The 72,089-nt window shown below is 34.1% G+C and overlaps 1 protein-coding gene across 7 annotated transcripts; it reads left to right on the top strand.

Moving 5' to 3' along the window:
• Positions 1-15,002: 15,002 nt before the first annotated feature.
• Positions 15,003-58,308, top strand: LOC308650120 (uncharacterized protein). Of its 7 annotated transcripts, XR_014022249.1 has the most exons (4): positions 25,547-29,010; positions 30,831-30,906; positions 32,239-32,299; positions 57,377-58,308. XR_014022249.1 is itself a non-coding variant. In XM_081296090.1 (3 exons), exon 1 carries the CDS (start codon positions 15,712-15,714, stop codon positions 16,174-16,176), a length of 465 nt encoding a protein of 154 aa, XP_081152216.1. In that variant the 5' UTR covers positions 15,003-15,711; the 3' UTR covers positions 16,177-16,273; positions 32,239-32,299; positions 57,377-58,308. The 7 variants fall into 7 exon arrangements, 4 of the variants coding, with proteins under 4 accessions (XP_081152216.1, XP_081152217.1, XP_081152218.1 ...); XM_081296090.1 differs by lacking the exons at positions 25,547-29,010; positions 30,831-30,906 and adding an exon at positions 15,003-16,273; XM_081296091.1 differs by lacking the exons at positions 25,547-29,010; positions 30,831-30,906 and adding an exon at positions 15,003-16,273 and having other exon boundaries at positions 57,289-58,308.
• Positions 58,309-72,089: the final 13,781 nt, after the last annotated feature.

Genomic DNA, 72,089 nt, shown 5'->3' with positions numbered 1-72,089 from the left:
TTAAGGACACATCTGAGTAGTTTTCACAAAAAGCAGAGGAAAAAGATGAAATTCCTAAAAACAGAAAACAGTGATCATAGAAGATAGAGAACCAAAACTCAGTGGTTATAGATAATCTCAACAAAAAGAAACATAAAAAAACTAGAGTCCATGTGATAATGAAAAATGCCCCATACAAAACAAAACAAAACAAAACAAAACAAAAACAAAAACCAGAAGTTTACATGAATAACACCATTAAAAGAATGGAGTATTAGGATTAAAAGTGCTTACCACATTCAAGACAAAAATCCATGGGTCGGGGGGATTAATAAAACTAAAAGAAGTCATGTTCTAGAAAAACAAATTTTGAATTTGGTAATTTAAAAAGTTTGGTAATTTAAAAAGTTTAATTTAAGCACTTAGGGAAAAATAGTTAATGATTTCTAGTAAAATGAAGCATATCATGCTACTTATAAAATTATAGGAAAGTATAGAAAATAATGAGCAAACCGCTTACAGTAGCCAGGTTATGTAATCAGCCTAGATGCTCACCAGTAGATGAAGGGATCAAGCAAATGTGGTATATAATATAAACACTGGAATATTATTCAGACTCAGAAAAGAACAAAATTCTGACATCTTCTGTAAAATGAAGGGAACTGGAGACCATTATGTTAAGTGAAATAAGGTAGACCCAGAAAGTCACACATTTTCTCTCATATGTGGAATCCAGGGGATGAAAATAGAAAGAAAAATATTAGAAAAAGGGAAGGAAATCAGGAGAAGGGGTAGAGGAAAAGAGGGAAACAGGAACAGTGGATATGATTAAAGTACATTATGTGCATGTATGACATTGCCACAATGAGTCAGATTATTTTGTATAGTTAATATGCACTAATAATTACAATTAAATTTTTTTCTTATAAAGTTGGATGAGTTATGATCTTATTTTCATTATATTAAAAACAAGTTTATGATTTTAACTTTGCTTTTCCTTACCTAAATAGCTATTTTAGGAAGTCATTTGCAATTTGTAACTTGCAAAGTGTTTCAGTTTTGATTGTTTACACTTTAAAAAAATGTGTATAATATGACTGTGTTGCAGATACCTCTTACAGATAAAATCATGAGGGTAAAAGTTTCAAGAATTGTGTTCCCAGAGAATTTGACCTTTGGATATGAAAGAAACAGAAAAAAGAAATACATTCTCAGGTTTGCTTTCAAAAAGGTTAAAGGTGTACTTCTATTGACCAAAAGATGAATCATAGTAAAGATCTCAAGCAGAGGAAACCATCAAAGCCAGTTAAATAAAGGGCAAATATAAGGAAATCTTGCTAATATGGTTACAAAATACAGCACAAATATATAAGTGAAATGTTAATGATAACTATCTGGGTTTGAAATTATAGATAATATTAAAGGAAACATGGAAGTGAGAGAAAGAGCAGAGAAGCAAACTGAGAAAACTTCTTCACTTTGTATGAAGAGAGCCTAAATCAGTATTTTCTTTTATAATGTTGGATTAAAAAATATGAATTAAAGCACAATTTTGAAAAATCCAAAAGTAATCTTTAAAATGATTAAAATCCAAATCATTATTTTCTAAAATACTAGAGAGTGTAAAATATAAACCAGACATATAAATAAAATATAAACCAGTACTAGGAAAACATGAGAATAATCACAAACCAAGTCAAATGAAATATAAATGGATATATGACTTATAATAACTATTTTGACTACTTGAAAATTTTCTAACAGAAAACAAAAATAATTCAGATCTAATTTTAAAATGTTGAACTACATGATACTTATAAGAGATTCTAAAATAAAATGAGGGAGACAACTAACAATAAAAGAATGGGCAAATATACATGAGATTTCCATGAAAGAAACCAGTAAATACATAATTTCAGAAGAGGGAAAAAGATATTAAATTAAATTATGAAATTAATGGTGACAAAGAGAGTAATTACATTATATTAAATATGCATTACATGAGTAAAACATAATATCCACTCACTTTTATAAGCCAATAAAATAATATCAACATATATAAAACAAGGATGTTAGAAATATTAGAAATGTGAAATAAAAAGTATATTGTTAAGGCAACCTTCAATACTCTTAGTTTCTGATAAATGTTTGATTATTATGTATCATTAGTAAATTTAAATCTGCAGATATATTGATTTGTATACTCAAAGAAAAAATATATACATGTATTTTATTATCAATATTATTGTAACAATGCTTTATAAAAATTCAATGAATACTGTCACAAAGAAAATGTTCAAAAGTTTTAAAATCATGTATTAAAGAGGCTGCATTCTCCAACCTCAGTATGATTATATATATATATAAAACTTTAAACAATCAAAAACCAAATACTTTACAAGTCACAAAGGCCTTTCTCATTAGATATTTAGGAGAGAAAAATCAAAAGTAAAATTACAAACTTGTTTGTAGTATCATGAAAATAGGACCATGCCTTCTCAAACTCTATGGAATGTGGCAAAAGCAAATATACAGTGTGAAATATTCTTTGTTCTAACTAAAATCAAAAACAAAACCCCATTTAATTAAATTTGGTTTTAATTCAAGAAGTTAAAACAATTTAAGAATCTAAACAAGAGGAGAAAGATAAATATACAAGTTAATGTAGGAGAAAACAGAAAACCAATAATATTGACAAATAATTGGATTGAATTCTTGAAAAACATGTACAAACAGCAATATAAAACAGCTCACCAATGTATTCAAGAAAAAAAATAATAACCAAAACTCAAAATAAGAAAGGGCATATAATTTTTAAAGGATTTGCTAATGGGTTTTAAAATTATTTTGAAGTATTAACATAAATTAATCAGCTCAATAAATTTAAAAATCTTCATAATAAAGATTCAAAAATAATGAAGGAAAAAGTTATCACACAAAAAAAGAAATCTAATATCAGCTGAAGAACTGAATTTAAAATATTTTTATTTTTATTAAGTACCTTCAAGACAGATAGAGGGAAGATTTATCAATGAGTATTTCAACTTTCAAGAAATTATTTCTTCAAGGTATAATCTTCTCCTCTTGTGCAAAGAAAAACAAAAAAGAAAATGTTCCAATTCACTTCAGAAAGCTATGATGACCCTTAGAGCAAAAATTAAAAACACTTTGTATAGATGCATAACTTTGAATAAAAAGTTAGCATGTATAATTCAAGTGTGTTAAAATAATAATTTACATTGAATACTTAAGGGTTACCCTGAGAATTTGTATATAGAGATCCCAAAGAATATCACACCAATAGTTTGCAAAGGAAACACAGAAACATCTCAATCTGGAAAATAATTTGATATAATTCAATAAACTTTCCTGGATTTCAAAACTTGCTTAATAAGCTCAGAATAAAATGATACACCATTGACATAACAAAGTATTTATTTATAGTTTAAAATACAGACAAAATCATGTTTTATAACAAAACACTAGAGGGATTATAAACAATTCAAGGATGTTCACTGTTATCACTGTCATTTCTAATTGTTCTAGAAATGGTAGCCAAAACAAATAAGTAACAACAAAACAAAACAAATAAACAAACAAAATCCAGAAACATAAGGTATAATTGTTAAATTTAAAAATCATGAGAATAGATAAATTATTTTCATATACTTTGTCTATCTAAGGAATCAAAGGGAATGAACTGAAGAAATATTTAAACTAATAGCATGATTCAGTGTAGATCAAATGCCTAATAATACAAAAATTCATCATATTGTTAGTAATGAATGAATGATATCTGATCAAAAGTAATGACATACATTCTATCCATAATAATAACCAAAATAACACAATGTACAAGATTAATCTTCATAAGAATTGTGTGAGAATGATACAATGAAAATAATAAAATACTGTGAGAAGAATAAAAAAGACTTTCACTTAAAAAAAATATATTTGCTGTGAAGGGAGATAAAAAAGATTGAATATAATCCATTAGAACCCCCAAATAAATTATTTGATGATGGGTCTGATAAAAAGAGTATATTTTCAAAACAACTGTAAATTTATCAGAGGATTAAATGGGAGAAACTAAAACAGATTGAAAGCTTTATAAAAAAATTTGCCTCAGTGGAATGTGGAAATAGATAAAACAATGAGGATAGGGTTTGGACATACAATGGTATAGAATGTAAAGACCACAAGCCAACTCTGGTAGATTAAAAAACAAAATGATGACAAGAATTTTAAAAAGCTCTATATAATATAAAAATAACATCAGAAATGGGTAAAGACATAATTAGTAGGATATGAGACAGTTACTTAACAAATTTAAATAAAATAGTATCTCATTTTATACTAGAAAACAAACTGTAGAATGATTAAATATTACAAATGAAAATTACAAATGAAAAACACATAAACAAACCTAGAAAAAAATATCAAGATGGGAAAATGTTAACTATAAAAGCATTAATAGAAATTTCACAACAACAACAACAACAACAACAACAACAAAATAGCATAAATCTGACTATGGAGAAATTATATTGAAACTAACAACAAGAAAAAGCATCAAGAACTAAAGTAAAATCTCTATCTTCATGAAAAAAATAAGTATAATTTTTAAAGTATTCAACTGGGGAATATATATGACACAGATTTATGACCAAATATGGTATAATTAGTACATAAAGAGCTCATGTTAATTTTAAAATATGAATAGGAAAATTGATAAAGGATATGAACAAACATTTCACAGAAGAATGAAAGAAGGAAAGAAGGGAGGGAAGGAAACACAAGGAAAAAAAGAAAAACTAAACATGCGTGTTTAAATACTTTTATTTGAGACTACATCTTTCACTTAACAAATTGAAGAAAGTTAATTCCCAAGCCCAGTACTGTTGAATGTGAGACTATTATAATAGGAACAACTTTTCTGGAAAGCAAGTTAACAGACGATATAAAGAATTAATGTCCTTCAATTCAATAACTCTACTTTCAGCCAGCTCTCTTAAGAAAATGATTACAGAACATTTGAGGGCAGGGCCATTCATTGTTGCCTGACATCTTCATTTAGTTGAATTTAGTGTTAATTACCTGAGATCCACAAAATACCTATATCAGTTTCAAGGCATATTACAAGTAATTTGTCATGACCAGTAGTAAAAGTACCAAACTCTGAACATTACTTAATAAATTGGGGGTAGAATCCAGATTATCCCTTTAATGTTATTACCATATTTCAGTGTATTTTATGAGTGGGAAAGAAAGGAACAGAGAAATGGCAAACATCCAAGAAGGAAATTTGCATATGCCAGAAATTTCCTTATGTACATGTGCCTCAGCATTTACTGACTTGTGAACATTATATATCTATATGTGTTATCAAGGGGAAAAAACAAGAAGTGCTTGCAGAACTGAGTTTGGTACAGCCAACAAACACATGCAACCATGTTAAGATTTGGTTTGGAAGAATGTTGATGGGATGGATAAATGTGATGGAGCTGAGGGTAGGGCTTGGACATACAGTGACCCATTTTAAGGAGAAAGTGGAGGGAAGTTGATATACGTTGAAAGTGAAGGTCTCTGCAGATATTTTTTCTTTGTATTCTTTCCAGAATTCTTCAAATTTTACGTGGCAAATGAATATTATTTGTATACTAGAAATAAATTATTATTAATGAAAAATATATTAATTATATTTTTAAAATTATAAAGAAAATACAGAATGTTTACAAAGAGTTCATCCTGCAATCCTTTTGGTTTCTTGATCCCTATACCAATTAAAATATAAAATAAATATTTAAAGAATGAGATTTGTACCTTTCTGATTAACCTGGTAGAATCAATTCTATCGCCCATTAAAAGGAAAACCTTTGACAACATAAAGTAACTTGGTCCTCAGCACATCTTCATCTAACATTCCCAGAATGATTTTGTTGTTTTGTTCAGCATAACACATTTAATTAAAAACTAAACCAAAAATAATATCCTGAAATATCATTTCATCCTTCACAAAACTTACCTTGTTCCTTGAAGAAAAGAATAACAAAGAACAAGAGATTATGCTTGAGTTAATCACGTTCATTATTATTTATAGGCAATTTGTTAGTGCCCTCATTGGGGTGGGGTGGGGTGATGCAATGACCTTCATTGAAATTCCTGCACTAACTAACAGAAATTACATTTTAAAATTACATATGGGGGTTAACACAATACAAAATACTGCCCACTTTTGTGTTGTCAGGAACTTTGCCAAGATATCACAGGCTGCATGTTGGCGGGGTGGGGGAAAAGATTCCTGTCCTGCGCACTGCCTCTCTAATAACTCAAGATTCTAAGCAGCACATAAAACATTGTAATAAGTGCATTTTGTGTTTTCATTTGTTTCTTGGGAGAATAGCAGTCATTATTAATATATGATCCTGACAGATCACTGGATTCACATTCTCAATAGTTTCAAATTGCTAGCTAAAATATTCTCTTGAGGAATTTTTTAAAGGCATTCCTAACTAACCTGTTGAAGCATATTTATTTTCTCAGAGACTTACCATTTCAGTTCTATTTCTTCAAAGACTGTGATTAGCTACCTTAGGTTTCTTAATTTCTACATATTACTTTATATCACAACAAATGTATGATAAATATTCAACTTTGGGGGGAAGGAAATAGAATTTTCGTTTTCCATTGCTTGTAAGAAAACATGAATGAGGGTTTCTTTCTTTCTTTCTTTCTTTTCTTTTTTTTTAATTTTTTTTTTAAAGTTTGAGGTTGATGTTGCTATTTAGTTTCTCAGTAAACAGGTACCTGAAGTAGGATTTCTCAACCTGTATTCTGTTGACATTTTGGGCTGAATAATTCTTAGCAGTCGAGGGCTCTCCTGTGCATTGTGGGATATACAGAAGCAACCCTGGTGCCTACCCACTAGATGCCAGTAGCACACTCCTTTCCCCAGGTGTGATAAGTATATATGTCTCCAGACACTGCCAACATCCCCAGGAAGTTGATTGATGGAGGGTGGCAAAATCTCCCTGGTTGAGAACTCTGTTCTAAATTATATCAGAGTGTTATGTACATATTACTTATCGTCTTTAATGACTACAAAGTCCCCCAAAAGTGAAAAGTCATGCCTTTCAAAAGTTGGGAATTCTTGCTATTAAATCATTTTGTTAGTCCTTAAATATTCTGCTTAATGTGAGCTAATAAGCAACAAAGATTTTTCATATCCTGCAGAAAAAAATAAAAAAGCTGACAAAAAATGCTGGAATTTAGATTTTAGAGGTAACCATCACACTAAATTTTGTTTCATTACTCTCTATATTTTTTGTTTTAATTTGATAATGAAAATCATCCAAATTATTTTATTGCAATGGATATTTAAACTTTTTTTTCAAAAGTCCAAGTAAAGAGATTTTCAATATGAAGTTGATAATTTCATACAATTCATATCCTTCTTTTTAATTATAAACTTAATAATAACTAATGTAACAATGGAGGAGTGGCAGATTCTCTATCTGTCTATCTATCTATCTATATACACATATACATATATAGTTTGTTTGGCAGTGTCAGGGTTTGAACCCAGAAAGCCTCATATATGCTAAAGAAGCACTCTATCACTGACCTATACCTCTGCCAGTTATATATTTTTTCATCATTTTAATAGTAATGAATTTATGTAAAACATTTCAGAGAATACAGATAAGTATGTAGACTACCATGATCTTACTAAATTCTACTACACAAATAATCACAGTTAGCAACATTTAGTTGTTGATTTGTCTAGATTTTATTATATTTATATAAACATGACCCTATAGTACGTCCTTGACAGGGCACAATTTTTACCCTATCCTATATGAATTAAACATAATGTTTGCTAGATGATATATTAAAAACAAAATATGCAATGATAAATATACTTAGTTTTCTCAGACAACTATTTTTTATAGCAATAAAGCACATGGTGTTGGATTAGCTATAAATCATTCTACTTTTTCTATTTTTCAGCAATAATCTCCATATACTGCAATTTTCCTGTTTCTGTACCAATAGGCTTTCCCATTATTAAGATAAGGGAAACTCAATCACAATTAGGCCTTCGTTTTTATTTATTTACTTTTTCATTCTATTCTAAGTGTCGTCTAGAAATTAATTCTCAGAGGCCTGACAATTTTTCAAGAATTTTAGGGAAAAGAAGAAGGGGACTTATATTTTCATAGTCTTCTCTTATTTTCCTATGTTCCACAGGAATCCATTGAAACAAAACAAAACTACAAATAACAACAACAATACTACAATTGACACATAATAGCTTATTAGTCATATTATGTGTTAAGAAGATTTCACTGAAACTGATACTTGAATCTTAGAAGTCCTCTACATATCACTTCTGTCTCCACATTCAGAAAATCTTCATAAGCTATTTCATGGTTTGTATTTTCTAACCTCAAATCATCTTCTTGGTTCTCTGTCCCTTCTCTTCTCTAAGGAACAAGAGAAATTCATCTGTCTTCTATGCAGAGCTCTTTAACTCTCTTTTGGTTGCCACCCCTTCTAGACCAGTGGAGACCCCCAAGGGAGCTGGAGAATCAAGTACTTGACTAGTAGGATTTATAACCAGAAGAGCTGGGTAATCAATTTGTCTAACTCTTCAATCCAAAAAAGAAACCGAGGGAACCAACAGACTATTCTAATTCTATATTCATTGATCATCATCCAAAGCAAGGATCAAAGTAGTGGAATGGAACACTTGGTAGTAATTAGAAGACCTAGGGATCTAAGACCATGGACCCAACCTTATTTAATTGGATCTCTTGATCACTGCATCTCTTTTCCATTAATAATAAAATAGAAATAGAACAGGGATTCAGTGATGCATACTTGTTATCCCAACAACTCAGGAAAATCACAAATTCAAGGCCAGCCTGAGCAATTTAGTGAGAGTCCATCTAAAATTAAATTTTTTAAAAAAGGCTGGCAATGTAGCTTGGTGCTAAAATATCCCTCAGTTCAATCCCTAGTATCTCAAACATAATAAAATAAAATAGCAATAGAAGCTATGCTAATAAGAAAATGGGCCACCTACAGAAAGGTCTGCAAAGGTGCTCACACAAATCAGCCACTAGTATCCTTCTAACAACACAGCGAGAGATAGATACAGCATCCATAATTACTATCATCCTCATTTAAAGGCTCAGAGGAATTGGTGACCTGGTTGAGTTCTGTTGGATAGTGGAGTTCAAACATGTCTTTTAATCTAAATACTATACCAAGCTACTTCCTCTTCAACTCAAGGAAAAGATATTAGGCTCTAATAGCATTATACATGTAAAGGTGGTTTCCACTTTTTAAAAAAAGGTATGTAAAACAAATTCTTATCATTACTATAATTATCTTCGGAAAACTTCAGAAAAATGTCATGTATATGAGAATGCTTTGGTAAAGTTCAGGCAATTCCCACAAATATTATCTCCAAATGACACTATACATTATAAAATAAAACTACATATTAGGATTAAATATTGTATCCTGACAGTAGTTTTACAGCTCTATCTTGCTGCTTTAATTATTACAGAGAGTTTTTCATATCCATCTTGCTTATTATCAACTGGCAGTGATCCAAATGGTTGTTTGAGTTGGTTCCTTACCCACTTAGATATGCATACCCTTTTTCTTACATTATTTCTGGTAATGATATTTTCCTTGCTTATGAGTACTCACCACACAACCTGTAAGCCCAACAGATTGATTTCCCTCTTATTCAAGATGAACTGATTCTAATACACCTCCTAGAAGCATCTCATATTGGGCCGTATAGTCTCCTTCATTTGCACAGAAAATGAACAATGAATTATATCTGAAAATCTGGAGCGTCAAAGGCTTGAAATGATAATTTCTCAAATCATCTATGTTCCAGACTTCTAATTCCTTTTGTAACTTTCCACAGAATCGTCTCCATAATTTTCACTCATTTTTCAAGCTATGAAACTCACAATGAACACATTTTCCTGTGTGCTGAGTCAGTTTTAAATGATACAATTACTTCATCAAAAAACAAACAGGCACTTAGCAAGCAGTCTCTCCCAGACTGAATCTGCCCTAGAATCTTTGGGACCCAAAGGCACATTTGTTCTCAAACACACACCAAAAGATAACCTACTAAATTGTGAAGAGCTTATAAAATACATAAGATAATTTTCCTGTATATTCATTATATTTGTTTTCTTAAAACCACCATCCATATTCCTGACCAATGTTCATATTTTAGCATACTGAGGTCCTAAACCCATTTTATCATACTCTAACTACTTTACAATTGGGGCTCCCCAAGATATATTATACCCTAATTTATATTTAATAATTCATGCTAAGGCTTTTTCCTATAATATTGACAATTTTCATCAAAACAATATTCAAAAAAATGAAAAGACTACAACCCTCCTCATACTCAATTGCAACATCATCACCAGAAGGAAAAGTCTTTCAATCATTTCTGTTTTTAGTTTCTGCTTGTGGATAGCCAAACAAAAAAATAAAAGTGAAATTACTAATTATTTCTTTATTTTTATTTCTATGTGATTTACTATCTGCCACCAATGTAAAAAGAGGTTATATCTCTTACTGGAGTGCTTCTCTCAACAACTCTATAATTTTGATATTATTTTTAGTTTTGTTGTTTGAAATTTAGAAATAATCAATTTATATTTATGCCTTTTAAATAATTTGTTGTTGTTTTGTTTGTGTCCTGGGGATTGAACCCAGCTGCACTTTACTACTAAGCTACATCCCAGCCCTTTTTTATTTTTTATTTTGAGAAAAGGTCTCCATAAATCCCCCAAACTGGCCTTGAACTTGTGATCCTCCTGCTTCAGCCTCCTGAGTAGCTGGGATTACAGGCATGCACCACTGGGTCCAACTACATATTTGTTTTTTGTCTGATAAATTCTAGTCAGTTTCTTGACACCTCTCTTAGTGCTTACGGCTGTTCTGGCCTCTATCTGCCTCTTCACTTTTGCTTTCTGCTTTCATCTACCACTTTCCATGAACTAACTACCTTGATTTTGCCACACTGTGGTTGCAAAGTTTTAGACACATGAGAAAATATTTTTTTAAAATAGTTAAATCATGTTGGGTTAAGTTTTCTATAACTACCCCTGAAACCTACTGATTCTACTGAAAGCCTCCTGCATGCTGTCCTGCTGGCCTGGAGAGGGAATCTTGTAGATTTTTATCTATACATTGTCTGTCTATATAGAATACTCTCTTTTAAAAGGATGTTTGATATTTTTAACCTGTAATTTCTAGTTATTTAAAATGTATCTCATAAAGCAAAACAAAAAAAATGCTAAGATGACATTCTGTACTCTTTATAAGCCAATATCTTACGCAAGAGAAGCTATTATTTCAGTACTAGGGATTGGTGCTGGGGATGGAACCCATAACCTTTCATGTACAAGGCAAGCACTCTATCACTAAGCCACATCCCCAGCCCAAGGGTATGACTTTTAAACAAAACTTCAACTTTAAAGAAATAAGTGTAATAAATTTCATCCCTCTAGTACTATTTATTTATTTATTTATTTATATGTTTGTTTGTTTATTTATCTATTTATTTTTCTGTCTCTCTGAGAAAAGTTTTGAGATGTTAAACCTCGTGAATCAGATTTCTATTCCTTGTTGAAGGAGAAAGACAGTGATATCTTTCATATTGTCTCACTATATGTAAGTTTTGTTCAGTCCATCTTTCCCAGGGTTTATATATGACTCAAAATATGTTATTCATTCATTTATATTTAATCTCATATAATAAAATATTTTGAATAAATGCATACATGCAAATAGTAAAAAAGTTCATAAAATATTTTAAATAAATTTATATATGCAAATAGTAAAAAATACATAAACAGAATGGAAAGTAATAAGTCAAGACATATTAAAAATTATGTTTACTAGAGGCATTGGCATGTTTCTGTAGTCCCAGCTAATTGGGAGGCTGAGTCAGGAGAGCTGCTTAAGTCTAGAAGTTGGAGACAAGCCTGGGTGACATTGGGAGACCCTATCCCAAAAATACATTTATATCTACATCTATATCACAGTGAATATGTGAATATCTTGCTAAATTGAACTGTAAATTTAGTTTTACATTTTCTAATAGTTGAAGTTAAGGAAAAAAAGTTATAAAAATTTCATTTTAGTGAAAATAAAATTTTGTAACTCTAAAAGCAATTTTTCTGAGGGGTTGGAACCCAAAATAAAATGGGGAAGGGAGTCAAGTGTGTCCATCACCAGTATTTTTGTAATTTTTTATGTTCCTTTTTATGCATATAAAATATTTTTGCCAGGAATTATATCACACAATGAGGAAACTGTATGGTCAGATTCAAGAAATCAGAAAAATCTAAGATTCATAAAAGAGTTAAAAGGATCTGATGTTGTGGTTCACTAAAGCAATTTTCCTTCATCCATGTCAAAAATAGAAAGAAAAATAGAGCTAATTATTTTTCTATTCTCTATGTAGATATTATTTCATTATTCCTAATAACACCATTTTCAGATGAATGGATTAGATGCAGTGAATTGGAAAGAAATCACATGGAAGTCTGATTTGCCTAAAGCACAGAAATTCAGAGGCATTTCAACTATCAGAATCCAGAAACTACAAATCCAGTTGTTTGTTATACTCATTGATGAAGCAATCTTAAGATAATAGTATCTTAAATACAAAAATACAGAGAATATAATATTGTGATTAGTCATATTACCACAGATCACATGAAGCAACTTAGACTGTATGTTTATATATCAAAAATATCAACAAATGCTAAGACTAACTCCAAAGTAAAAAATGTTCTTCAGTAAACCTTTAAATATGTGCCAAACCCAACAACTCTCTTCTGGAGCTACAACTCTGGTGTTCCATACTGGACAACTGAGAAGGAAGTCACAGATAAAAAAAAAATTGAAAATATAACTTAGTAAATAAAACATCACTACAGTGGAGTCATGAGCATAACTCAGACAACTGAGAAAATATTTATCCCCTGCAATAAAAGGGTGTGGACTTGTCAATATCAGGAAATTATCAAATACTCTGATTTAAATCTACTTACTAAATGATGAATAGTAGATTTCTATTGATCAATCTTCCTACAGTTTTCACTCATAAAATGAAATGTACAAATGACAAGTACTGGTTCGATTAAATTCAGTAAATTTCATGTTATTGTTACCATATTTACATTTGTTTGAAGCAATAATTAAATTTCTGTGCTAGCTGGCAAGTTTGGGAATAAAGTAAACAAATTATACTTTAATACATGGAAATATATCTAAAAATACTTTTCTCTTTGAAAATTAATCACAAAACCCATAGTGAATCCCTAACAAGTGCTGTGAAATATTAAATTCAATACTTGATTATATGAGTATCAATTTGACCTAGCTATTAATAACTACCATGTATAACTATGGAAATTTAGCAGAAATAGGATACATTAATTTATTTATATGTATACATTGAAATTTTCATACATTTTAAACAGTATATATAGAAGAGTATTAAGTTGAACATTACTACATCTTGTTTTTCAGAAATATGTCAATGGTAACAACGGTAAACAAAATTTCTCATATTTTCCCATCCAGAATTCTTTCCTAAGAACTTTTGTTTTCTAGCCTAATACCCTCTCTATTAAAAAAGAAAAAAAATATTGTAAGTACTGCATTTTTGTTGTTGTTGTTGTTGTTTGTTTTGTTGTTTTAGTAATGGCTCTCACTGGGTTGCCCAGGCTGGCCTCCTGGGCTCAAGGAACCTTCCTGCCTTAGCCTTCCTAGTAGCTGGGACTATAGGAATGCATCATAGGACCCAGCTGAAATATTGCTTTGCTCTAGAATATTAAGACAGAGGTTTTGTTTACATCTATTTTGAGAGAAAAACTGATGGGCTCAAAATTTTTCAGATTGAAAAACTGTACCAAGGAAATATTATTAGTCTGCTAGTAGGTGAGTATCTTTATAGAAAATTAGAGAATAGTAACATATTTAATATTGCTTTTCACTTGGCACAATATTTTACAGAAAACATAGAACTTAACAAAAGCTATCTTGTTTGGCTCTCACTTGCCCAATGAAGCAGGCAAAGCCCAGTATACTAGCTTCTTATTATCAAATTAGTCATTAAAAGATTTGCTCAAAGTCAATCCAGGACTTATGCATCTTTTGACAAAACTCAGTCTTGGGCTTCATGCTATTCCCTGAAGCAAATGTGGTAAGGCACAGTGGGTTTCAACCATGAAAGCAATATGTTATATAGTAATTTCCTCTTTGAAAATGGTAATATAGTAATTTTTCTTTTATATCTTTTCCTCTTTGGTTCACGGTACAGAGGATCTTTTTAAAAAATGAGATTGGTCATCAAAGAAATTTATGCAGAAGGATCGTGTCACATGTGTACAAAAAAAAATTTATGTGAAGTTCATTGCCAGAAGAAATAAACTGATCATGACAATTCGAAGCATACAAATAAGTGTAATTTTATTTTTAAAATATGCAAATATTTGTTACCAAAAAACTGCTGTCATCATCGTGTAGTCTTTCAATAAAGAACTTAATAAAGTTTATTAACTTCACATACTATTCAAGTCAAATTAGAAAATACTACGGAGTGCTAATTAATGACAAGGTCCTGTGATCAAGAGCTGCAGTCACTTATAGCCAGCACTTTACTCAAGTCTTGGTAGATAAATAGATAATCATACATATATATCATCTATATCTATATTCTTTCATCTCCATTAAAGATAGTTCCTGTGACTTTATTATAGAAATAAAGTCCACGATAAAAAATAATTCAGATACAGAACTCATGAACTCATATTTTCATTCTTGAATGCAATTTTCTTTCAGGTAAAAAAAAAAAGAAAAAAGAAAAGAAACATTGCAGTGGCAATAGTGACATTCTGCGTTTTGGAGCAGGACAGAAACTAACCTTTTTCAGATACCGGGTGTTCTGTCAGATGTATTAAGACTACAAATGCTTGGGACTGGCCTGCACCTGGTTTAAAGTAGTGTTCTAAAAGGAAAAGCCTTAACTTGAATATTTAATAGTGCTAGGACGGATTGTGCAGCTTTCTTTTATGCACTTTCCCCAGAAAAGTGTGGGTGTGGATTTTGATGACCTACAAAAGTAGTGTGTTGCGGGTTTCCATTTACATCAGCTCCTTATAATAACCGCAATTTGGACATCAGACGTCGCTCCCACAGACTGTCTCTCCACTTTGCGACCCAGCTGCCGCTCGACCTGTCTCTCTGGGCGCCAGGATCGAGTCCCACCTCTGGGCTGTGAGCGGTTTGTTCCTAGTGGATCAGGGCGGGTGTGTTGCCGGAGTCGCGTTCTATTGGCTGCACTCTCGGGGACTGGCCGGGCTTCCCAACACTTGATTGGACAGAACTGCCCCCTGTAGGCCGAGATCATTGGAGGGCGCTAGAGCCAAGGGGCGGAGCAGGTTCCCCAGGATTCTTGACCGAGCGCGCCCGTCCGCGGAGCCGGGCACTGGGTGCCGGACCAGGCTGCGAGGGCCGCCGCGAAGGGAGGGTCTCGGCGCCGACCGGGTCTTGGAGAGGGAGTGCGGAGCTAGACTGGTCGCAGGCCAGTCTTCGTTTTCCCTCGGCGGCCACCGCTCCAAGATAGCATCTGTCAACACTCCTCCCTGCTCCTCCGCCAGCTGGGCCATGCTTCGCCGGTGGCCGCCGAGGGGACGCGGGACCCGGCGTGGTGAGCCCATCAGCTGTCAGGCGAGCGGCGGAGCTGCCCAAGGACGGCTAGAGACACACAAAGAACGCAGTGGGCGGCGACGGCGAAAAGGGGCGGCAAATTTGGGACCGCAACTCCTCACTGCTCTTGCTCCTGCCACTGCCGCTGGGTCTTGGTCCGAAGCTGCGGAGACAATGCGCTGGGCTTGGCCCGGCGCGCCTCAGAGTACCGGGCGCCCGCGTTCCCTCGGCCCCAAACTGACGGTCTCTCGGCTCGCCCAGCCCCCTCCCGGGGAAGGGGCGCCCCCTCGCTCCGGCGGCGGGCGAAGGAAGTCGGTCCGCGGCCGCGGAGCTGGGCAACTTGCGAGCCGGGAAAAGTTTGCGGCGCCTCCGCGGGGCGGCGCGGCGCGGCCCGCCCCTCGCGTCTGCGGTCACCGCCGGTGACTTTCTAGACTCGTCGTCAGCCAGGGCCGCGGCGCGGTCGGCGGGGACTGCGGGGAAGGCCGGAGTTCGTCCGAGGGCTCCCCAGACCAAGCTGAGGGTGAGTCGGTTTTAAAGAGCGATGGGCTCAAGTGGTTGGGGCGCCTGGCTAGGGAGAAGGCATGGAGGGAGCCTTTAATACTTTTTGGAGCAGGCGGGGAGAACAAATAAAAGTGCCGTCGCTGGAGAGGCACTGACATGCCACTGACTTGCGAACCGTATCCGTGGGAACCTTTCAGGGGCGGGGGCTGCCAAGAGCCTGTGCAAGGAGGGGGGCAGGCGGAAAGGTTAGAAGGTCGCCAAGCAACCCTGCCTGTAACTGGCTCTGCTTGACCTTGGACAAACGATTGAACCACTTAGATCTCCTTGTATATGATATATGGGGCCACAGCTACATGATCTGTGGTGCCCGTTTTTAAAATTAATCTCCATTTGAGATTTTTCTGTGCTTCAACGAGGTGCAGGAGTTACGAAGCGGTAGGCCAGGATATATTTACATGCGCCTGGATTCACCTTTCAGCCTACTAAGAAGCAACTTTTAAGTTTGATATTTAAAAACACTAATACTTATAGGTTATCTTCCGGGAAAAATAAGTTACCCGGAATTGCTTGTTTTATGATTTGTAAGACTGATCTACTTTGCTGCGCCATTTGGAATCCTGGGGGCTAGGATGGACACAGAGAGTCAAGAGTTAGGTGAAGTGGCAGGTGCCCCCAGCAAGTCCTTCTGGACTCAGTTTAGAGGGAAAACAAATCATTTTTTATGCAAGGAAGAGAGTAAACAGGGCAGGTGCTTGTGTTTGTCGTTTTAGTTTCTGTATTGCTTATTTCTGCTGAAAACTTTTGTTGGGAGATGGGGGCTCTTCTGACAAAGAAGAAAAAGAAAATGTTACTTGTAACCAAAGTATATAGTAAAGTAATTTAAATCTTCCTTACAGGAACTGTAACACAAAATACAAGTACATCTTGATCTAATTTTAATGAAGGATTGAAAATAGCTACTGTGTTCAGTATCACTGACGCCTAGAGAGCGCACTTACATAATCTTTGTTGAGATGTGTTAGTGGCATGTATAATTTTGATAAATAATTAATGTTAAAGGTTTGGTCTGACATTAGTTATTGAAATATTGTCAATGCAGATTGATTTGAAAAACAATGAAGTGTTAACTTTTGGTTATCATGATAACCTATATTTATTTTTCATAAGAAAGTCAAGTCAAACATTTTCCATGAACAAAATTCTCTCAAATATTGCACGGACACTTTGCTAGGAGTTTATACAAAAGAAGTTATTTTGTTCACTATAAGACGAAGTCCCCTAGTTTTCTCACCGTTCATGAAAGTGCCTTTTACATGTCAAGTGCTCCACTGGATGGTTTCTCCCTTGGTGGAGCTTATAGTAACAGTAGTTGATTTTTTAAAATATAGATGTGCATTAAGGTATTCAACAACTATTTGCTGAGTAAAATACCTAGTGCTCAGATATAAATAATTAGAAATCTATCTTACCTGTCCTTAAAGAGAATTATCATCATGCTTTACTACAGAGAAAGAAGTTATCAAAGGAAGAATTTACAGAAAAACTGAGCTTAATTCTAGAATGCATCCCCAAAATTTATAGCTTAAAATAGGGGTTTGCATTTTGAAAGAAAGAAATTGGTAGGGTTTCTATGAGAAAGATTAGCAATATTGATTTAAGATAATATATTTCATGACTTAATTTTGTTTGAAGAACATGAGTCTTTGAAAGATTTGTTTCTTAAATAATGAGTGGCTGTTTGCATTATGGTTGAATGTCTAATTAAATGTCCTAATCATAACCATAATACTTTGCTCAAGTACTGTTCAATTTTTAAACTTGTTTTAAAAATAGCATGAATGAAATCTTTCGATTCATTGTCTGAAGGGAAGTGCTCCTTTTGAAATCAAATAAATCTACACTAAGAACTATCTCCAACCTTACACCAAATGTAAATTAAGCACTGGAAGTAGCATTTAGTCAGGGTCTTCACTCTATAGACAAGTACTGTGTGTAGGAGAGATGCAAGGTGTACCATAGTGAGATATGCTGTTATTTTTAAAGGGCTTATATAAAAGTCCATTTGGTGACATCAGGGGAATACAAAGGTCTTAACATTTATAGACCTGGAAACTTCTCAAAAGCAGAGTAGCTTTATTTAAAAGTGATCTCTCATCCTAGAAATTAGCATTGATATTTGAACAAGTTTTCTTTATAGAGTTTGTGTTCTCCACTCATATTTGCTAATTGGTCAGCCTTGTAAATGGTTGGAGCAATGTATTTCAGGATGTGGTCCTTAGAACTTTATCAAAATCACCTGTAGAACTAGCAAAACATCAGATTCTTGGGTACCTTCCACACTTACAGAATCAGAATGTCTGTGAAGAGAATCTAACTGTATTCTTAAGCTCCTTCCAAAGTGAGAGTTAATCACTAAATTTTAAGAATGAGCATTACAATTTTCTTGCCAGTGCTGTAATGGCAAGTGTTGCTTTCTCCTAGGAACATGTAAAAAGCTCCCCAGATGCTCACTGCTCTGATCACTTCCTTATGGTACCAGACCTATTGGTTCATCTTTTATTTGAGCCCTGTGGCCAGAAAGCCCTCCCTCCCCCCTCCATGAACCACCTCTGCAGGTAAACGAAAATAAAAGCTACAAACACAGTTAAGACTGGTATTGCACAAGGCTGAAGACTAGAGTTCACAGACACCTCCTACTAGTACATTATTTGCTCTATTCTCCCCAACCTGTGGGTGATTTGTGGGAGGGGCAATCCCAGGCTCTTTCCCCTTTTCAACTGGGTAGATAAGGTTTCAAGCAAATGATTGAGAATGAGTCCTAAGGTACAGAAGGTCTGAGAGGGAACAGAAAAGAATACTGGATGGATAGCTGTCTCTTCAATGCTAATTTGAAGATTTTGTTCCTGAAGCTGATAATTTGGCAGTCAAGTGTTTGTCACCCAATCTCTCTGCCTTCTATTGTCAAATCTTGTATCTGCAACCTCATATAAGCACTCCTGTAAGCTCTGTATCCATAAAATCCCCAACACATATGTCAGAATTTGTTTATTGGGAAAAAATGGAAAGAGTGTAGGAGAGATGTTCAAAGAATAGGGTGAGGAATCTGCCAGACTTACTTCCAAACCTAGCTTTGACATTATTGCCTCAGTGGCCTTGAGCTGCATCCTTGACCCCCTAAACTTCAGTGTCCTTACCAGCCTCAAAGGAGTGGAAATTATAAGATTTTTAAAGTATCATCAGCTATTAATTGCCATGCAGTAATACTTGATATATGTAGCTTTTAACTTATTATGGTAACTTTTAAAATTTTCTTTTTTAGCTCGGGAGTGTTGATATAGAAGACAGAAAAGAAGGCAACACTGGAGGAGATAAGTAGCTCTGGACACAATGGAAAAGCACATTACTAAATAATAATTGTTGAGCAGAGGGAAAAGGGATAGGAGAAATATGTGGACTGTATGTGGTGCCAGCTAATAATTCGGTTTCATCATGTCACTTCCTGGCTCAGGTGGAGTCTCCTCTATCCTCTTCCCTTTTTGCACCACCTTACTTAACATTTAATTATATTCTTTCCTTAATCAATTTGTCTGATTATGTGATCTGTCTTAAAGTTTTAATCCTGGTTTTGCATTTAATTATCAGTGGTCCTTTACTTTTTAGAGGCCTAAGAATGGCAGCTATCTCCCCCCTTGTGATCTAGCTTTTGGAATCATTGAGGTTAAGAGATTTCTATCTGTAATTCTGTAGGAATGGTTCCAGAATTTAATCCTAGATTTGCTTTTTTTGAGAATTTGCCACCAAAACATAGGAACATGGTTAGAGAGGCCCCTGTCCCCTGGTAGTTAAATTTCTTGAGCAATTCATATTTGTTAGTGTACTTTCTTTCCCATCAGCTTATTTGTTTCTTACAGCACCCCAGTACTTCCTATGAGGGACCCCAATCTTTTTCTTTACCTCTCTTCTCTCTTGCACATGTATTCCTAGACTAGTCTTTGCTTTTATTATTTTAGGTTTTCTAAATTTAAAATCCTCTAATGAAATTGAATCTCTCCTGCCTGGTTTATAGGGTGACATTTAAAAAAAAAAAAAAAAAACAGAGTCCCGTTCTAATCTAACATTATCTTTCCATAATTTTAGGAACAACCATGATAGCTTAGTTCATTAGTGATATTTCCTTTTGAACTATCGGTTTCTACTTTTATTCTTCCATTTCTGATACCTTCTTGGAAAATCATTAACATCTTGAGGATATGCGCTTCCTCTGAATTCTTACAGTAGTCACAACTGTTGGGTCAGTTATAACCTAGTCATAAAATCCTAATGGAAGTGTGTGTGTGTGTGTGTGTGTGTGTTTATATTTACTGGAAGAAAAGTTTCTGCCAAGGAGCTGTAAGAGTCAAGTCAAGATGTTCTACATTTCCCTATCTTGTTAATGGAGTGGATTGGGCCAAATGACATTGATATGCCTTTCTCATTCTGAGGATCTATGATAATTTGACCTTCTTTAGGGGAGATGAAATTGGAGATCTTACTGTGTTCTTAGATGAAAATATCAATACAAGCATTTAGTACCTTCAGGACTTGTTCAGTCCCACAGATTTCTATTTTCAATTGGCATATACCTTTTCTGAGAAGCTTTTCAACCACAAGAATTCAGAAAAGATTACTTGGGGATAGATTATATACCAGATGATATGTATTGGGGACAAAAATGCATTATCCTTAGGATTGACTTCCTATGATAGAAAAAATAGATTCATCTACTATATAAACTTAGTCTTGAGAATTTATAATTTGCACTTATTTCTTAGTATTCATGCTGGATAGGTTCCAGGATCCACTTTCCTACAGATACCAAAATATGTGAATATTCAAGTTGTTTATATAAAATGGTGTAGTAGTATTTGCATTTAACCTACATACATCATCCTGGATACTTTAAATCACCTCTAGGTTACTTGTAGTACTTACTGCAATGTAAATAGTTATTTTACTGTATTGTTTAGGTAATAATGACATACAAATGCTACATATGTTCAATAACAATTTTTACATACACATTTTTAATCCACCTTTAGTTGAATCTCAATATAAAAGCCAACTTTGTGTTTCATTTTCATTGAATAATGCTATATAGTAACAAAGTTGTGTTTTTTAAAATTATTTCATAACTTGAAAAACATTAAGATATTCAAAACTCTAGAATAGATGCCAGGTGACTTTTTATTGTAAGCTGGTTGGTGAAATATTGTAAGCCTGCATATATATGTACATATATCACATGCGCATTATACTTAAATTAAGAAGGATACCCTTAAATTATGAGATGCTATTATACATTGACCAGACTTTAAGAATATCTCTTTAAAGTGTGTTGACATTTAATTGACCTTTGAAGGTTCATTCTGTTAATCATACTGAAAGTGCTAAAGCTATGGTTGACTGCTCTGGTGTTTTTATATTCAGTCGTGCTTAGCATATAAATTCTTCAGCATAATTGCGACTTATTTAGCAAAAGTTTCCTTTCTTTGAAAATGTGAGTTGCCTTGTATTTTTTGAGTCTTTTTTTTTTTTCTTAACTTGCTTCAGGCCAAGTTAGAGGTCTGAATTGAAATGTTTTCTTGTCATTAGTTGTATGGGGTGTGGCTTCTTAATACACAAGTAATGGAAATTTCTTGTCTAAATGAAAAGTACTTTTATTCCTGCAAAAGTTAGAACTCTTCAAAGTACAATACTAAAATTTAGAGAAGTGTAATACTTCAATATATATATATATATTTTTTAACATAAACTTTTATAAGTCAGTTCTATTAGTGTAGATTAAAAGTATCAGTGCTAATACTTTTTTATTAAACAAGAATTCACAGGAACTATCTTCATGAAAAACTATAATTCTTGAATATTTGTGAGTAGAATTTTGCTATAACTGAAGAATTACAAAAATGTCAAATATGAATATATTTTTTAAAAATATTTTATTACTATCACTTAGAGAATGTCTGTAAGATTTCTTGGTCTTATATTTATGAAATCAGCGTTTGTTTGGAAGTAATTTTTAATATGGTTATCTAATTTTTTTCCTTTTCTTTCTCTTTTTTTTTTTTTTTTTGGTATTGGAGATGGAATGCAGGGGTAGCATTATACCACTGAACTACATCCAGTGTTGTTTTTTGTATTTTGTTTTTTCTGAAATAGGCTCTTACTAAAGTTGCTAAGGCTGGTCTTAAACTTGTGATCCTTGCCTCAGTTTCTAAAGTTGCTGGGGTTATAGACATGTGCCACTGCTCTAAGCCTTGTTAAATTCTGACAGAAAAATAAAAACATGTATTTACTATTTTTTAGTAATTTACTTTTGGCACTTTAGACATTTTTTGAATATTTTTTCTACCTTAAAAATGGTGATTAAATAGGAGATTAAAGTTTAAACTAGTTTTCATTTTCATGATATAATTTTATACTGTACAAATATATAGTTCCAATTTGAAATGTGCTGTTTCCTTTTTATAAGTTTTAATTATATTATTATATATCACATTATATTATTTATATATTCACATATAACAAGCAGGGTAAACAGTCCAGTTGTCATGAAACTGACCTTATTTTCTCACCATCTCTTTTACTATTTATTCCTTACTTTATCCTGTTCTTTTTATTTCATAGTGCCTATGTGAAAATGAAAAATGCATCATTTTTTCTTAATCAAATAAATGTTTTACTTCAGATACTTTTTTAAAAAATGGAGTGTACAGTGAAACATCTTAAATAATATTATCTTAATAAGGCCTAAAGAATGCAAACCATTGAAATACTGAATAGTCAGGTACAAGATGCCCCAGACTAAGGGTGAAGTCTCATACTTTCATTTTGTAAGGTGTTTTTTCAGCAGATAGACTTATTTCTTCAGTAATAATTAGTGTCTTGGGATCAGAATTAACTAAATATGCAACTTTAAGTTAAAGCCTCATTTCTTCAGAAATCTTTCTCAGTCCCTAGTAAGTCTTTTGGATGGATGGTACACTACGAAATCAGTATATTTGCTATTATTTTATTGTTTGAAGCCTGTTTTTGCCATTATGAAGACCTTCTTGTCATTTGGATCTGGATACATGTATTCAAAGATGATTTATTTTCATTTTATTTAACAAATTCTTACATTTTGTGTAACAAATACTGTTTTAAATACTTTACAAATATTAGTTTATATAATCCTTTTAACTCTATACTAACACATAGCTTCATTTTACAATTGAGAAAACTAAGGTACAGAGTTTTATCTTGTGGTAGGGCCTTAAGTTGGGGGAGACTACTGAGGGTCGGTCAAGAAGATAACTTAATAGTAGTACTAAGAAGCAAAAGAAAGATATGCAGGAGTTTGGGGAAGATGAGTCTGTTTAGGAAGGAGTAAGGATTCTGCTGGGCCTAGTCTTAAAGGGTGGCATGTCATCCTTACTCAATTTTAAGTCTTTGGGATCTAGAAGCAAAGGACAAACTTAGAAAGAGGAGCTGCTCCTCAGGTTTCAGCTGCCTGTTCAGCCTGGCAGGTGGATTGTACTGGCTCATGTGATTCTTACAGGGCTGCACCAACCTTTATGTCTTACCTCCTAGCATTTCTTGGCTGACTCAGGCCATTTTTTCCCTGAAGGGTTTAACTTTTCCCTCAGCTGGGAATTTGGGCATTGTAAACCACTGGAGAAATTTTTTCCCCAGCCTTTACTTCAGCCCACTGCAGCCCCTTCCTTGCACTGTGCATATTCCTTTGAAATATTTTTCAGTAGGGTCTATGCATCTGTATTTTATGAAATTCAGAGATTGATGTTAAGCAACAAAATTAAAGGTCAAATCCATCTTTTTTGTTGGAATTGGAGAGCAGTTAAAATCAGACAATATGGAAATATGTAGTAAAAAGTAGAAATATGGAGAAAAAAAGAGAGAGAGAATGTGGAAAAGAAGAGATAAATTGGGATGGGGAAGGATGGTGAAAAAAATGGAGAGAATTGCTGATTTGCTTCACACCCACACCTCCTCCCTGAATTCACAGTAACAGCAGCAGTGTCACTCTCTTTTCCCTGACATGTGCTTTACCAGGGAGTTGAGCATCGTGGGAGTGGAAAATTTTTCTCTTCTGCATTTTGAAACTTGGGTGTGCTGCTTTAAGATGCCACTGGTATCTCAGTAATGTTTGTTTGTACTGGATATTATCTCTGTAGCCTTTGTGGATGGGGCTTATAACACAAACAATACTGTTAACAGAACTGCAGGTACTCGATTGCTATGTTTATTTTATTAAAAAACTGCCATAGCCGTAGGACTTCTGAGCACATTTAGAAAATACCAGAGGCACTTTGAAGAACAACTTTAGAAAGAAAGAAAAAATAAAAGGAAAAGTTAAGGCTTGCATGTTTTAGAATACTAACCGCCATGATAGATTTTGCCCCAATAATTCTAAATTAGGATAGTTCATTTTAAAAAGGTAAGTGTAAAGTATTCTTCATGTAGTATAGAATAAGTTCCCTTTTCTTAATAGATAGTCTAGCAGAAATATAAGTGTACTGCTTTTGTTTCATACAATACAGAACTAAATTTGGAACAAAAAATCTTTGAGGACTTTTAGTTTCTTTCTTTGCTGCTGTTTAATTCATCTCTCATGACTTTTCTTGGTCAGACACAGGTTTGAAAGAATGTCTTACTTATTTGTGATTATATTGGGAAAGAATAATTGAAAATGACCCTTACAGAAAATCCATGATACATGATCATCTTACTCTTAAATTTTGTAATAATTCATATTATGGCCCCCCTTTTTATAAGAAGGGAAGTAACCCTTTTTATCATGTTATCTGTAGAAAAGGTAATTATTTATTCACATTTATGAAAAGTATTCTGTTTAAATAACAGAACGTTAAGCTAATCTAAATGGCAAAAGTGTCGATTTGGATAAGTTCATTTATTTTTAAATAGTAGTTCATTCCCCAGATAGAGAAACATGATCCTATCAGGTTTGTTTAGAACCCCATCCATGAAACAAAGTAAATTAAAGATTTTTTTTCTGATACTTGTATGGCAGTAACATACTGTTCACACATTTGAGAAATCACTAATAAATTACCTTTAGGAAATAGAAAAGAGGAAAAGGAGTTTTCCTTTTTTACTTTTATTTTTGCTTAACCTACTTTTTTCCCACTTCACCATCCTTTTGTATTTTATGGAAATACTCTTTTTGCTCTACTGTTCTCCCCATTTGAGCATCCTAGATTGCCACCACTCCAATTTTCTGCTTTAAGGCAGAAATGGAACCTGGGCCTAGGTGGAAATGATTCCATACTTTCTCAGACACCCTGTCCTCCTTAGAAGCAAGAGAAACAAAACAGAAATTGGTGGTTTGTTGCTGTTGCTTCTGCAGTTGCCCTGTTTGACCTGAGTTTTTTCTTACCTCTATTCTTAATGTTTAACTATGTGGTCTTACTGTATTTCATCATTATCTCTAGTGATTCACATTTATCACAAAACTGCTGTGAGTAAATATTAATTAGGTGAATAAAGTAGAATGCAATCATCACATGGGTTTTAAAATTACTATTCTTTGAAAGGAAGGGTGTTTTTTATAGGTTTATGTTTCTTTTGTTGAAAATCTATAAATTCTTATTTGAGCAACTGATAGTCCAAAACACTTTAAGTCAAATATTAACTTGCAGTAACTGCTGATTTTGACGTGAGTGAGCTATTTTAAATTAAGTTACCCATTCTCGTGTGAAATGGTATAGAAATCTTGCAACCTGATTTGGTTGGACTCTGAATAAAATTTTCATTGTCACTGTTTTCTGTATGCTTTCTTCCTGTTTGCCTCTGGTATAAGCTATATGAGCCTCTTTGCTGCTTATAACCCAGTCCCCACACCATGCAGTATTGGAGACAAGTAAGTTCTTTTGCAGAAAGCTTTATAAGTCTGGTGCTAACTACTGTGTCTGTAAATATACTCTCAAACAATTTTGTAGTCCCACTATTTTTAAAAATGTGTGGGTGTGGGAAGTGATGTTGAATGAGTTCACGGTAATTGGTGGTTCTTTATATTAAGAAAAATCACACCAGTTAGAAGTCTGCTTCCATAATTTGTGTATGTTTAATTTTTTAAAACTTCTAGCCCTCCCTCACTGAAGTTTCCACTCTACCTCATAAATTTAAGCAATGAAGAGTCAAAGCATTTTATAACTAGAAGGATTTTATAGAGATTGTTATGAACCCTCTCATTATAGTTAAGGAGATTGATGTCCGATAAAATTAAATGAGATCATGTAGCTTGTTTAGTACGTTTCCATTAATAGACACTGTTCTGATTAATCTGTCCTAGCATATTAATAATCAGAAGGTAATAATAAGGAAACATAGCTAACAGGCCTACAGTACTTTCTCATATATACCTGTATCACTTCTCAGGAGTGTTCTATGAGGTATAAGTATCGTTGTTTCCACTCCTAGAGAAAGCAGGCTCATGCTCTGGGGATGGGAGGGGGAAGTTATAGACTGTCTATACTGACATCTATCAGAAGGGCTCAGTTTTCTTGTTTTCCCATCTTGGCAGAATCATAGCCTATCTCAGGACAGTTCCCAAGACCACAGGATGGAGAAATCTTATCTTCATATGTTGGCTCTGGCTCTTACCTGGGATCAATTATTAACTTCTCTGCCTATTTCATAACTTTTTTTTAAAGGGGGAAAAAAGCACATTTTTAGAGAACTATGAGCTCTTAAATTTTTCAAAATAAAGATAGAGTATAATTGTAAAAGGTGTGTTTAAAAAATCTCCTTACCAGCATTTTAACAATTCAGCCAATATATGAGCATCCACTATATCCCAAGCACATTGAGGGTCCCAGTAGCAATTAAACCAAAATTGTGACCTGGACAGAAAAGGCTTATGCAATCTTCCCTCTTTTTAGATTTATTCACGTAGAGAACTATTCACAAGAAATGTCTTGCTTTTGTCTATGTTGCTCTTGAGGAATGAAAGTATTATTTCTTACGTCTGAAATGAGTCAACATTTTTAATACTTTGTATTAAAGTATCCATATTAGAGAAAATTTGTAAGATACTTTAATATAGTAATGATCATATCACTTTTTTCTTAGATTTTCTTTAACCTGATGAAATATCTAAAGTTCTCAGTTATTGCATAGCTTTGAAAACATGTTTTAATGATTATGTAATTTCAAAGTGATTCAGTTTCTGAGTATGTCAACCTGACTTTTTATGCCAATTTATTATTAATATTATCTTATACAAAATGGTTAATAAAAAGATTCTAAATTAACTTTGACTTTATAAATGCTTTCTAAAATAAAAAATGAATTAAGTTGCAGATTCCTTTAACTTGTTGAAAAAGTTGACAGAAGTATCAACTTTGTACTTTGGACCTGAATTAGAAATTGATGTTTTTCAAATTATGAAATTTATAAACACAATAAATATTTAAGAGGCAGTTTCTGTTATAGAATTGTGCGCCTCTGAAATGATTATTACTCTGAAGGAATAGTACTAATCATGTCGAATTTTTACTGTTTAGGGAATTATAGCTTTGATTTTTTAAAAAAATCACCAAGTTTTGAATTCTGCCACATGATTATTACAGTGAAACTCATCCTAAATTTACATAATGTTCCCTCAGAAATGTCTGTTTCAGCAGAACTGGGAGAGTATTTCTTGTGAGAGAGGCTCTTTGTGAGGAAGAAGTCTAATGGAGCCTGAGCAAGGAAGGGTGGAGCTGAGCCAGCAGGTGGTCTGAGGGAGGCTGCCTGGGAACTGCTGACAGTGTAGGCTGGAGGAAAGGGAGGGCGCTGAGGCAGGAGGAGCAGAGTGGAAAGTCCCTTATTAGCCTGAAAGCTATGATGCTCTGACCCTCTGGAATCCCCCTCCCTAGTAGGAATGCCAGCCAAAGTTGGAGAGGACAGGCTCCCAGCAGATCAGGGTGGGTGGAGAAAGTAGGGTGACAACAACCCAAAAGCTCATGATAAAGTTTGAGAGCTCCTGTCTGGGAAAACTTGGCCTAGATAGTAAATCAGTACTATTTTAAAGGAGAGCTTGGCAGTGAATAAATACATGAAAAATGAGTGAGTGACTTAATTTTTTTCATCACCAAATGGTCTTTTCTACTCTTAATTTTTTGGTTAACTTTTATATTCAATTAACAATGAACTATTATTGATTATCTCATATTTATTCACACCCATGAAGTCTTCTTGCACCACAAATGATCCAGAAAGACTTACAATAAACAAAACATCAGAACAAGAAAGTAAGTGATGGGTGTGATTTCTACACTCAATCCTGTGATACTGATGACATACCTGTGATGGCAACTGCTTTTTCATGCTGTGACAGGGATGAAATGAAGCCATGCATTGACATTGCTTGACATACAACAAATACTTAGTTGAGGTTATATTTAAATTAAGATATATATATATATATATATATATATATATATATATATATACACATACACACACATATATACTTTTTAGCTTAATTCTTCATTTTCACTGTCATTTTATCAAAGAATGCTTATTGAACAAAATAATTATGTTCATTTCTACAGTAGAATAGATTTTTTTTTATAACTCTGGAAGCTGTATACTTTCAAGATAATCTTCTCTTCCTAGAATTTCAGATTCTTAATCTTTCATGTGAGCATAAGCCATGAGAAATTGTTCTCAGGGAATTCCTGTACCCTCTATCCATTTTCACAAGGCAAGGGCCAGGTAGGTCTTTATTTGTATTACTTATAAATAAAAGCTAACAAAAGACTGCTTATTAGCAAGAAGTATATTGAGAATTAGAAGCCCTTGAACTAGGTTAAAAACAATGAGGACTGCTAAGTGTAAAAGAATAAATCAGAGAAGACAAAGATTAATTTTAAAGTGTGGATTTTTTTTTTTTTGTACATTTAGGTCACTTCCATTTCAGATGAATTCTAGGTATGCATTCTACAAAAGGAAGAGAGACCACTTGTGTTTGTCTTCATGTGTGTTTCAAAAAAAAAAAAAAAAAAAAGGACAGAGGCTGAATGCCAACACTATTAATGCAATTGCCTGAACTGTAGGGCCTCAAAGAGAGGGAAGCTGGAAGGATGCAGAGCCTGGGCACTATGCCCTGTGCTGACTTGGAATACACCCCTTCCTGGAGCACCACTGCAAAAACTCTGGCCTGAAGACTGGGAGGTCATAAAGACAAGAGAGGAAGAGGTGAAAGCAGAGAGAGAAGCTTTATTCTCTAGGTGACCAGGGTTACCTACATGCACATTTTCATTTCCATCACTCTCTAAAGGAGAGTACTAGGAGAGAAAGAGATAGACACATAGACATCATAAGCAATGGTAACCTTCACCAACTGCTAAGTGCCTAAAATCTCCATTCAGATATGGGCCATTACATTTATGTGAATAAATTGTGAATAGTTGGTGTAGGGAGCTTGGGTGCCTAATAACATTTTAAGATATTCTTAAAATGTATATAGCCTGCAGAAAGTACATTATTAAAGAGTCATTTGAAAGGGTCAATATTGAATCACTTAGGTGAGCTAAGAAAATTCTTAAGTTTTTTTTCTGGGGTTGGTCCCAAACTGTTCCCCACAAGAAGGAATTAAACAATTCTTCAAACAGATATGGGAAAGGGTATAAAACTTGACCAGGGTATAGACATCCAGAGCTGTACCTTTTGGGTGGGAAGACTCAGGGACCTCATCTAACAGAGCTAAAGAAATGGAATACTCATGGTTTTGAGCTAGACAAGTTGTTTTTGGTATTTCCAGAGCTATAAATGACCAAGCATTAAATCTGATGTATTTAACAAAATTCGATCTTATTCTGCCATATTTGTTTTTAACCCATAATTTTGAATAGATTTACTGGTCACATTTTTCAGATAGTAATAAGATTTTTTCAGTCTTAAGCAAACTTACTTAGTTCAGTCCTTATAGAACAGTGGTTCTCTGCCAGAATGATATAATGGAAGCGTTAAATGACTCATGCAAAATATACAAATTCAGCAGTCTCCTCATCTACTGATTAAGAATTGCAGAATGGTTGTGGTAAGAGAAAATTAAGGTATATGGAGTTAGACGAAGCTGTCTAGATAATCTGTTACAATAGATAGATAGATAGATAGATAGATAGATAGATAGATAGATAGATATAGAGAGAGTGAGATATGGCCTAAACAGCTCAGTAACCAAAAAACAAATAGTTTAAACACCTAAATAATACTAAATCTCACCAAAACTAACAAAAGTTTTCAGTATCTATTGGAATAAATATGCTTTAGCTTTTACGTAGATACCATCTTGCTTGGATCTTGCTGAAAAAGAAATCTATACATATAGGCCATGAAGTACTATACTGATAACTGGTAAAATGGCCTTCCATTTATGAACTCTTGTGAACTATGATCTTGTGGTCTTCCATGCTTTCTTTGGATAATTTGTTTATTTATTGTTTTGTATGTGGGGGACTGGGGATTGAAACTAGGGGTGCTCTACCATTGAGCTACGTTCCCCAGGCCTTTTTATTTTTATTTTGGGTCAGGATCTACTGTGTTGCTGAGGCTATCCTCAAACTTGAAATCCTCCTGCCTCAAACTCTCAAATATCTGGGATTACAGGTGTGTGCTACCATGCTTGGCTCTTTAGAAAATGTTTTATATCTGTTCATAAACTGCTGAGTAAAAACCTGGATTTTCAAAGTTGTGCTAAGGTTAATCTCACTACATGTTCATGGAATTATTTGTTATCCAAAGTGATTTGCTTAGTATATACTAAGTCAGTTTCCATTAATCATTTTTAATTTAAAATTATTACTCAAAATTGGTAAGATTCCAAGGCAAGCAGAGGATCTATCACTTTCTACGACCTTTTTTTTTTTGTGTGTGTGTGTGTGTGTGTATGTGTGTGTGTGTGTGTGTGTGTGGTGCTGGGAATTGAACCCAGGGCCCTGTACATGCAAGGCAAGCACTCTACCAACTTAGCTATAGCCCCCGCCCCTGGGGATCTATCACTTTCTGAAAAATTTGTGGAAGTAAAAATATTTTCTTTTTGTAAATGGTAACTGATACACAATTTCCTCGTAGGGTGTAAGTTTGGGGACTTATCTGTTTTAATTAAAGCATACCCTGCCTGTGTATTTGTGGATAACTTAAAAGAAATGGGTATCTTGGTGAGAGTTCATGAGGTTGATAACTGCTGCTGAGTTTGAAGGATTGACTCAAACTCTGGTCAGCAGTGGTATATGAATGCCAAATACTAAGAATTTCTGGAATGTAGAATTGCACAGCACTGATAAAGTTTGCTTTGTTCCCCTATGTGACTTGACCCATTGAGAAAATGTGGTTCCCTAGGAAGTTTTAATAGTTCAAAGTCCTTAGTTAATAAAGAAAAAGGCCACAACATAATTCAGCTTGTTTTCACCTGCTGCCTCAAAGATTAACTTCCTTAACCTTAATGGGATAGAGTTATCCTTTGCTTTGAGAAAGTAATTTATGGAGCTTTTCACTTTTGTTAATTTCAGTAAGCATGATGCTGCTCCTGTTTGTGAGGATTTTGTTTTTGCTCTGGGTTGGTGTCACAAACTCCTAAGTCTTCTGCAACTTAAGAACCTATGGCAACTTCATCTAAAACCAAATCTCAGGGAAAAGCACACCCACTTTTCTGTATCAGCTTAATCTTTTACTGGACTCATAAGGGTTTTAAATTACCTTAGGAAAGTAGTGACTGATAGAGCTTAACCTTCAGTTTTCCTCATTTATTTTCATAAGAGAATGGGAGTGGAATTCAAAACATTCAAATTTGGAGTTAATGTGCGTCACTCCGCTGAGAGTGATAAGTTTTGTGTTTTTCCAGTGGGAAACTTTGATACACAATGGGATACAAGTGTGTTATATACCTCGTTATTCCTTTCTGTTTTTCTTCTGATTGTTGCTTACTCTTTCAAAAATCAGCTGACTGTACAAGTTCTCCCTGGGAGCAGATTTCAGAACAAAAGTGATCTATAAACAGCACGTAAGTCTCTCTTTTTTTGGTCAGAATTTATAACTTTTCCTATTTTTATTTATAGTCTAAATTCACTTAACTGCAGCTTTTTAATGTTACATGTGCATATTATGCTGTTAAAAGAGTGTAGTTTCTATGTTTGCTTACTTATGCTATAAGAAGGATTTTTATTACATAATGCATGCTGGAGCCATATTAAGTAACGTGGTCTCTTGCCTGTTGTTTCTTGTAGACAACAGTAATGATTGAAAGCTATTTGCATATGCGGTCTCAGTGTATCACAACATTTTATAGAAACTTGGTAGATGAACAGAAGACATTCATGAAGCTTTGTGCTTGTTTTGAATTTGAGACATTTTCTAGAATATTTCTGTTAGGGGCTTTTTTAAAAAAAAATTTACAAATTGTTGTCTGTATATCTGAGAAACACCTGCTGGGAAGCTTTCTTCAGGTTAACCAAACCAAAAGCTGAAGAAGGCTTATTCCTGTTGACAGTGAGCGACTGTAAACATCCTCGACTGGAAGCTGTGAAGCCACAAACTGGCTTTCAGTCGGATGTTTGCAGCTGCCTACTGCCTCAGACTTCAAGGATCCACTTGAAGAGCAATTATCTTGTTTACTAAAACTGGATACCTTGTTTTCTTTTTGATATATTTTTTAAAAGCTTGGGTAAAAATGGTGCAAATTAAATAACTTTTAAACCTTCTTTGTATATTTTTAGATAGCTTCAGATAGATAGGAGAAGAAGTACTCTTGTGTGTATATAGAATATGGTGTGTGTGTGTGTGTAATTCTTAAAAAGAAAGTATTCTTGAGAGAAATGAAGAAATGTATTATTTTTTTTTGTTATTTTTAAAACCAGTATACTAGATAGTATTTTAAAAGTCATTCTAAAAAAGTGTTCTGTTTTATCCTATTTGTCTTTATCTGCAGTTTCAAAGTAGGTGTGTGAGCCATTCACAAAAATTTCTATTAATGAAATATAGATTATTTGAAAAGAGAAAAAAGTAAAGGCCAAATCACTTTCACATTATTTGACTTAAACCTCCTTTATTTCCTTCTTAGTCTTTAAATAATAAAGTATCAGTTAATTGTTTTTATTTTTTAGGTAGTCAAGTATGTAAAATAAACTAATATTGATTCAACTGATTCTTATTTTAAAAATCTATTTGTTCTTGTTTTCAGCAGAATAGTTTAGGCCTTGGTTGAGACTTTTTCCTCTCAATTGAACAGTTTGTGCAATAACTCATATTACCTAAAAATAATAAATTCTATCCTAAATATATGAAAGCTGTTTAAGATTGAGAAGCCTATGATGAATCTCTGTAATGAACTTAGTTTCTAGTTCATCTGTTTTTGTAAAACTTTATTTTTCTTATGGCAAATTTTTAAAATATGAATATTTATTTGCTTGAATTGTTGAAATTAGAAACTTTAAAAGAGGTGAAGGCAGCATCCTTTATGTTCTGAAACACAGTATTTTAAAAATGTATTATTTTCATTAATTTAGAATTTATAGCTTCTGTTCCCCACTTTACTGCCCATTGATGAAGTGATAGTGAAGCAGTGTGATTATCTCATTATTTTAAAATCGTATCCATTCTCATAGCTGTAATGGAGAGACATATGTATAGAAATGCCTGTAAGTTTCCCTTGTACATAAAGCCATCAAGTGAAAAAACTCAATTAGTCATGCCAGCCATGAGAGGTTAGTTGGCTGCCACTGAAATGCAGGGGACTGGGTGGGGGAGCCCTCTGTCAGGCCCTGGGGTCTGGAATTGAGAATGTGGCCTGTTTTAATAGGTAAACAGAAAACACTTGGAGCAAATAACTCAGCTGTGTCCCAGGGAACCTACATTATTTCCCAGGGAATGACTATAGGTTGGAAGAAATGGGTAAACTTTTCCTGGTTCTTTGACCTTCACTATCTTTAGGTTCTCCGAGTGTGTTATTTCAAGCACCCCCACCACCTCACTGCTTTCTAAAATTTCCATTTTCCTCTTCTATTTGCTTATTTCCTTCACATAATAATTGCTTATTGGAATTTTCTTCAGTTGTAAAAATTACAACATTCTTAGATATTCTTAAACCAACAAATGCAAACCTCCATAAAGTCATTCTGGTTAGTTTTAAAATTGATACCTACTATTTGTTTCGTTTTGTTCCCCACATTTCCACAGTAACAATCTAAAATGCTATTTAAAAATATTAACAGTGTGCTATATAGTTGAAATAAGATCTAGTACATTTTTTTTTATTTCACAAAAAGAATCTAACTTTAAAAATTTACAGTATTACATTCCTACAATTAACCTGGACAAAGTTAATGTGCACTTATGTAAGATAAATTAACATTTTGCATAAATTAGAAACCATTACTAATTACTTTCATGTGTTTTTTTTTTCCTAATGGTTTTTTTTTTAAATTTCACGTTTGTATCAGCATAATAAAATATAATACATGAACTAGGACATCATCTTTTTTTTCAGTGCTGGGGGTCAAAACCAGGGCTTCTTACATGGTAGGCACATTCTCTACCACTGAGTTGCACTCCCAACTCCATAAGCTTTTTAAAATGGACTGTAGTAGATCAATTACTGAGAATAAGATACTGTCAACGTGGATGCTAGATAATCATAACTTGAATGTTTCTGTAAAGTTAGTAATGTTTAAATAATAGCACCATACTGACTAACCATCATGACTATTGTACCTTTCATTTTTATTTATGATTGCCAAAGTAAAAATGGGCACATCCTTGGATGGGAGCTTCCTAAAGGAAGTATAAGAGCTTCTAAAATTAGCAGTGGTGATTCATTTGAATGATACTTACTCTTCCTGATCCTAAAACTCTGATTTGAACCTGCATTTCATTTCATAGTGATTATGTCTATAAATACCTCACCTATGTAAACCCTTTCCTCCCTGAGAGAACAGCAAAAACCAGGGTAGGGGATAATGGAGACAAGGGAGTTGCATGTAAGTGTAACCCTGAGTAGGACTTGAAATTTAGACTTTTGTGGCCCATGTCTGCCCAGATTGCTATCAGAATTGCCTTTTTTTCTTAAGCCAAATTTTAACTAACTATTACTATTTGGATTTAAAAAAAAAATAAAACTTTCCTAAGGCTGTCAGTTTTAGGTGATTTATTAAGACAAATTCAAACTTCCAGTTGCTTTTTTATATTAGAAGAGTAACAGCATGTTAATTGTTTCTTTTACCTTTTGAAGTAACTTACTCAAGATGATTCTTAAGTATACCATCTTTTTGTTTGTTTGTTTTTGTTATTTTCATTACAATTCTTATTATACATATATACCACAATTTTTCATATCTCTGTTTGTATGTAAAGTAGGTTGACACCCAGTTCGTGTCTTCATACATGTACTTTGGCTAATGATGTCCATCACATTCCACCATCCTTGCTAATCCCCTGCCTCCTCCCTTTCCCTCCCTCCCCTCTTCCCTATCTAGAATTCTTCTATTCGTCCCATTTCCCCCTTCCTACCCCATCATGAGTCAGCCTCCTTATATCAGAGAAAACATTCAGCATTTGTTTTTTGGGGGAATTGGCTAACTTCACTTAGCATTATCTTCTCCAACGCCATCGATTTACCTGCAAATGCCATGATTTTTTATTCTCTTTTATTACTGAGTAAAATTCCATTGTGTATATATGCCACATTTTTTTTTCTATCCATTCATCCACTGAAGGGCATCTAGGTTGGCTCCACAGTTTGGTCTCACTAAAATAATGGAAAAGACTTTCTTCACATTGTGCTATATCAGAATAAGTATTCAAGATTCTGAATAGATGTGGAAAATATATTTTATTTTCTTTATTTTTATGTGATACTGATGATCAAACCCAGTGTCTCACACATGCTAGGCAAGCACTCTGCAACTGATCTACAACTACATCCCTCAGGGTTTTTTTTTTTTTTTTAATATTTACTTTTTAGTTGTAGTTTGACATGATACCTTTATTTTATTTATTTATTTTTATGTGGTGCTGAGGATCAAATCCAGGACCTCGCACGTGCTAGGTGAGCACAATACTGCTGAGCCACAACCCCAGCCCCAATAGTGATTTTTATTATTGTTTTTCTTCTTGATCTTGCTCTTAATGGCAAAAGCCAGTAAATAAAATGAAAACAATACCTTATTCTCTGAATGTGCTTATTATTAGAAATAATAGTCAATGAATTAAATATTTATTTAATATGCTTTTTTAGTTGTTAGGCATGGACAAATTACTACTCATTAGTATACACTTTTTAAATTTGTAATGAAAATGCAGTGGGTAAGTTAATTTTGCCAGGTGATAATCTGCTTTTCCTACTTTTTAGATCTGATTGTTATATAAGCTCAGTGATCCAATACTTTGAGAATTGAGGCTTTTTGACACAAATAAAATAATAATAAATAAAAAGATTGGGAATTCATTTAGCACCAAAGCTAAATGTAAACTTACTGTCCCCACAGACTTCAGCATCCTGCAGGTTTAAAGAAATTAATGAATGTAGTCCATCAGATACATTTACAACTATATGAGTAACATCAGAACCTCTCCATAGCTCTCCTTTCAAAAACAATACAAGAAGGTCTCAAGATGTAAGATATATTTTGGAAAGCATGTTGGAAAATATAAAGCATTATTCAGTGTGATAAGGTATCATAAACTGTTTCATTTCAATGTGCTTCCTTGTGCTTCTGACCACTATTTCTAAATTTTAGGTTTGGTGCTTTTTTGCTAAAGAGTTAAACTTTCAAAAAGTGAAAGTGCTAATACCAATTGTCTATAAGTAAAGAAAAATTTATGTAATAGCAGTACATGCAGTTAAATATAGGTAAGTATCAGTGCCATAAAGCAATAGCACTTATAGTCATTATTTCTACTGTCAGTAGAGATAAATATATATATATATTCAGGATGTGATGTTAATGCTATAGAAACATTGTTACCCTGTTTAAGTGAAGATTTACTTGCACTGAGTGTAATAATGTTGAAATGAATCCAAGAATTAGTAAAAGTTTCAAATTTAGATATTTAAATTTGAACATTCACATTTTGTACTTAGTAGATCTTAAATTGCACACTAAGGAAATTATTTTACTAAATTACTTAATTTTAACTTTCACATTTGACTAAAATTATTTTTAGAATTTTAATTTTTAAACTATGAAAAGCCCATCTAGAAATTTTTATTTTCAAACATTTGTTATTTTTCATATGTTTTGATGGCCATATCAGATATATAGTTGATTTTGCCTGATTTTTATTATTCTCTTTTACCCCCAATAAACCTGAAGTTTTCTTCAAATAAATTATGACAATCAGAAATTTAATAAGACATTAGGAAATTTTCACATTTTTTTTCACAGAATATTGTTCAACTGTACCATAAAATAATCATGTAACCTTCTATACTTTTGCTTTAGATTCTGGGCTGATTATTGATTTCATACTTGATCCTAAGTCTCTGAGTAATTAAAAATAAATCATAATGAGTTATGAGAAATTCTAAAAATTTAAGGTCATTTAAAAAGTATGAATTTCGTTTCTCAGAATTCAGTTTACTAAAATATAATTTATTTGTTCTTTTTGTATAGAACAGAATCTATTCAGATTATTGGTACAGATTTAGGTTATTGCTACAAATTGAATGTATATGATAAGTTAATAGCTAATTAAACCACCTATTAAAATAATTCAGTTTGCCGCCTGAGACAAGGGCAGGACTAGTGCCAGAGAAGTTAGGGTAATGTTTTGGATCAGAAAACAAGCATTCAGAGTCTGGTATGAGCAGTCCTATTCCCTAAATCTCCAGAAGTAGTAGCTTACTTATCCTGAAGGAAATTTTAATTCCCAGGGATGACCAACACATTTATTATTTTTAGATGAAAGAATATAATTATTTGTAGATTAAAGAAGAATAAGAGAACACCAATAAAGACAAGGATTTTTTTTTTAAATGAAGAATGACAACTCTATATCTTAGATTAAGATATTAGTTAAGTGTTAAGGTGCATAAATGCTATAGTGCATCTCTTTTGAAGCCTCTTCTAAGGAGAACATGCCCCATCTTCTGCTGCTCTCTAAGTTCCAGCTACACAGACTTTCAGTTCTTTGAACAACCTTGTTCTATTCCTTTATGTCCCAAGGCCTTTTCCTTAGCTCTTCCCTCTCCATAGATTGAATGCTCTTCTTTTTCTTACCTTTACCCCTAAACGCATACACCCATGCATGCACATACGCAGGCATGCGCATTCATTCTTTTGATTTTGTTCTACATTGTTTCCTTGTGGAGAGAATTCTCTATTTTTGTTCATGCCGTGGGCAATTTCTTCGTCCTAAGATAGGAATCATGAAAATCAGCCCACCATGTGGGATTCTGGGAGGTAAAGCATTTTAGACAGATAAAAAGAACAAGTGCAAGTAGCCAGAAGTTGGATCAAGCAAAAATTATGAAATATGTCAGTACCAAGTGGGCTAGACAGGGTCAGAGAGCTAAGCAATGGACAGGGCCTTGTAGGTCATAGTGACAAGTTTGACATTTACCAATAAGTATTGGTTTAATATTTGTTATTATGAAATGTTCTTTGAATTTTGAATTTGGTTAAATTAAATGATAGCACCTTAATCATAGTGTCTGACCCTATCTGAAGGTAGTAGTTTTTTCGAAATGTGTATAACAGCTTGCTTCAAGAAATATGAAGTACTTACTTGCATAAGGGATATTGAGTGTTAGGGGCTGAAGAATACAAAGTTGACAAAGCTTTGATCCATGTGGTGGCTAGTAAGAGTGGAATGATATGATGTTATGTGGACCAGACATCCAAGATTATTTGAATCCCACCTGAGACCAGCCAGACTTCCTTGAATAGGTACCTCAGGAATTATATGCTAGGAAGGGGGACAAAGAAACAGTATAGCTTCTTATCACCAAGTAGGGCATCTGCTCCAAACCCAATATAGAATACTAATGAGATGGCCTGGAATAATTCATCTTACACTACTTTAACCTGCAGCCCCATATTGGGCAGTTGTATGTAAGAGAGATATCGAAGAACAGAGGCTGAGAAAGTAAAAGAAAAATCAGAAGCTGTTTGCATGGTACCACTTTCTCTTTGTAGGAAGAATATCCTTAGGGGAAGTCTGTGTAAACAGTATAAAGACCATTCTTATGTGTTCTTAAACCTTCACTTTTTCTCAGTGGCCAAGATAATGCCTATAAAACCTCCTCTGTATGTGTTTGGGGAAGGAGGGTGTGGAGAATATGGAAGGGGTGGAAGAGGGAGGAGGGCAAGGAAAGTGCTAATATGCAGCTGTACTTTTCCCAGATTCTAAATTTTTCCTCAAGAAGTTTTGCTTGTAGTGGAGTAGATGATGTACAAGTGAAATGAGTAACATTGGTGAATGATGTCTTAATAAGTGGTGGTAATGATGAAATTCTAGATGACATTTATTGGGTCTTTGCTGTATGTGAGGCACTGTTTGAGGTGCCACAGTTCAATCTTCCCAATAGTGACTTACTTAACATCACTCTGGAAGTGGCAGAGAATCTAAAGTAAAAAATAAAAAGCACTGAAGCTTTCATAAAAAGACAAGAACAGCCAGTTTAAGCTAGAAAGGTGGATAGTATCTGTGGTATACTTTCCTCAGATTGAGGACATGAAGTACAGGGAATGTTTGGAGAGAAAAGTTGGAGTGCAGGATGGGGTGTGTGCCTGGAGAGATTGGCTGGGCCAGCTGTTTGCTTCCTGATTAGTCTTTCCCCACAGGTAAGAGGGAGCCTGGAAATAGTACACTAAGAAACTATGCTGGAATGTTTTGGAAATGTGCAAAAATCTGTTTTCAAGCTTATAGCAAACTACACTTTTAAATAGTGTTGAATTGTAGGTTGAAGTTATTATGCAGACATGTTTTGGTTCCCTTGAAAGCTGAAAAACAAGGGACAGCTCTTGCTGCATCTGTAAATAGGCTGCTATCTGTTTTTCTTCCTTTTTGTAGTTGTAAAGAATCATTCATGCCAGCATAGTTTAATGAGCTTCAGCAGCTGTTAAATGGAATTATATATTCTGTTCAGTGAGGGCCTTCTAATGCTGCCATTGTCTCCTGACCATCTTGGTATCTTCTGTAGCACCAGAATACTTCTAAATCACAATGGCCTGAGTTGTTCTTAGTTCAAAAAATTCTGAGGTCCGAGTCAAACTGGACCTGTAATGAGAGAGGCTATTTTGGCAAAGGTAGCCATAATAGATTGTTATTTTTTCTACATCACAGCTTCCCTCTTTACCAAGGACTGTGAGGAATGCTAGAGGAAAAGTTTATTTATAATTTTCTAAATATTTTTAAAACAAAATTATTATCTACCAAATTACACACAGGATCAAACTTTCAATCTTTGAAATAGGAAATAACTAACTCCATAGATAGCTGATGCTGAGGGAATGGAATGAGACTTGGTTCTTCTCTTGTTCCATAGCTGTTATTCTTAGAGATTCTTGGACATGTGTTGCAGTATGAGTTTGAAGATTTTCAACTTCCAATATATTATTGCTCTAAATTCAAATTAAGACTAAATTAACATTTAGTCTTCCTAAGCTGTTTCTCTGAGATGACCACTTTTCTCTAGTGCATTCTAAAAAGTGCCAACTCCCCTTGTGCCACCAGGAAGTCACTCTTCATTCTGGAGCCACCAGGTTCTGCTCTGGGTCTCTGATATGAGGGAGGCCAACCTGTTCTAGGCTGATCTCAGTGGGATCTGCCCCTTGCTCTGGGATGGAACTTTTTATAGCTGGTACTTTTTGATCAAAAGGAAATAACTCCAGGTTGGATTAACTGCACAAATCTCTCATTGCCCAGGAGTTATAAAGTTCTGTGCTTCTTCATACACAGGATGACCCTCTTGTCAGATATCTAAACTCTCCTTCTTTGAACAAATATTTACATTTTTTCCACAAACATTTCTACCATAATTTTGCCATAGGAAAAAATATCTACTAGGCATATCTCACTATCTGTTACATGAGAAAAACAAACCAACCAACCAACAAAGAGGTCTATGACTTTCAGGTTACTATAAATAACTACTAACAGATAAATCCTGGTGAAGTGCTCATTTAACCAATTAAGTGATATTTAAAAATCAAACAGAGAACCAGAGAATAAGCACAGGAAACAGATACTTTATGAATAAATGTACACAGATAAATTGCAGTTTCATATTCTTAGACTTCCATTTTTTACATTTTGTGTTCTATATGGGTCTTCCATAGTTTTTCATTATTTATAAATTTGAACTGTTCATCAAATAAGTGTTACATTAATTCAATTGTGCTATTCTGATTATATGTTACATCTCTCCACCTTTAAATTTATGGCAATATATACATTGTAATCTCTTCACTTTTACAACTCTTCTGAAGAGGAAGTTATTTTGATGAACAGTGATAAGAAAAATATCTCTACGCAATAAAAGGAGAAAAGCATGAGAGTTTTCCATGTCTTTGTCTTTATTTATAATACTAAGGAGATGTTGAAAATTTAGGGAAACTGTTCTGGGTATATAGTTAGAGCACAAGTTTCTGCCAACACAGGATTTTTCAAAGTATTGCTCAATAACACATACTCTGGTGCTATTCAGCCAAATTAATTTCTCAATTAACAAGCGTCTTATGTTGCTGCACAATCTTCTCAGAGATATGTACTAAACAATCTAAAATCAAGGACTGCTGCATGAATGGTATTTATGTAGCTTAGCTACAAACATTTTACTGTCTTCACATAGTGGACATTTAAGATGAAGACTGTCCCTGGCATTGTACAAGCACAGTAGGAACACTGGCCTGCTGACTAAACAAATATGATTGCCAAAGTGAATTATTAAATTCCAAATGGACTCACTAGAGAATGTCACTCCTTTTTCTCCCACACAACTTCCTACTTTTTTATTAGATTTTTCAACTCTTGCAGATAATTGCCTTATTTTGCTAGTCCTTACTATAGTGGTTTCCCACTGTTTATATTTTAAAACTAGTACTTGGATGAGTTTCATTGAAGCAGAACAAATAGCTCTGTGTATGCATCTGTGCAAATATCCACTTAGACTTGCTTTATTAAAAGTCCCAGTGAACTTTCAGTCTAATTGTTGGACTGACCTTGTACCACTGCTGAGACAATCACATCTTCTAGCCACTGTTACTTTTCTAAACATGGGTGACTTCACTTCGGTATTTCCTTCAGAAGACTATTTGGGAGACTCCCTTCCAATAGAGGAAGTGGGTTGATGAGAGCCAGTGTTCTCATTCCAGACCTTCACATCTCTGGAAAGCTGCATCCTTTGTAGAAAATAGATCTGTGTGTGTGCCAAAGTGTAACCCTGACGTTCATCAGGGCATGGGGAGGAGGTCACATATTCCTTGTCTGTTTCAGCAGTAATCCTCCCATTTGGCAGGAGTTTGAGAGGAAGTACTTAACAATGGGATTTTATAAAATTCTATGTAGTAAAGAATGTTTTTATAGTTGAATGGATCTACAGAAATTTTCTTTTTCTCCCCCCCCCTCCATAAGTGGAGGGTGTTTAAGAGTAATGTTATCTGTGGGTTTATTGGGAGGATTTGGCTGTTTTATTGAACCTTGTGGAATAATTTTTCCATTTTGTCATTTCCATGAAAGGTAGTCATCAGAAGAAAGAGTTGTAGCTTCTTAACTTCATACTGGTCTCAAATGTTTTCTTGAAGGGGAGTTAGAGAGGAAGTAAAAGTCTCTCAGGAAAGTAAATTTATCCAACAACCAAAGTTCTTTTAATGTCTCCAACCTTACCAGAAACTATAAAGTTATTTTCTTTTACATGTGCATTGTAAGATTTGGTAGTTAAATAAGCTTTAAACACAAATAGCTTTCTATTAAAAATAAAAACTGCACGAAATAGAGGAAAAGATATTGTTGTCATCATCCCCCCTTTGCTTCTAGCCATGTGAGGTCTCCAAAATAGCTGCTGACAACACATGTCTCCTGGGTCTGGTGTCCCCATCAGATAGTGTCAGATTATCTGCAATTACTATAGAAAGTTAGAGGATAACTTCTGAGGAATACGGTTAGATCTCTTTCCTCCAAGACCTACTAGGTTTATACATCTAGTATACAAGAATGGCATAGGTCTTCACTAGCCAGTGACCCATGTCACCATAACAGAGCAAAAGTTACCCTTTTGTGGTTGAAACATTTCAGTGTCTGCTAGGGAAAAAAAAGGGAAGCATAATATCACCAGTGTACTTTTAAATTTATCATACAGTATATTTAGACTGTTAATTTCTAGTCTCTAAAAAATAATTGAGATTTACTTGGTACAGGATCATCATAACATTATAAACTCTTCCTCATGGTAGGGGCATTAAGTTACTTGGTCCATAGCTTTATTGAATAGTAATCCCACCCATTGGTCATATAGACAGTGTTTGGATGTCTTCTGAGTCAAGAACTAATGCCAACATCACATTTTGCACATATCAAATTAATCTATTCACTTGATAGATGCTTATTGAGCTTTTGCCCACATAAAGATATGGCAAAGAATAAGGCAGCCTCCTTATGTAAAGGAGTTAACATTTAAATGAAGATAAACCATGGAGACAGTGATTGCATGAGAGAAATTATGGTTGAGTTGCTGCTGAGAGTTTTAGGAGAAAAGGTATATACAGAAGGTCTATAGAACTTAGAATCAAAAAGCAGTTCAAAAAAGACACATTTAAACACATTGAAAGAAAGACAAGCAGATCCTGGGCAAATTAACCAGTGGAGCAGATACCCCAATAGCTAGAATGTATGCAAAGCATGGAGGTGTGGAAGGCAGGCCCTGGTCAGAAAGAGCTGCAGGTGGGTCTTCTGTTTTAGTCAATGTGAAAAGAAGAATGTACAGAATCAGGGAAATGTGGCATGGAAAGGCAGGCAGAGGAAAATCTTCAAAGGGGGCCTTCAGAAGAGGAGGAGAAAAGTGAGGCTAGAGTGTGAAAAAAATAAAAGGAGGAAGAAGTCAACAGTATCAACAGCTGAAAAGAAATGAAGTAATTAGCCATGAGCAGAAAGGTGTCTTTGTATGAAGGAGGATGAGAAAACATTAGAATAGATTTGTAATGGGATGCAGTAATATTTGGTACAGAATATATTTAGTAGGAAATGATGTAGGTCACAGCTAAAGGGAATGAGAAAAGGGAGGAAGGTGGAGATTCAGAAAAGCTGCTGTGAGCCTGATGTGGTGGACACATGACTGTAATACCAGAGACTGACTTGGGAAACTGAGACAGAAGGCAAGCCTCAACAACTTAGTGAGGCCCTAAGCTGGGGATATAGCTCAGTGGTAAAATGCCCCTGAATTCAATCTCCAGTATCAAAACTACAAATATAAAAAAAGAAAGGTGGACATGCACTGTGCTTCACTGAGTGAAGGCTAAAATTAGAAGCCATAAATTTGGGGTAGTATGTATTTACTTTGTGGCATCAAGTCAAAAGTCCAAAATATAGGCAGAAAGGAGAAAGACTATGGGCATGGGAAACTCCACATGAGAAAGAAATTTTCCATTGTTTGGCATGTAGGGCACCATAGTTATAAAAAGGGACATGATAGAGGTATTTTGAGAAGTCATACAGTTGCCTTATCTAGAAGAAGTAGCTTTGCTCCCTTTTCCTCCTGTTAACAGTTTGGCTGTGTCATGACTTTTAACTACACAGAGCCCACAAATCTGACTCAGCTTTATGAGAGTTTGGAATATAATATGTTGTTTATTTGACGAGTCATTCTTACTTCCCTCTTTGCTCTAGCATTACAGTTGGTGTGTACTCTGCAGTGGTTAACTATTTACAGTGGTATTTGATGTATTTGGCCCCATTTAGAAATGAGTTAATCTCCACAACCGAATTTTCCAGATAACTGAATTTTATCCCATTTAAAACTAAAAAAATAAAACAAGACTGTTTTGAAGATGTATTTCTGTTACTTGGTTTCTCTGAAAAGAGTAGTGGACCTTATTTACAGCATGTTCTTGATGACTTTCAGTTTGGGCTGTAAACATCAGTTAATGGAGTCCACCTCTTGCATATAGAAGCCTTTGATTTGGGGGTTTTGGTTTTGGGCTTTCACTGCTAATCTCACTATGACTAAATTGTGCCTTAGAAACAGGGATTATGTCTAATACTTCTCTATCCCCTACAGCACTCAGAACAATGCCAATAGAAGGTCCATAAATACTTGGTTTATTTCTAAAGATAGCACAATTCTTTTAATGTTGGCTCACAGTTCTTTTAATGTTGGCTAAAGGCATATTAGCTTTTTTTTTTTTTTTTTTTGGCAGTCATCAGTATTACTCAGGTTGAGCTTAGTGACAATTAAAACTCCTTTCTCTGTCATATGAATTGTCCTTTTGCCCTAGTTGGTGCTTGTGTAGCCCATTTTCTGAATGTGAATAAGTATTTACACTTATTCCTAAGATTTCACAAGAGCTACTGCTATGTCACCTTTACCTCCATAGGAAATTTGTTAGAAATGCTGCTTAACTTTTGGTTTGACTTGACCCATTGCACTAATATGTCTAAGTCCTTTGGGGTCCAGATTCACTCATTCAACATAATAACTAACTTCTTTAATTGTGTGTTGTATTGGGAAAACCTTTTTTTCTCTGTTAGCTTAATTGGAGATATTAATACATAAAGATGAAAATTAAAATGTTGTATAGGGAATGTCCAAGCAAAGATAAATAGCCGTCAACACTCTTCTATGTTGATCTGTGGTAATCAGCTCTTTTAGGGCACATTTGGTCAGCCATCATGAATCTCCCTGATTGTATTAGGATTCAGACTAAATTTTTCCACAAGGACATCTTGAGACTTGTTCAAATAGACTTTGCCTAACAGATTTTCTCTCTATATCCAGTAATCATATTAAAAAGGGAGGAAATAAAAATCAACATCCATATTATATAAATATTGGCTTGCTTTCTCTCCCAGATCCTTCTTAGAAAAGATAAAAGATAATCACTGATCTAAGGCAGAGGATTTCAGACATTTGTTTATTCATCTAATAAACATTTATTAAGCTGTTACTCTGAGCCAGACACTGTGCTAAGGTTGGTGATGCAGCTGTGAACAAGTCGGATGTTTTCCCTGCCCTCCCTAGAAATGTCTGTTATTGCCAGGCTCTCAAAGAGGCCTGTGGGTGGGGTGAGAGAGGAAAGCAGCTGCTGGGTAAGTGGTGGACAGAACAGAGCTGGGAAATAGGGTGTGTAAGAAGTGGAAGCTTTTTAAGTTACTGAGATTCTAAAATCAAATACAGCCATCAAGGTCCAGACAGATTGGGAAACTTTGAACTATGTAACAAATAAACCCTAAGAAACTGAAATTTGGAGCAGCTCACTTTCTAAAACATTTAGTATTAATAGACTTCATCCCCCCCCCCCCCTAATTCAAGTGCATACTAAGGGTAGATTTCACACATCCTGGTTAACATGCTCTAAAAATGGCACTGTCATCTAAAGTAAATGTCTTTGAACTTAGAACTGCCATATAAGAATTTTGATTCTTTAGCCAAGGGGGTGGGGGTTGGGGGGACATAGCAGAACAATGAGTCAATTTTTTACTACATTGCCTAAGACTCGTGTTCTTTAGTGAGTTTTCAGAGAATTGCTTGTGTAACATCCATCTCTCCCACTGTTTCTCCAGAGGGCTCATATTAATCATCTTCTGAAAGTCCTTCTTTGTTTAGGTGTGTGCTATACCTGTGTTGACTCTTATCCTGATTTCTAAGTTATTTATATTCCATGCACAGATCTCCAGAGGACTGTCGAGGGGGAATCATAAAATAATCTGCCCAAGACTCCTGTTTAACCCTAAATCAGTTTGGGGCAGCTTATCTCTGAGTCTAAAATTGGGTAGCCTCACAAGAAAAATTGTTGGGGGGAAGGAATTTTTTTTTCTTCCCTTGGAGCTTGCTTCCTGCTGGAGCCTACTTCTGGGTGCCCAGCTTTCCTTCTCCCTTTTCCCTTCGAGGGATGCCATATGGAAGGGTGATTGTGCTCAAACTCAGAAGGTACAGGTGAGACCTCAGTTGCCCAAAAGGAAATAAATGTTTTCTTTTTCTTACTATTGCTGTATTATTCTACTCTCCCTTTATATTTTCTTTCTGGTCTATTTACTTCCTGGACTACTTTTACTATTTTATTTCTCCATGTTTTAACTTCCTATATAAATGTATGTCACACTTAGAAAAGGAAACCCATCTAAATGAATTAGACAAATATGTGATGCCAGATACACACAAAGGCACCCCCCTTGGTTCATTTAGTTTCTTGGTCAAACATCAATTTAGTAAGAAAGAAAGGCCTTACCCAACCCCTGCTTTCATCTGACATAGCTTTCTCTCCCATTTGATCACTTAACCTGCTGTATTTTCCTTTGAAGCATTTATTGCTACCTGTCAATTATGTGTTAATTTCTTAATTGATCATATTTGTCTCCTTTTGAATACCATGATATCAATGACTCACTGATAGAGCCCTATAACCTAGAATACTGCCTGCTACATATTAAACACTGTAATGTTTCTCAACAAAGAATACTTAATAAGTTTTGATGGTTAAGAAGCTTGATGTTGGGCTGGGGATGTGTCTCAAGCAGTATCGTGCTTGCCTTGCATGCGCGAGGTGCTGGGTTTGATCCTCAGCACCACATACAAATAAACTAAAAAATAAACATTAAAAAATTCTCTCTCTCTCTCTCTCTCTCTCTCTCTCTCTCTCTCTAAAAAAGAAGCTTGATGTTTATCTTAATGAGAGTTGCCATTACCATCATCTCTCTTAAGGCTAAGTATACACTGAAGTTCATTGCTTGCCCAGTGTCATACAAGTAGTAAATGGAGCCAGATTCACACTATTCATGTGACCTGATAAATGCCTCAAAACAAAATATAAAATTAATTACAAATATTATTGGCATATTTTTATTAAAGAAAGTATAATGAACACAAAAGGCAATGTGTTAAACCGTGTCTATAAGCAGCTCTTTATTGAAATGTGTCAACTCCATACCAGAATGAATAAGGTCAGGATATTGAATATAAATAAAACCTGCAGTTATTCTGAAAGTTGCATCTTTAGTTCCTCTCCATGAACTTCTAATACTATCACTAAGGAAAAGAATTTGATTTTACTTTTCATTTCTTTGTCCTACTTCTAAGGTAACTGTTTGTTCTCAAGATTTAACTAGTGTTGCTTTATTTTCCTCCCTTTTGGGGATAGAGGAGATGTTGGGGACAACTTCTTACAAATTTCTTAGTTCTGCCCCTTTCAACCTCTGAGATGGCTTTTGCTGCCCTAGACACTTCAGCAATTAAGCTAGAATTGGAGCCAGTTGAGTTGCGTGTAGACATTTGAACTTTCTCTGATTTCCCTTAGAAACTCCTCAGCCTTCAGATAGATTGGAAAGAAAATAAATGCACAGATTTCACATGAGTTTTCAAATGATAGGATTTCAGCTTTTTTCAAAGTTTTTGTTTGTTTTTTGGTGGGGAATAAAGTAGACTGGGCTAGAAGCTTTATTTTGTAAAGATAACAAAATAGCATGTTATTTTATCATGAGGCTTTTCATTATAAGTTTATTTTTTCAATTGAGACAAGCTTTGAATTTTAACATAATGGAAAAAAATTAAGATCTGTGGTAAATTTAATCTGCGTTTGTAAACACAATTATAGACAAAGATTAAGTATTGAAACAAAGTACCAAAATATTTTAATACTAATTATTATAGAAGTTTTCTTCGTTTGATTCTACTGGGTTCTGTTTTACATCAAAAGAAAACATTGTGTCATGTTAATGTATGATAGCCACACACACACACACAAAAAAAAACTACACAAGGATACCACCCTCAGTGCTGTGAAGAGAAATCATTGTCAGGCTTTTCTTAAAATATAAAAAGTCCCCTGTTCAGGTTTAACTGAATATAATAAGCCACTGGAGAAACGTTTATATTCTTGCTACTTTTTAAAAAGCAGTCAATTGTGTAGCAAGCAAACATCTTTTTAAAAAATTTATCTACAAAGAGCATTATATCTTTTTATCTAAGTCTCATCATTGTGAGACTCAGTGCTTTCCTGTTTATCTTTGTCTTAAAATCTACTGAGGCATTTAGAAAATAGTAACAAAAAGTGCCCAAAGAAAAACGATGTGTAATTCTACTATTCTAATCTGAATATTTCAATTTCACATATTATCTTCCCGTGCCTACTCATTTTTTGTAGACACAACTGTGTGAGATGTTGAAAGTAATTGTGTACTTTTAAAAATTATCATAGTAAAGGCAGCAACCTCTATATTTTACTGTGTGAATTTCTTCTTTGGGGAGCTATACGCTTATAGCTCTGGAAGCAAACATTCTTGGTTTCATCAATGCACATTGAAACATTAATAGACAAGGATTGATAAAGATATATATGTGATCTCTTCAGAAGCAAGTGTAATGCCTACCCATATGGAGTAGGAAATATATTGTGGTAAACATGCTTGTTGCCCATTATGAATATAAAACCTAAAAGGTAACATATGACAAATATAGAGACAGTTTAGATAGACTAGGCCATGGCAAGCCTTGAGAGACAGTACCCATTTGCTTCTAATATTAAATCCTTGCATTTCTTTCCAATTGAATATAAAAGTAACCAACAGTGCTTTGTGTTATAGTGACACCTGGTGGTACTTTTGTTTTAGCTTTTGTTTTTTTAAATCTTATTTTGTCTAGAACATCTCTTGGAATGAATATTTTATCCATTAGGATGTGTCTTAAGAGGCTGCTCCCTTCCTGGCTCTCATTCTCTTTTGTAGAAGAGATTGTATGGCCAGAAACCATACAGGAGAAAACCAATATACCCTATATTTCTACCTTTGGCTTGAGAAAAAGATCTATGCCCTGTGTACAGGGGGAAATTAAGGCCAAAAGAATGAAGTTATTTTTACATGGTAATATTAGAAGTATTTTTGCTGATATTTTATGACATGAAGTACTTCTTAGGATGTGTACTTTTTGAGAACATACCTGGCACACACCATAATGTACATAGTATTTTATTTTATCATTTTATAAAAGCCAAGACAGAACTCTAGAGTACCCAAAGTCACAAGTTAATCAACTTGGTTAAATCTCGAGGGAATCCAGAATTTTTTAGTGAATGCTATATTTTAATTTGGACAATGAGAAAATTTACAATTAAATGTTCCAATGTAATTTTTAGATTTACATACACATTGCATGAATACATTCTCTTTTTGAAAATTAATACTGCCGATACAGTTAAAATCTTTGGCGATCAGTCCTGGTTCTCCCCTCCTTTCCCTACTCCTAATTGCTACCATCAGTTTGGTGTATAGTTTTCTAGATACCCTTCCCTAATACTACTAATACATACACACACACACACACACACACACACACACACACACACAATGTTAAATATAGAAATGGGTGGTTGTTTGCTTACTCAGTATGTTTGAAACATAATAGTATTTGGCTGAAGTCACTTCATACTGGTAAAGACTTTTCATTGGAGTGACTAGCCTCATCAAAACCTGAACTCATGCCACCAAGTATCATCATAACAATTTGATATTTTATAGCAGTGATAGTTATTTTAAAGTTATTTGAGCATTCCTATAGTAAATATTCAGGATTCAGCTAAAATATTGGTCAGACTACCATTTTACATTTTAATTTTAAAGTAATTATTAGTTTGTATAGATTAAGTCTTCTAATATATATTTCCTATGGCAACAGTGGTAAGAATACCTTCATTTCTGTCACAGTGTCACACTCCCATCTCCATGGCTATAGCCAACATAAGCAAACTTTTAAACATAAGATCCACAATTTACTATGACTAAAAGGATCAAAATGATTTATAGCCTGTAACCCTGTTCACAGAATATATGAAGACTCAAAAAAAATACCTATAAGAAAATTTTGTTTGAATACTTTATAATTTTCATTGAAAATTCACATGTATGTTCATTTAAATACTCAAGCCCCCCTAATGTTAAAAAAAGAAGAATTTTATACTCTTAATAGGAATGTGGTATATTGACAGGCAGCAAAAAGTTTTATATATAAATTCATGATAACAGGAGTATCTTTTCTTGTCCTCTCAGCATAATTACTTAAATAAAATAGTATGCATAAAAGTTTTAAAACTTAAGAAATCTAGAACCCAAAGAATTTTCAAGAAAAGTATGATTGAAGGTTATGCCAGACAAATCAGTATAATTTAAAAACCTATCACAAGCATTGTACACAAACAAATATGACACAAACTTGTAGCAATTCCATGCACTATAGAATTTACTACAGGTTGATTTGAGCTACAGTGAGTACCTGAGACAGAAAGATGATGTAAATTAGAAATTCAAAGTATAGCAAATTGGGTTCAAGGAAGAGAATGTTTTCCTGGAGATGAACATGAGAAGGTTAATTAAAGAGGAAGTAGAGTTTCTTAGAATAAAGGATCTATTCATAAAACCATGGAATTTTTTGAGTTGGATAAATGTCCATGATTTTTATGAATATAGTACTTTGATCTACTTTAAAGAACCATTGTTGTTGATTAGCCATATTTTGTAACATCATAGCAAGATGTTCTATGTTTGCAATTTTCCTTTAGGAAATAATGAATTATATGGAAACTTTAGGACCCAGGGTATAAATAAGAACTAACCAGAGTTAGAACCTCTAATGTTACTATAAATGAAGTTACTGTAAAATAAGTACATATTGTTATTTATTGTACTTATAGTTGCCTCATAGTTGTTCCTTAAAGGTTTCCATATAATTCATTATTATATGATGATATGTTTATTACATTATGGGAGTTTTGGAGTTTTGATTTCAACTGGTGCATGATGTTTCCCTATTAAATGGTCACCTGCTACAACATGCAAGATGAAAGTGGAATAAAAGGTGGAAAAGAAAATGGTAGCCTAAGCCAGATCTAGACAAGGGAAGGGGACAGGTAGCAAAGTAACTTATGGAAACATACCCTTAGAATAAGAAACCTCCTCACCAGGTATTTTTCCCATTTGGCTCTAAAAATCCAACAGCAGTAGGAGACCTGGAACTGACTTTAAGAATTAGTAACACCTGGGGTGGGGCTGGGGTTGGGGTGCAGCATTAGTGCACTTGCCTGGCATGTGTGAGACACTGGGTTCAATTCTCAGCACCCCATATAAATAAATAAATAAAATAAAGATTTATCAACAATTAAAAAAAAAAGAATTAGTAACACCTATGCCTGAGCAGGGAATGAGCAGCTAAAAATCCTAGTACACAAGATACCTTAAGCTTCAAAAATGGTAACAATGTTTTTTCTCCAATGAATCATTCACTGGCTACTTTGAAGCTGCTACATTTTAACTTAAAAATGAGAGAGAAAGCTACTGTGTATCTGAAAGATGTTCTGCACTACTAGGGATTTTTAAAATCATATAATAGATAAAAGGATTATAGAGGACTGGGGTGGGGATGAGGGTGGTGGGGGTGGGGGTGGGGTAGCTCAGTTATAGAATGCAGGGCCCTAGGTTCAATCACCAGCACATTCCCATGCATGCACACACATTTTTTTGAATATGGAATATGCCAAATGTGATCAGATATAATATACATTTAAAATAAGTGTTTTCATTTAGAACTAAAAATGATCAAATGGTAGTTTACCAGAGATTGGCTTTATGTGACTAAAATGCCTATTAAAGTCAAAAGCCCTGCTAAAGCAAAAAGATTAGATTGCATGTTACGACAGAACTTTCCAGACTTGTCTTTGAGTGGTTAAAATAATCATTTTATGTAACTGAAGTTATTTTAATGACTATATTTAGTAAGGGTGTGGTTCTTTCCAGTTAGAACATTTTAAACTCTTAAATGATTATTCAATATTCAGACCCAACTATTAGGGGCCATTTCCTTTCATTCTTGTCCATTTAAAGACTGTTTACATGGATTTCTTCTCTGTAGTTACATTTTACTTTGACTTTTCTTCACTTGGAATCTATCATAAAAATAAAATTTAAAATTCAGGCTACCCTCATGAAAGATTAACTTTCCAAGAGATATTGCTGTCATTTAAGGCAAGAGTGTGATGCAGTCATTTCTTTTTTTAGCCATGAATTCCTTAGAAAAGTAAAACAACCTAACTTTGCATTATCAGGGATTTTAAAAACAGCTTTCACAAACTCATATTTGTTATTTTAAGATTAAAATTCTTAATAATCATATTCAAATTGTTAATAAATTGCCAGATGTTCGCATCATTCATTCATTCACTGTTTACCAAGAACTTCCTTTAGTGCCAAACAAACTCTGGCTACATGTTGTGATTTAAAAAAAAAAAAAAAATTTAATTTTTAAATTTTCTTTAAGTTGAATATGGACAACAGTATCTTTGTTTTACTTGTTTATTTTATGTGGTGCTGAGGATCTAATCCAGTGCCTCACATGTGCAAGGCAAGCACTCTACCACTGAGCCACAACCTCAGCTCCTACATGCTGTGAATTTTTAAAAAACTAAATTAAGTGAATCAAAACATGGTGTTTCTTCTCAAGTGACTTGGCTTTATAGAGGTAGACAAGTAAGAAAATAATTATAATAAAATTAGAATTCTTTGCTAGAAGAATATGTAGAGTTACACTAATGATGAGAAGATAGGTTCAACAGTTTCTCCCAGGGTAGGGGAAGTGGGGCAAGTATCAGGGATGGCAATAACCAGAGGAGGCTTTACAAGATAGGACAATTGATTTGGATTTGAAGAGCATGGTTATTCACCAGCTAGAAGGGTATGCACAAATGTGTGATTTGGTCATGAAAAATGTCTTCATCCTTTCATTATGACAGAACTCAGTATTCAACACACAGGAGTTCATAAATGTTTCAGTCCCTTCCCTTTCACATTACCACTGGTACTTCTCAGAGCTCTTTCCTTTATCACTTGTCTTCATATTTACCCTCTCCTGCATGAAAAGCCTTGTCACTCAAGCCAGGCTTAGGAATTAGGCAACTTCTTCATCTCCTGAAGTAGTCACTCATGGATTTCTGCTGTGCTTTTTATCTGTCTGCTTTCTCATATATGTTTTCTCTATGTGCCTACTATTTCTTCCCTAAGTCAAGTTTTTGTGCTATCCTCTATACTACTAACACAGAAAGTCATTCTTTCCCTATTTTCCTTGCCTACAGAATTTGCTAAAGTTCAAATATGGTCATACCATTTGCCTGCTTACACTTTTCCTTTGGCCTCTGTAGTTTTGACATACTGCCCAAATCCCTTAGCCTGGCATATAAGGGCCCCCATCTTCCCCTATGCTTCTTTCTAGCCCCACTTCCCCCTACCCCTCACCCATGTGCATCTTTTGTTCCAACTGCTGAATTCTTGAAGGTCTCAGCATACCTTAACTTTGTCTTTCTCTGTGACATTCTTTCAACACTGTCTATCCTTCCCAAATTCCTACTGGCTCTATCTTCACTTCACCAACTTTATTCAATATTCCAACCTAGCCTGGTTTGTCAGGCAACTTTTGACCCACCATAACACATGTTACACTTAAAACAAAGGTTTATGTGTCTGTCATATCAAGCTGTCTTGAGGGCAGGGATGATGTTATGCATTTCTTACCACCTAGATTTTTAAACATCACTGGTATATGGCAGGTACCCACAAATGTTTGTCAAATGAATGAAAGAGTGATATCCTCTAACAATTTCAGACTATATGCTACTTTAGTTTATAGTATAGTGTTCTTAGTAAGTAGTGTTGTTCTGTGATATACAGTATTGACATTCTCTTCTTCACCCAAGTGTTTTGAGCATCATGACCATTTAAAAGGTTAGGAAAGAGTTTAGGAATATAATAACTCTATTTATGCATATGTTTCCAATTACAGAATTACTTCCTTCTAAATATGAGATTTTTTAAAAAAAAACTTAAGCGTTAACAATTTGCGATACACCATTTTGTGCACATGATTTTTATCCTAACATTTACTTTTTGTTCATTTGATTGAATTTATAACTACATAAACCATAATGAAGGTAACTAACTTTTAGTAAACTGTTGGATGGTCCTCTGTCTGCAGACACAGTTCAGCCATTGTTCTCAGCTCTGTGTGGGAGTGAGATGGAACAAAGTCATATGGTTCAGAGAGTGAGAAGCTATATTACTTTTCTTCCCACAGTCAGAAAGGAAATGTGTGCCATTTAAGGAGGGGATAAAACTTTTGAGACCATTTTGGAAAAACATAGATATTGAACATCCAATATTAACAGAATCCCTGAATGTGCATGGCCAAAGCTGAAGATTCCAGGAAAATCCTGGATTGTACAGAGCAGGAAGGGAACAAGAACTTAGGGCAAGCAAGTAAGCATTGTGTGGCCTCCACGCCTACCCTTTCAGCCCAGGTTTATAAAAGAGCCATAATTTAGTCCCAAGTATACTTTTTTGATCTTTTTTCCGTCACATATTATAGTAATCTTGAAATAGTGCTGGGTTTCCTGAGGCTTCTACTGCTGACCACCAACCCCTCCCTAGAGAGCACTGAGCGACAGATACTGTAAACATCCTACACTCTCAGCTGTGGCAAGTAAGAAAGCTGGGAGAAGGCTGTTTACTCTCTCTGCCTTGGAAATCAACTTTGAGGAATGGATTTGGAGTATTTCTATATGTCACATTTGATACTATCCAGTGGTCCTTTATTTAGGAGATCAACTCCAAGAGGAACAAAAAGGTAAATTAATGAATTCATGCTAAGAAACGTAAAATAATTTGTCAGATGAGTTGTCTTTGAACTATCTCACATTATTATTATTTTTTTTAAGTTACCAAATACCCAAGAGATGAAAGTTTTGGTAACTGGTATAAAGCTACATTTGTGGATTGCTGTGGCCTGTTTTATAAAAGCACCAGAACATTAAATGATTGCACATTAGGACAAAACAGTTATCCATTAACCTGAGTTGCATGTAAACATTGTGTTTGACTCTTTTGAAGCAAAAGTTCTGGTATTCTGGGAATTGCTACTTTATCAGATGCAGTTGGGAGCCCCATGCTTGGAGTAATAATGATATACAATATGAAAAAAAGCCTGCTATGTAAAGTCTGAATATAGTTATACTTTTAAAGCAAAAATAGGGGATAGTGGGAGATGGGGGTGGCATGTAAGAAGAAAGTTTTAAGAAAAAATCTACAGAACTAACTTGTAGGTTCAGCCTTAATGAAGACAATTTCTCCATACTCCATTTCTTCTTCTAGTAAATGATTTATATCAAACATTTATTGAACATCTAATCTAGAATTTGACTTACCCAAAATTTGAGTCTTGTTATTTTCTTTTTTTTTTTTTTTTTTTAAATTTTTTTAATATTTATTTTTTAGTTCTCGGCAGACACAACATCTTTGTTGGTATGTGGTGCTGAGGATCGAACCCGGGCCGCACGCATGCCAGGCGAGCGCGCTACCGCTTGAGCCACATCCCCAGCCCGAGTCTTGTTATTTTCTAATCAATATTAAATAAGCCTTCTTTTTAAAGAGAATATTTAAATAATAAAGTATATTCTTATATAGCAAGCCCTTATGAGGTTCATTATATCTGCTTTAAATATTAAATCTTGACACAATTACTTCCATTATACTCTTGGCATATAAGCATCAGTCACGTAAACTAAGACACACTATTGCTTTTAAAAGTATTAAAGGAAGTTTTCATTTCACTTCCTCCCTGTGTTTAGAGTATAAGACAATAGGGAAGATTGTTTCATAAGAGTCTAACAAAAAACTGTGTGTGAATACAGTGACTTTAGCATGTGGTCTCAAGGAAGTATTCGAACAAGATGGTTTTGCAGTGGTAATGAACACTGCTAAAGTGCTTGCTGAGTCACTCAGCTTGGTTGAGTCATTAAGTGTTGTCGATTTTGCCTGCAGACTTAAAGCAACCCTCTTATAGACAATGCTCTCCAGTCTTCTCAAAAGAATAATTACTGTGAGTGTTTGAAATTTTGCTTTCTACCAGGAAATGTGGATTACATGGGTGGGGACAAAAGCTGCTGGAAGTGGAAAGAAGAGGGGTCATATGTGTCCTCCTACAGTTATTCCACCTGAGTTAAAAGAATGGAACATTGGCACATTCCGGATCTAACTGGATATTACCTTTCAGTCATGAATGTTAATGCTTCAAAGCTTATTTAAATATATGCCAAAATTTATTTCATTATTCAAGAAATATTTATGGAACACCTACTATGTGTCAGTTCTAGGCACCGGGAATATAGCAGAACACATAAACAAAATCCTTGCTGTCCTGAAACTTACAGTGGTAAGTGGTGCAATAGGAAGATTAAAAAAAAGATTGTTTATTCTATGTAAAATTTTTAATTTTATCAAATGGTATTATTACTTTTTTGAGTCTTTTAAAACCAAATAAATTTAAATATTTAAGAACATACATTTTGTTGTGTATGAAAGCCTGGATATAAACCTACATAATATGTTTAGCTTTTTATTCAGCATTGTTCTAGATATGTTCCCACTGCAGCTAATAATGAGACATAAATAAGTAGTATTTACAAGAATGTTTGCACAGTCACTGTTGTGTGTGTGTATGTATGTATGTATATATATATATATATATTTGCTGAGAAAAATTGTTAATCAGTTAAATGAAAAGTTATGTTTGTGTGCTTTTATATTGCAAATTATTTACATTCAAATTATTTGCATATGATACAAAAGTAAACTTTATTATTTGAGATTTTGATCAGGTTTATACCTCTCTAAGTACTGCTAAATATAGTTTATTTATGTTTATATTATATGTATTCCTAAAGAAATGCTGTAAAGACTTTAAAAGAACAAGCTATATTTAAATGTAAACATTTTTATTTGGAAAAAAATGTTTTAATTGATAATTCATTGTAAGCATAATTGTGTCATTAAACACTCAATGGAAAAAAGTGTATGTATAGTATATTTTATTTATTTATGAATTATGGTCTCTTTGTTCCTATTTGTTTAAATTAATGTCTTTAATATGTTTGTGTTTGTGCATATTATGTATGCACGAACATATATGTATAGACACACACATATATACATATATACATACATACACATAATATCTAGTGGTGATCTATATTTATAAACTATTCCAGCTTAGATTTCTCAAGATTTGAATACAACTTCATTCTCTTATGCATTTTAAAAATGCAGAAGGCAAGTTCTTAGTCACAACATTTGTTTGGAGGGTATTATTTTGGTTCACTCTGTCATTGAAAAACTGTGTGGTTAATATATAAAAATCATCTGTATGTCTATGGAGCAGTAACAAGTAAAAATGAAAAACTTTAAAGATACTAGTTAAAATAGCATCAAAAAACCCTCAAATTCCCCAAGGATAAATCTAACAAGATGTATAAGTTCTTTATACTGGAAACTAAATATTATTGAGAGAAATTAAAGAAGACCCCCCCACCACCACCACCAAATGGAAAAATATACCATGTTCATTAAGAACAGGACTCTATATTCTTAAGGAGCTAATTCTCCCCCAGTTGATCTGCAGATTCACTGCAATCCAAATGAAAATATAAGCAGATATGTGTGTTCATTTGGAAACTGATAAACTGATTCTAAAATTCAAACAATGAAGAATAACTGCAGTACTCTTAAAGAAAAAATGAATAAATTAACCTACCATATAGCAGAATATAGAGTTATGGCAGTTATAAGAGTGTGGTATACACACAGATATACAGTAGATAGAGACACCACTGTGGTAAAGATGACACTAAGTTGTACTGAGGACAGAATGATCTATGGATATAAATATGAAAGGTAAAACAGTAAAGCTTCCAGGAAAGAAAATATAGAACATCCTTATGACCTCGAATTGGGTAAAAGTTCCCCTAAAATACTCACATGACAATATTGACCAGAAAGGAAAAAAAACCATAATTTAGATGATAATAATATTAAGAACTTCACTCATCAAAAGACAAAATTAAGAAAATGAAAAGGCAAAGCATATGGATGAAGATGTTAGCAGTGCATGTAACAGAACTTATATCCAGATTATATAAAAGATTCCTATAAATTAATAAGCAAATGAAAAATGGGCACCCATGAACAGATAATTCACAAAAATGTTTATAATGATCATTTAATAAAGATGATCAATTAATGTAAATTTGCTTAGTCTAATTAGTTATCAAGTAAACATAAATAAAAAGCACAACTCAGTGCTGAGACATGACTATTAGAATGAGTACATTTAAAGAAAAAAAAAAGCTGTTGTCAAGAATATGAAGTTACACTGCTGATGAGATCATAAGATGATATAACCACTTTAGAAAACTGTTTGGTGGATCTCTGCTTATGCTCAATATCTGTGTCCTATGTCTCGGTTGTTACCTACTTCACAGAAAGTTGTACAATGTTATCCAAATAAATAAGTAAATGAATAAATAAATATAAATGTTCACAACAGCACTATTTGTAATAGCCCCAAATCAGAAAATACCCAGATTTCAATCAACAATAAAATTCATCAAGTTATATATTTATATAAGAGAATTTCAACTTCACCCAAAATTATGTGTGAATTTCACAAACATAAAGTTTAACAAAATAAAAAAGACATTATGTTTCTATTTATGTTACTTTTAATAACAGGCAAAACTGTATCTATGGTGATAGAAGTCAGGGTATAGTTACACCATCAAGTGGACTGATAAGTGTAAAGGGACATGATGAACAGGATTTCTTAGGTGGTGTGATGTACTCACTTGCCTGAGTATTGGTTATAAAGGTGTCCATTTATGAAAACTACTCAGCCTATAATTCATTTAGGCAGTTCTCTGAGTATTATGGTTTGATTAAACAAAATTGAAAATAAGTATTAAAAATATTAATTTTAAACTATATCACCTGATCTTAGACAAAGCAGGTAGAACCCTTACCTAAGAAGTCCCTAACATTCAAGGCCAGCCTCAGCAATATAGAAAGGCCCTAAGAAATTTAGCAGGACTCTGTCTCAAAAAAAAATTAAAAAAGGCTGGGGTTGTGGCTCAGTGGTTAACTGCCCCTGGGTTCAGTCCCTAGTACCAAAAAAAAAAAAAAAAAAAAAAAAGTCCCAAAGAGATTTTCTCATTGTCTCAAAACATAACAATAGTACATATCTTGGAGAAGAGTCTTCAAACCTAGGACACTACAGGAGGTCTGAAAGAGAAATATCTGGATGATCTTTAAAATAATCACAATTAAAGAACAAAATTACCTGACTAGAGAAATGCCCTGTGACTTCAGAGTTACTCCAAAGATTCTACAATGTTGAGTTGATCAGAAGCTTTATCACCAAGAAGCCAAATATGTCTTAAAATGCATCCCACTTGGCTCAGGTAGAAAAACACTATTTTAACTTGCAAATTTTATGGGGTAAATGAGTTATTCCTATAGTTTAATAATGTCCATTACTGGAGAATTTGACAACACCCAAGACTTGGTTGCATCACTCAGACATTAGAAAGCTATGAATTTCTAACTGTACTAAACAGCTTTCAGCACTAGGCTTAGCTGTCTCTTTAAAAATGTCATTTAAACCATCTTTGAAATTTAAAATAATTCCAATACACGTACTAGCCCAGTCATGTGTATGTATGAATAGACTCAGACCCTGCCTGTGGCTCTGTTTGGATGTGGTAAGTCTCCCTGACATCACTGCAGTTATGCTGGGCTGTTCCATCCTGTCCCACTCCATAGACACCCACTTGGTGAGGTCATCACATTCGGTGGCAGGGGCAAGCAAGTAGATGTGCCCACCTTCATGAAGCTTCTAGTTTTGTGTGGATACCACCTGCTGAGATTGTTGTTAAATATATGCTACAGTGAGTCTTTGTAAAGTCCTCAAGAATAATCTACTCCAATTCACTCTGATGGAAGTGGAATCTGATTCAATCAGTTTTTACCAACTTATTGTTTCTCGGTTATTCAGTCAGCCAGTTCTAGGTAGCAGAAAGCCTGGCTTCTATTATGGTAATAATGTTCATCATACCCAGTCATCACAGGATTCTCTACATTCTAGGAGCAGTGTCAGGGGTCAAGAGAAAATACTTGGTGTCTTTACTATGTTCTGGGCACTATTCTAAATGTTTTGTTCATATTAACAGACTTAATCTTCACAGGTAAATAGTAGGCGTGCATATTATTTTTTAGGTGAGAAATCTGATGACAGAGACCTTTTAGGTTACCCAAGGTTATGCTTATAGGGCTTGGAACTGGGATTTCAACTTTGGCAGTGTGGTGCCAGAGATTTACTCTTAATCATAACGCAATAGGCACAAGTGTCCTCCTCTGTTAGACATTATTGTCCCAATTTTCCAGGGAACAAAATTGAAGTAGAAAGAATTAAGAAAATGTGGTAGTCACTGAGGTTGTTTTACAAATATTCCACTTTTTCCCTTTTGGCACAGGAGAAATTACACTTCTCCATACCTCTGAGGCTAGGTGTGGCTATGTGACTTGCTTTCTTGTGATCAGAAGTGCCTAAATTGCTTGCCCAAACTTCAGCAGCTTATTCATGTCAGATTTATGTCTGGAATCCAGGTTTTTCTGACTCAACAGTTCATGGCATTTCACTTAATTACTCTTATGGTATCGCACATTCTGCAGTAACCCAAACAACTTAAGTTCTTTCACTTGCCTTCTAATTTTATAATAATAATGAAAGTGCTTACAAGTTCTACCTGATGTTCAAGATTTGTCCAGGATTAAGACCATGTAAAAGAAAATTCTGTCTTCCTCTGGTCCATGTGTTTCGTCTGGAGTTTAATATCATGATCTTTAGGCTCTTGAGACTTTTTTTTTTTTAATTCTGAGATTCAAGTTCTAGCCATGAACTAATTTGTTCTGAGTGTTATACAGATTTCTTGGTACAAGTTGGTACATGACTTCACCCTTTTCTAGATTAATTGTCTCTCATTCAGAACACTGACTCTATAAAGTAATCTTATTTTAAACATACATATGTGTGTGTATACATATATATATATGTGGTGTTTGTGTATGTATGTGTATAGGTGCACATGTATATATACATGTGTATATGTATGTATATATATATATATCACTTTCTTTATACAAACAAACACAAAAACACAAAGTTATCTAGGTTTGCATGCTTAAACTCTGAATTGTGGGGATTTCCCAGTCTAACAGCGGAATCAATTTATCTGTATAGCACTGGTTATCATGATCATGAACAACAGAAAACCACATGAAATTCTGAACATCTTTCCTGAGGACTATTTTCCTGAAACCAACATAAATAGAAGACTTTGGCCTCTTGCATTATTTGAGCTACTGAATGACTTAGATGACATTCAGTGCTCATGTCATACGGAAAAGAAAAAGAGAAGCATTTATTCCCTTAACTAGCAGTGTCTTTCTGTTACTTACTGAAAATGGACTCAGCTTGCTTACTTTAACTCTGTACTTGACACATTTAATCACAAAATTCCTAATCCCTCATTCCATTACTCCTTTAAAATTTTTAAAGTTTGTTCATAATCCTGCCTCATTCCAAAAATGACCAGAGGCAATTTCTATGTATGTATTTGCTTCATCTTGGTAAATACCTATTAATGATACTGAGCTAGCTTTTGTGCAATTATCTGTACAGTGAATAAATTGTACAGGTTGGGTTTTTCTTGTATTTATTTTGAAACAATTATACATTTATAATTATAGATCATCTTGCAAAAATTGTATAAAGAGGTCCTATGTACTTGTCACCTAGTTTCCCCCCCAACAGTTAAAAAGTTATAGTACAGTATTGAGAAGCTGATGTTGGTAATAATGTGTGCACGGGTAGTTCTATACCATTTTATTACATTAATATATAGAAGTAATCACCATTGCAATTAATGTATAGACTGTTCCATCACCACAAAGACCTATCTATCTTTGCACCCACCTGTTTTTCCTGGCAATCACTAATCCACTAATCTTTATAATTTTGTCATTTCAAAAAAATTCTATAAAAGGGGATTTTTAATGCATGATTTTAAAGCAATTTCCCATTTGTTAATTAAAAATTAGCTCTGTGTTTAATCTAAGCTTTACTTACAGTTAGTCTTTGGGTTTGTGTTGTATTATTGTTGTTCTGGGAGTGGAAATTTGATGTAAATCCAAACATAACAAGCTTTCACATAAAAAGATATTGACTTTCCATTTAGAACAATATGGTCATTGACTGTATTGAGCTTATATGGATATGTATTATGTAGGAGAATTTTACAGGATATAACTTCTATAAAATATATTCATTGGTGGCTTAATTAGAAAGCAAAATCCTTTCATGATTCACCCTAGGTGATAAGTCTTCTATGTTCAGTGAATTAACCTGTGATTAGGTCACAGTCTGTTAGGAACATATAGGCAGCCATCTGGCAAATGGATTGTCATTCTGCCTAAGGAGAAGGAAAATAAAACACTGAGGTAAAATTAAAATGTTAATCCATGCTGAGAGGAAACTAATAAAAACTTATGATGTTGTGTGCAATGATGATACTCAAAATAAATGCAACAATGGAACCTATTGAAAAGTTCATGTGTGAAATTTATTCTTGGAGAAATTGACTAGGGAGGTAGGGTGCCTATAGACAGGGAAAGAATGAAGACAGTTTGTTGAAAGAAATTATTTGACCCATTTATCTGAAATCAAAAACCAAAAGTCCCAAGTTTTACAAGACTCTCAAATATTTGGTTTTATTTTCAAATAGATATGCATTAGTAAATTTAAAGACTTAAAAATAAGCTTATATTCTTACCATATTTTGTTACAAATTGTAAAAAAAAATCCTGCTTTAAATATCATCAATTTAGAGAGGGGATATGAGTGGCGAGCAATAGGACTCTGTTTTTAATCCTTTCCTAAACCACATTTTTGTTTCACTAAGATAAAAGCATTATTGGATTTATAATTAATTAATTTTTCAAAGGAAGCAAAAAATGTTATATGGATTACTGTATGCTAAAAGGATGGGCAGGGTTGGAAACAATGATATTGCATTTGTATAAATATGGAAGTTTAGCCTTTGGAGTGAGCTAACTGCACAAAGATGTCATGGAAGACATGTGCCTTGTCATCAGTATGTGGCAAGAGACTTGGGATGTTTCCTAACCACTACCTGTGTGCCCCACAGAGTGACATGATAGTCCAAAAAAATTCTAATTGTATGTATGTCATTAATATCTGATAATGTAATATATATAATATCAGTTATACACAGATAAATCCAGATATATATAATTTCCACAGTAGGACAACAAATTAACCTTATCAATTTTATGTTGGTCAGATTTTTCAAGTAATCCTGTGTTCATTACTCTATAAGAGATATATATGTAAAGTAGTGTATGTCTAAAACAATGTGGCCACTTGATGAATGGGACTCTACTATTGAACATTAGGCTACAGTGTTATCTTCTAATAATGGAGGGCTGAGGAAGGATAGGGGCTTATTTTTTAACTTTGTTTGCCCCAACCCTAAGGTGTACAACTTGGACTGGAAACGAAGATACACAAGGAACAGAATATAGCACAATATAAAAAAGACCTTTTTAGTCATAGAGAATCCAAAGATGGAGCATGCTCATTGGAGGCAATGAGAGCCTATCTCAAGAGTTACTCAGGAAGGAATTTCAGTAGCCACTCTGGGTGTGTACAATAGCAGTAATCTAAGCAATGGAAATGTTATGGTCCCTTCAGTTCTGAGATTTTACTAACTCTGTATTGGCAAATCCCAGGTGTATTACTTACCAACTTCTTGAATATCACTTAACTTCTCTGGGCCTCAGTTTCCTCCTATTCAATAGACTGAGAGGTGATAGTAACTTATAAAGCTGTTAGAAAGATTAAACGAGGTTGAATAACAATAGCAGTAGCCTGATTCAAATCTCTGCCTCATGTTCCCAAAATAACCAGAAGATCCACACAGAGAACAAATAAAGCTATACAGGAGCTATGACTTAAGGATGTGAAGGGACAATAAACACTACAATCTTCAAGTCACAAGGAAAAAAAAATCCAGCAAAGCTCCCAATACCAAAAAAACCATCACAGCAAGATTGTGTGTTTGGTGTGAAGAATGAGAACAGGCAGGGAGGCTGAGATGGCTCTTTGAAGAAGAACAGAGAGGAGCAGAGAACTCTGGATTAACACTAATAATATCTCCTCCCATAGTAGGACATGAAACAATACTCACAAAAAAGTCAAATACACGTTGGGATTTGGTAGTTCATGGCCCTAGCTAGAGGGAAGAAAGGGGTTTTGCAATGTGTATTTAGGACCTGATGTGGCAGCATCTGAGAAGCAGTGCTTCCAGGGAGGATTAGAGAAAGAAAGGGTCATGCCCTTGTATATGAGGTAATGGAGAAAATTGATGGAGAAGAGGAGAAAATTGAGATCTTGATGAAATATAAGTTTGGATGGTTGCATCAATGATAGTAGTATAGTCGAGATGTTGTACTAAAAGTTTTGAAGATGCTACAAACTGCAAAATATAAAAAAGAGGAAAGTACATGGGACCTCTCTGTATTACCTCTTACAACCTCATGTGAATCTTCAATTATCTAAAAATAGAAGCTTTTATTTAAAAAACAAAGCAGGACTATTCATTCCATTCTCATAAAGGCCAAAAACAGGCAAAACCCCCTATTTTGTTCATAAATTTATATTTGGGGGTAAAACTAAAGAAAAGAAAGAAAGTGATTACCACAACTCTAGAGGTTTCCTCCACCAGGGGAGAATGAAGTCATCACTGGGAGAGAGCAAGGTGGGTGTTCTTGATCTTCAAAATTATTACACTTCTGTTCACTTGAAATTATTTCATTAAACTGTGTGTTTATGTGTTACAAAAGGCTTTTTGAGAAAGCTTGCAGAGCTACAGGCCATACCTTTTTGACTCCTGGTCTTGGACTCAAAGAAAACTTCATAGTAAGTTTCATAAAGTAGAAATATTTGACTACTTTACAATAAAACTGGAAATTAAAAATGAAGCTGAAAAATAAAAAAGATACTTTATCTGTAAATGAAAAGATCTTGTAGAAAATAGCTCTCAGGTGAAAGGCAAATAAAGCAAAAATATTGAATTTACAAAAATATACTGATAATAAAAATGCTATACATAGGAAATTATGACATACATTTAAAGCAAGGATTAAAAAATAATTTACATGACAATAAAAATGAATGAATAAAAATTAATGAATGAAGTCCCCAATTCAATATACTAAGAAAAGCATAAAATAAGTAAATCAAATGAAAATACAAGGAAGAAATTATTAAAGATAAAAGCAGAAATTAATAGTTGAGAACAGAAAATTAGTAGGTCAAATTAATAAAATTTCTGATTCTTGAGAAATCCTAGAAAAATTCCATCAAATCTTCAGAGACAAGACTGTCCCAGTACTAAATAAGTTGTCTCAAACTATAAGAAATCAGGAATAAATTTCAACTTCTTTTTAAGATGAAATATAACACTTGATATCTATACCTGATAAAGAGAGCGTGAAAATTGTAAACCAATATCACTTATGGAGATGAATTCAAAATTCTTTAATGATATACTAGAGAACAGACTTTTAGAATACACTAAGAAATAAGGTTTACACAAGGAGTGCAAAGATGATTTATGTTAGAAAATAAGTGAATATCATTTACCATTTTAATAGGTGTTTGGAAAAATGATATGAACTTCTTTACAGGTGATAAAGACTTTGGCAAAATTCACATCTATTCCTTACTTAATCAGGAAAAACTAGGCATTTCTGCTGAGGTCAGTAACTAGTTAGGATACCCACTAATTTCACTGGTATCTGGCATTATGTGAAGGTCACAGTCAATGCAATCAGACTAGAGAAAACAACCAGAGGTACAGGAGTAGGAAATAAGAAATAAATCTACCCCTATTTGCAGATTACATGATCGTATGCATGGAAAATCTCCAAAAATCAAAGATAAAATGAACTCTAACAAACAAAAATCAGTGAGACAGCAGGACATAAAATCAGCACTCATAAATAAGTAAAATTTATATATACAAATAAAAGCCAATTAGAAGATATAATGAAAGCAAAAGACCATGGTAACAAAAAGATAAAATATTTAGGAACAAACCTCCCAAGAGATGCCCAGGACTTATATAAAGAAAACTATAAAATTCTTCTATAAAACACAAAAGGAGGCTTAAAAAATGAAGACATCTCGTATGCTTTGTTAGCACATCTCAACATTATCAGGATGTCAGTCCTCCCAAGTTAACTTACAAATGTAATCTGACCCCAGTGAAAATGCCAGTATGTTTTTTAAACAGACAAATCAATCCTGAATTTTATATGCAAAGTAAACACATGGAGTAAGAGAGATGCAATGGAGGAGGAAGCAAAGGACAGACAAGGCAGAGGGAAGGTCATAGAGATTAAAACGTGAAAATGACTCAGCCTGCCATGGCTGTCATTGAAGATGGAGGGAGGGGACCACTATCAAGGAATGGGAGCAAATACTAGAAGCCGAATAACCCCCCAATCTGTAGGGAAACAAAGACCTTAGCTCTTCCGCCAAATAGAACTGAATTCTAACAGCAAAGTGTAAGATCATGGAGTTTCATTCACCCCCGGAGCCTTTAAAAAGGAAAGCAACCCTGAGGACTCTCTGGTTTCAGCCTTTTGAAACCTAGTAGAGAACCAGCCAAGCCAACCACAGGTCTAACCTACAGAAGCGCTCAATTATCACAGGAAGACCAATGGGGTGGGGTTGGGGGGACTGAAAACTCTGCTCAAACTACAAACTTATGCTACAAGCATGAAATGAAAAATGCATAAATGTGAGACGTTCTGGACAAATAATTGATTAGATAACACTGAAGTTCATCTATTTTTTTTTAAAGTAGATGAAAATAGTCAAGACAGCTTTGAAAGAACTATAGTGAAGGAGACTTACCTTGCCCAGATTGAAAAGGTTTTCAAAACTGCAAAAATTAAAATGGAATAGTATCACACCAGGAATTGACAAACATATAAATGAAAAAGAAAAGAGAACTTAGCATGTGATATCTGCCTGTGAGCCCCATGACTTGGGAAGCTGAGGCAGGAGGGTCCCAAGTTCGAGGCCAGCCTCAGCAACTTGGTGAGACTCTGTTTCAAAATAAAACATAAAAAGGGCTGAGGATGTAGCTTAGTGGTAAAGCACCACTGGGTTCAATCCCTAGCACCAGACACACACACACACACACATACACACACACACATTACAAATTACTCAATAAATAGGACAAGGATAGTATTAATATTTTTTAAAAGGCTAAATATGGAAATATGGAATATTTATGTGATCTGAAGATGGAAGAAAAACCTTCCAAGCTTTAGAACAATATCCACAAGATAAAGGACCATATAAAGATGTAAAAACTTTATAAATCAAAATATTCTAAACAAAATATTAAGTCAAATAACTTGGAGAAATATTTGCAAACTCACAACATAAAATTAATATTTATAATTATGTGAGACACTTTTACATCATGAAGACAGACCTTAATAGACACATGGGAACATATATCAAACAATAATTTCCAAAAGAAGACATTCAAATATTTATTAAATGCTTAAAACACCAATAATAAAAAGTTCCTAAAATGAAAGTTCTGTAACACTGAGAACACTCTCTTCTGATTTAAAAGTTAAGCCTTCATGAAATGGTCCATTGTCTATCATAGTCACAAAAAAAATGAGAATCTAAATTGGTGTGGAACATTTTTTAAAGCTTTGGACTATGTCAATGAAGTATAAAATTCTATTGATCAACCATTCTATGTGTTCATATTTGAGATTATGAAACTTTTCAAGAATTAAAGGTGAAAATGGCTCTGTTTTCTATGAAATCTTAAGAGGAAGTTAAAATTTAATATGCTAATGATGCTAGAAACAAAAAAAAAAGTTCATTCATCATGATATGTTCTATTGGATTCAGAGTTTTAAGATTTCATGGATTCCACATGGGTCAGCAGATATTATTTTATTTATTTATTATTAGCACATTATACTTAGACATAATAATGGGGTTTATTTTGACATGTTCATAAGTGCATATAGCATAGTTTTCCATCCATCCTCCATCCCCCAAACCCCTTCCTCTACTCTATTAGTCTTTCGATTTTTTTAGTTAATGCATTATGATTACATATAAAATTGAAGTGCACTGTGGTATATTCATAAAAGAACCTAATGTAATTTGGTCATCTTCCTTACCCAGTTCTTTCCCTTTCAGTCCCCTCCTCCCTACTCTTTTGTCCCCTGCTTCTACTCTGCTTATCTCCCTTATAATTTTGCAAGTTCCCCCCAACACACACCTTTTTTATTCCTTTTTCCTCTCTAGCTGATATTATTTTTGAACCACAAATTTGAAGTAGGTGAAATCAGCCTTAGTTTTGCTTACCTTAATTCAAACTAGCATGAATGATTGTTATGGAATCAGGGTTGGGTCCATCTCCTCACACCTTCTGTAGGGGAATTTAAGTAGAGACTGGATCCCAAGGCCAGAGCAGTCAGCTACAATCGTCTTAACTTAGTGTTGGGACCATAAGTAGATACAGTAGAAGTTATGTTAATCCATGGAGTAATGAGGTAGAAGGCCATTTTCAACTGCTAACTCCATGTCTATGTGGGAGAAGCTATCAGAATGTGGTAAAGGTATATTTTCCCCCTTTCTTGATGGCAAGATGGAGGTAGAGGGCACTGGTGGGAGACAAACAGTAAGAGTAGATGTGTAGTAGGAATAATACAATAAAACAAATTATTTTAAAAGCTATATTAAACTGAATATTTTGGTTCTATTCTATAAGTTATTTTTTGTGTTCAAGAATAAAATGGCTATTAATCCCAATTAATATTAATCCCAATTAGGAAAGCAACTTCCAAAATCCAGGGTTGGCATACTTTATTAATGACATAGAAAAAGTCATATTTGTATTGATTAAAAATTTAGTTTTATTAAAAACTAAGTGCTTAAAATGAAAAATGACACAAGAATAGCTAGGAACTTAGTAAATATGAAGAACTGTGGGAGGCAAGGGTAGAAGCAGAGCAGAACTATTCCTAGACATAAAAGTACTCTTAAATTTCTTTCATTAAACAGTATGGTACTAGCACAGAATAAACTGTCAGGTCAGTACAACAAAACAAACCCCAGAGGTAGATTTAACTACATATAAAAATCTACTATATGATAAAACTGGCATCTCAAATCACTGCGAAATATGAGTAATGTGAGGACTACTGGACAGTCATTTACAAAAAACTAAAATTAAACATAACCCTTCCGTTATATCCAGAAACAAATTCCAGAGGACTCAGAGATAGAACAATATAAATACCAAAGGAAAACATGAGTAAATTCCTAAAAAAAAAAAAAAAAATTGTAAGGAAAGATACAATAAAAGAAAATGTTACTAAATTTGATTACATAATAAAAAAATATTTATGGCCTTTAAAAGCACAATTAAACATCTCAAAGACAGCTTACAAACTGAAAGAAAATAGCTACAACATACATAACAATGTTTTATTTATTGATATTTTTCTAGAATTGAGGGAAAGGGGTCTATAGAAATCTTTTAGAAAAATGAGCAGACTTGACCAAATAAATGGCACAAAAAGACTCAAAAAAAGCCCAGATTTGCCCACACTGACCTGTGTGGGACCTAGGCTCACAGTAGGCCTGGGTCCATCCCCACTCCCCACCTGGAAGCCCAAGTCTAACCCAATTCCATCTTGGGACACTGCAGTCATCACCATAGACTTCCCCGTGCAGTAGGCCCTACCTTTTGACATGAGACAGGTCCTAGAAGCAGCTGCATCTCAGAGCAGGCATCCCAAAGACAGTGTAAGGCCCACCCTTTCAGCTCCATCTCTGTAAGACATTGCATCTATCTTGGGGCACTCCACTATTATCTTGAGTTACCTCGGTTATTGCTGTCACCACATTTTTGAAGTATCATACATTAAGGGACACCAGCAGGATCTGGAAGCCCAACATCAAGGTGAGGTACAGACAATCTGCATGGGTACTACAAGAATATACGGTAGAAACTGTAATATCTCAGATCCACACAGCAAGAAAGGAAGACACATAGACAACATGAAAAAACAAGGGAGGAAAGTGCCCCAAACAAACCAGGATACTACAATAAAAGAACCCATGGACAGCGAAGTTGATGAAATGTCAGAGAAGGAGTTCAGAGTGTTCATAATTAAAATGATCTGTGAATTAAAGAATAACTTAAATGAGCAAATACAGGCAAAAATTGATCGCTCCAACAAAGAGATAAGAGAGCAATTACAGGTAGCAAAAGATTACTTCAAGAAAGAGAGAGAGACTCTGGGGAAAAAAGTCAGAAATCCTTGAAATGAAGGATATAATAAACCAAATAAAAAACTAAATAGAAAGCATAACTAACAGACTAGATCACTTGGAAGAAAGAATGTAAGATAATGAAGACAAAGTATACAATCTGGAAAATAAATTTGACCACCCAGTGAAAGAAAAGAAAACCATGAATAGAACATCCAAGAATTATAGGACAGCATCAAAAAACCAATCCTAAGAGTTATTGGGATAAAGGAAGGCACAGAGTTTCAAACCAAAGGAATGCACAATCTCTTCAATGAGATAA

The sequence above is a fragment of the Spermophilus citellus genome (genome assembly GCF_964194105.1).
Source record: "Spermophilus citellus genome assembly, chromosome: 5".
Classification (NCBI taxonomy): Eukaryota; Metazoa; Chordata; class Mammalia; order Rodentia; family Sciuridae; genus Spermophilus; species Spermophilus citellus.
Note: the sequence above shows the minus strand (reverse complement) of the source record. Positions and strands in the feature narration are given on the sequence as shown.

Excerpts from the sequence above, each read along its gene's own strand:
- LOC308650120 (XM_081296090.1), top strand. The coding sequence starts at position 15,712 with ATGCTTCGCCGGTGGCCGCCGAGGGGACGCGGGACCCGGCGTGGTGAG.